Genomic DNA, 72,089 nt, shown 5'->3' with positions numbered 1-72,089 from the left:
CAAAACATACAACTCACTCCATGAATTGATTGCTACGGCATCTGTTATCAGCAGTCACAACTAGCAACACCAGTAGCAGCTGACTGCACGCAAAGAATAGGAATGTGCAGTGGGATTTACGTGAACTCGGCGCAAGGCAGATCTTTCCGACATAGGCTTGAGAATCTTACGGGAACACTTGTACTGTTTCTAAATTAAGTGTAGGCGTGGGAGGAGGGTGCTTCCTGCGCACTAATAACTGCACGCTTGTCAATTGTGGATGCTAATCATTCGCTTGTATCTTCCTAGACACATCTGCTGGTTGTGAATTATTCCTCTTGCATGGCAAGTTGCGCATGTAGGTGTGTTAAAAATTCTAGAGGCACTGGGTATTGATCCCAGTACCTCTCGCATACTAAGCGAGCGCTCTACCATCTTAGCTACGCCCGGCCCCCAGAAGACTAATGGTACTACATACAGCCATATATACGACACAGACCCTTGCACTCCCATTATTCAGCAGACAAACACTACTCTCTATGTATCCGTTAGGGTGTCTTTCAGGTTTCGTGCATTCTGTATCGAATCGTAGTTGGCCACAATGAAAGTGGCACGTATAACGTCGAAAATAGAATTCGGACACCGCTCTGAGTAGGACCAACGTGTTGTCCAACCTCTAGACTTCAATGAGGTTAAGCCGCGATACCTAAGACAGATCTGCACTCGATGACACCTCGATAACAGCCGGTCCCCACACTTACTTCTTGCTCTCCTTACGTCAGTATACATCATATCAGTCTGTGACGCTGGCTTTGCAACATCTTGCGTTCCTTTAGGTTCGCCGCGACCAACACTTACCATGCACTGACCACAAAAAATGGAGGCGCCGCAGCTTGAACCCTGGACCTTTCACATGCCAAGCGAACGCTCTACCAACTGAGCTACGCCCCATGCACGAGCAAACTGCGCTATTCCCCATTCTTTGCGACTCAGATGCGCACGGACACGATGGTTGGTTGGTTTGTAGCGGTGAAGGGAGCAGAGTACAAAGGCGCGGACCCGTTCATATACACAAAAGTTCCAAGTAGTTTCGATGCTCTGGTATTACAAATGCAAATTCCGTCTGTTTTTAACGTCTTAAATTGAAAGAGCCGTCATAAATTGCTCCGTTTTCACTCCTTGACGACAATTATACAGCACCTGAGGTAACAAACACATCTCGAGCCCCATTGTGCACTCCATTATTCATGCCAACTCAGTGCCTCGCTCTTTACTACTGTGTACCAATCTTGTCGTCCAACTGCAAAACACTGGGCCACAACAAGTTTCCGCGTCTCCATTGCAATGCGCATACTACGAAACGCTCCCCAAACTTGGCACTCACCCTCGCAGCCGACTTTTCCGACTTTACACGACGCTCACGCTAGTGACAGCATTATTTATAGTTCGACGTCGCGCCAAAGCGAATGAGCACATTTCGCCTACGGCTTAGGCCGCCCTCCTAGTGTGGCTGCTCGGTGTCTGCAGGCAGCGAGGGTCTGCAAGCTTCCTGTGTTCGCACCTATGTCACCTGTGCTTGCTTGTCAGAGACAGACTATCGCAAAACATACAACTCACTCCATGAATTGATTGCTACGGTATCTGTTATCAGCAGTCACAACTAGCAACACCAGTAGCAGCTGACTGCACGCAAAGAATAGGAATGTGCAGTGGGATTTACGTGAACTCGGCGCAAGGCAGATCTTTCCGACATAGGCTTGAGAATCTTACGGGAACACTTGTACTGTTTCTAAATTAAGTGTAGGCGTGGGAGGAGGGTGCTTCCTGCGCACTAATAACAGCACGCTTGTCAATTGTGGATGCTAATCATTCGCTTGTATCTTCCTAGACACATCTGCTGGTTGTGAATTATTCCTCTTGCATGGCAAGGTGCGCATGTAGGTGTGTTAAAAATTCTGGAGGCACTGGGTATTGATCCCAGTACCTCTCGCATACTAAGCGAGCCCTCTAGCATCTGAGCTACGCCCGCCCTCCCCGAAGACTAATGGTGCTACATACAGCCATATAGACGACACAGACCCTTGCACTCCCATTATTCAGCAGACAAACACTACTCTCTATGTATCCGTTAGGGTGTCTTTCAGGTTTCGTGCATTCTGTATCGAATCGTATTTGGCCACAATGAAAGTGGCACGTATAACGTCGAAAATAGAATTCGGACCCCGCTCTGAGTAAGACCAACGTGTTGTCCAACCTCTAGACTTCAATGAGGTTAAGCCGCGATACCTAAGACAGATCTGCACTCGATGACACCTAGATAACAGCCGGTCCCCACACTTACATCTTGCTCTCCTTACCTCAGTATACATCATATCAGTCTGTGACGCTGGCTTTGCAACATCTTGCGTTCCTTTAGGTTCGCCGCGACCTACACTTACCATGCACTGACCACAAAAAATGGAGGCGCCGCGGCTTGAACTCTGGACCTCTCACATGCCAAGCGAACGCTCTACCAACTGAGCTACGCCCCATGCACGAGCAAACTGCGCTATTCCCCATTCTTTGCGACTCAGATGCGCACGGACACGATGGTTGGTTGGTTTGTAGCGGTGAAGGGAGCAGAGTACAAAGGCGCGGACCCGTTCATATACACAAAAGTTCCAAGTAGTTTCGATGCTCTGGTATTACAAATGCAAATTCCGTCTGTTTTTAACGTCTTAAATTGAAAGAGCCGTCACAAATTGCTCCGATTTCACTCCTTGTCGACAATCATACAGCACCTGAGGTAACAAACACATCTCGAGCCCCATTGTGCACTCCATTATTCATGCCAACTCAGTGCCTCGCTCTTTACTACTGTGTACCAATCTTGTCGTCCAACTGCAAAACACTGGGCCACAACAAGTTTCCGCGTCTCCATTGCAATGCGCATACTACGAAACGTTCCCCAAACTTGGCACTCACCCTCGCAGCCGACTTTTCCGACTTTACACGACGCTCACGCTAGTGACAGCATTATTTATAGTTCGACGTCGCGCCAAAGCGAATGAGCACATTTCGCCTACGGCTTAGGCCGCCCTCCTAGTGTGGCTGCTCGGTGTCTGCAGGCAGCGAGGGTCTGCAAGCTTCCTGTGTTCGCACCTATGTCACCTGTGCTTGCTTGTCAGAGACAGACTATCGCAAAACATACAACTCACTCCATGAATTGATTGCTACGGTATCTGTTATCAGCAGTCACAACTAGCAACACCAGTAGCAGCTGACTGCACGCAAAGAATAGGAATGTGCAGTGGGATTTACGTGAACTCGGCGCAAGGCAGATCTTTCCGACATAGGCTTGAGAATCTTACGGGAACACTTGTACTGTTTCTAAATTAAGTGTAGGCGTGGGAGGAGGGTGCTTCCTGCGCACTAATAACAGCACGCTTGTCAATTGTGGATGCTAATCATTCGCTTGTATCTTCCTAGACACATCTGCTGGTTGTGAATTATTCCTCTTGCATTGCAAGGTGCGCATGTAGGTGTGTTAAAAATTCTGGAGGCACTGGGTATTGATCCCAGTACCTCTCGCATACTAAGCGAGCGCTCTACCATCTTAGCTACGCCCGCCCCCCAGAAGACTAATGGTGCTACATACAGCCATATAGACGACACAGACCCTTGCACTCCCATTATTCAGCAGACAAACACTACTCTCTATGTATCCGTTAGGGTGTCTTTCAGGTTTCGTCCATTCTGTATCGAATCGTAGTTGGCCACAATGAAAGTGGCACGTATAACGTCGAAAATAGAATTCGGACACCGCACTGAGTAAGACCAACGTGTTGTCCACCCTCTAGACTGCAATGAGGTTAAGCCGTGATACCTAAGACAGATCTGCACTCGATGACACCTCGATAACAGCCGGTCCCCACACTTACATCTTGCTCTCCTTACGTCAGTATACATCATATCAGTCTGTGACGCTGGCTTTGCAACATCTTGCGTGCCTTTAGGTTCGCCGCGACCAACACTTACCATGCACTGACCACAAAAAATGGAGGCGCCGCGGCTTGAACCCTGGACCTTTCACATGCCAAGCGAACGCTCTACCTACTGAGCTACGCCACATGCACAACCAAACTGCGCTATTCCCCATTCTTTGCGACTCAGATGCGCACGGACACGATGGTTGGTTGGTTTGTAGCGGTGAAGGGAGCAGAGTACAAAGGCGCGGACCTGTTCATATACACAAAAGTTCCAAGTAGTTTCGATGCTCTGGTATTACAAATGCAAATTCCGTCTGTTTTTAACGTCTTAAATTGAAAGGGCCGTCATAAATTGCTCCGTTTTCCCTCCTTGTCGACAATCATACAGCACCTGAGGTAACAAACACATCTCGAGTCCCATTGTGCACTCCATTATTCATGCCAACTCAGTGCCTCGCTCTTTACTACTGTGTACCAATCTTGTCGTCCAACTGCAAAACACTGGGCCACAACAAGTTTCCGCATCTCCATTGCAATGCGCATACTACGAAACGTTCCCCAAACTTGGCACTCACCCTCGCAGCCGACTTTTCCGACTTTCCACGACGCTCACGCTAGTGACAGCATTATTTATAGTTCGACGTCGCGCCAAAGCGAATGAGCACATTTCGCCTACGGCTTAGGCCGCCCTCCTAGTGTGGCTGCTCGGTGTCTGCAGGCAGCGAGGGTCTGCAAGCTTCCTGTGTTCGCACCTATGTCACCTGTGCTTGCTTGTCAGAGACAGACTATCGCAAAACACACAACTCACTCCATGAATTGATTGATACGGCATCTGCTATCAGCAGTCACAACTAGCAACACCAGTAGCAGCTGACTGCACGCAAAGAATAGGAATGTGCAGTGGGATTTACGTGAACTCGGCGCAAGGCAGATCTTTCCGACATAGGCTTGAGAATCTTACGGGAACACTTGTACTGTTTCTAAATTAAGTGTAGGCGTGGGAGGAGGGTGCTTCCTGCGCACTAATAACAGCACGCTTGTCAATTGTGGATGCTAATCATTCGCTTGTATCTTCCTAGACACATCTGCTGGTTGTGAATTATTCCTCTTGCATGGCAAGGTGCGCATGTAGGTGTGTTAAAAATTCTGGAGGCACTGGGTATTGATCCCAGTACCTCTCGCACACTAAGCGAGCGCTCTACCATCTGAGCTACCCCCGCCCCTCCGGGGACTAATGGTGCTACATACAGCCATATATACGACACAGACCCTTGCACTCCCATTATTCAGCAGACAAACACTACTCTCTATGTATCCGTTAGGGTGTCTTTCAGGTTTCGTGCATTCTGTATCGAATCGTAGTTGGCCACAATGAAAGTGGCACGTATAACGTCGAAAATAGAATTTGGACACCGCTCTGAGTAAGACCAACGTGTTGTCCACCCTCTAGACTTCAATGAGGTTAAGCCGCGATACCTAAGACAGATCTGCACTCGATGACACCTCGATAACAGCCGGTCCCCACACTTACATCTTGCTCTCCTTACGTCAGTATACATCATATCAGTCTGTGACGCTGGCTTTGCAACATCTTGCGTTCCTTTAGGTTCGCCGCGACCAACACTTACCATGCACTGACCACAAAAAATGGAGGCGCCGCAGCTTGAACCCTGGACCTTTCACATGCCAAGCGAACGCTCTACCAACTGAGCTACGCCCCATGCACGAGCAAACTGCGCTATTCCCCATTCTTTGCGACTCAGATGCGCACGGACACGATGGTTGGTTGGTTTGTAGCGGTGAAGGGAGCAGAGTACAAAGGCGCGGACCCGTTCATATACACAAAAGTTCCAAGTAGTTTCGATGCTCTGGTATTACAAATGCAAATTCCGTCTGTTTTTAACGTCTTAAATTGAAAGAGCCGTCATAAATTGCTCCATTTTCACTCCTTGACGACAATCATACAGCACCTGAGGTAACAAACACATCTCGAGCCCCATTGTGCACTCCATTATTCATGCCAACTCAGTGCCTCGCTCTTTACTACTGTGTACCAATCTTGTCGTCCAACTGCAAAACACTGGGCCACAACAAGTTTCCGCGTCTCCATTGCAATGCGCATACTACGAAACGCTCCCCAAACTTGGCACTCACCCTCGCAGCCGACTTTTCCGACTTTACACGACGCTCACGCTAGTGACAGCATTATTTATAGTTCGACGTCGCGCCAAAGCGAATGAGCACATTTCGCCTACGGCTTAGGCCGCCCTCCTAGTGTGGCTGCTCGGTGTCTGCAGGCAGCGAGGGTCTGCAAGCTTCCTGTGTTCGCACCTATGTCACCTGTGCTTGCTTGTCAGAGACAGACTATCGCAAAACATACAACTCACTCCATGAATTGATTGCTACGGTATCTGTTATCAGCAGTCACAACTAGCAACACCAGTAGCAGCTGACTGCACGCAAAGAATAGGAATGTGCAGTGGGATTTACGTGAACTCGGCGCAAGGCAGATCTTTCCGACATAGGCTTGAGAATCTTACGGGAACACTTGTACTGTTTCTAAATTAAGTGTAGGCGTGGGAGGAGGGTGCTTCCTGCGCACTAATAACAGCACGCTTGTCAATTGTGGATGCTAATCATTCGCTTGTATCTTCCTAGACACATCTGCTGGTTGTGAATTATTCCTCTTGCATGGCAAGGTGCGCATGTAGGTGTGTTAAAAATTCTGGAGGCACTGGGTATTGATCCCAGTACCTCTCGCACACTAAGCGAGCGCTCTACCATCTGAGCTACTCCCGCCCCCCCGGAGACTAATGGTGCTACATACAGCCATATATACGACACAGACCCTTGCATTCCCATTATTCAGCAGACAAACACTACTCTCTATGTATCCGTTAGGGTGTCTTTCAGGTTTCGTCCATTCTGTATCGAATCGTAGTTGGCCACAATGAAAGTGGCACGTATAACGTCGAAAATAGAATTCGGACACCGCTCTGAGTAAGACCAACGTGTTGTCCAACCTTTAGACTTCAATGAGGTTAAGCCGCGATACCTAAGACAGATCTGCACTCGATGACACCTCGATAACAGCCGGTCCCCACACTTACATCTTGCTCTCCTTACGTCAGTATACATCATATCAGTCTGTGACGCTGGCTTTGCAACATCTTGCGTGCCTTTAGGTTCGCCACGACCAACACTTACCATGCACTGACCACAAAAAATGGAGGCGCCGCGGCTTGAACCCTGGACCTTTCACATGCCAAGCGAACGCTCTACCAACTGAGCTACGCCCCATGCACGAGCAAACTGCGCTATTCCCCATTCTTTGCGACTCAGATGCGCACGGACACGATGGTTGGTTCGTTTGTAGCGGTGAAGGGAGCAGAGTACAAAGGCGCGGACCCGTTCATATACACAAAAGTTCCAAGTAGTTTCGATGCTCTGGTATTACAAATGCAAATTCGGTCTGTTTTTAACGTCTTAAATTGAAAGAGCCGTCATAAATTGCTCCATTTTCACTCCTTGACGACAATCATACAGCACCTGAGGTAACAAACACATCTCGAGCCCCATTGTGCACTCCATTATTCATGCCAACTCAGTGCCTCGCTCTTTACTACTGTGTACCAATCTTGTCGTCCAACTGCAAAACACTGGGCCTCAACAAGTTTCCGCATCTCCATTGCAATGCGCATACTACGAAACGTTCCCCAAACTTGGCACTCACCCTCGCAGCCGACTTTTCCGACTTTCCACGACGCTCACGCTAGTGACAGCATTATTTATAGTTCGACGTCGCGCCAAAGCGAATGAGCACATTTCGCCTACGGCTTAGGCCGCCCTCCTAGTGTGGCTGCTCGGTGTCTGCAGGCAGCGAGGGTCTGCAAGCTTCCTGTGTTCGCACCTATGTCACCTGTGCTTGCTTGTCAGAGACAGACTATCGCAAAACACACAACTCACTCCATGAATTGATTGATACGGCATCTGCTATCAGCAGTCACAACTAGCAACACCAGTAGCAGCTGACTGCACGCAAAGAATAGGAATGTGCAGTGGGATTTACGTGAACTCGGCGCAAGGCAGATCTTTCCGACATAGGCTTGAGAATCTTACGGGAACACTTGTACTGTTTCTAAATTAAGTGTAGGCGTGGGAGGAGGGTGCTTCCTGCGCACTAATAACAGCACGCTTGTCAATTGTGGATGCTAATCATTCGCTTGTATCTTCCTAGACACATCTGCTGGTTGTGAATTATTCCTCTTGCATGGCAAGGTGCGCATGTAGGTGTGTTAAAAATTCTGGAGGCACTGGGTATTGATCCCAGTACCTCTCGCACACTAAGCGAGCGCTCTACCATCTGAGCTACCCCCGCCCCTCCGGGGACTAATGGTGCTACATACAGCCATATATACGACACAGACCCTTGCACTCCCATTATTCAGCAGACAAACACTACTCTCTATGTATCCGTTAGGGTGTCTTTCAGGTTTCGTGCATTCTGTATCGAATCGTAGTTGGCCACAATGAAAGTGGCACGTATAACGTCGAAAATAGAATTTGGACACCGCTCTGAGTAAGACCAACGTGTTGTCCACCCTCTAGACTTCAATGAGGTTAAGCCGCGATACCTAAGACAGATCTGCACTCGATGACACCTCGATAACAGCCGGTCCCCACACTTACATCTTGCTCTCCTTACGTCAGTATACATCATATCAGTCTGTGACGCTGGCTTTGCAACATCTTGCGTTCCTTTAGGTTCGCCGCGACCAACACTTACCATGCACTGACCACAAAAAATGGAGGCGCCGCAGCTTGAACCCTGGACCTTTCACATGCCAAGCGAACGCTCTACCAACTGAGCTACGCCCCATGCACGAGCAAACTGCGCTATTCCCCATTCTTTGCGACTCAGATGCGCACGGACACGATGGTTGGTTGGTTTGTAGCGGTGAAGGGAGCAGAGTACAAAGGCGCGGACCCGTTCATATACACAAAAGTTCCAAGTAGTTTCGATGCTCTGGTATTACAAATGCAAATTCCGCCTGTTTTTAACGTCTTAAATTGAAAGAGCCGTCATAAATTGCTCCATTTTCACTCCTTGACGACAATCATACAGCACCTGAGGTAACAAACACATCTCGAGCCCCATTGTGCACTCCATTATTCATGCCAACTCAGTGCCTCGCTCTTTACTACTGTGTACCAATCTTGTCGTCCAACTGCAAAACACTGGGCCACAACAAGTTTCCGCGTCTCCATTGCAATGCGCATACTACGAAACGCTCCCCAAACTTGGCACTCACCCTCGCAGCCGACTTTTCCGACTTTACACGACGCTCACGCTAGTGACAGCATTATTTATAGTTCGACGTCGCGCCAAAGCGAATGAGCACATTTCGCCTACGGCTTAGGCCGCCCTCCTAGTATGGCTGCTCGGTGTCTGCAGGCAGCGAGGGTCTGCAAGCTTCCTGTGTTCGCACCTATGTCACCTGTGCTTGCTTGTCAGAGACAGACTATCGCAAAACATACAACTCACTCCATGAATTGATTGCTACGGTATCTGTTATCAGCAGTCACAACTAGCAACACCAGTAGCAGCTGACTGCACGCAAAGAATAGGAATGTGCAGTGGGATTTACGTGAACTCGGCGCAAGGCAGATCTTTCCGACATAGGCTTGAGAATCTTACGGGAACACTTGTACTGTTTCTAAATTAAGTGTAGGCGTGGGAGGAGGGTGCTTCCTGCGCACTAATAACAGCACGCTTGTCAATTGTGGATGCTAATCATTCGCTTGTATCTTCCTAGACACATCTGCTGGTTGTGAATTATTCCTCTTGCATGGCAAGGTGCGCATGTAGGTGTGTTAAAAATTCTGGAGGCACTGGGTATTGATCCCAGTACCTCTCGCACACTAAGCGAGCGCTCTACCATCTGAGCTACTCCCGCCCCCCCGGAGACTAATGGTGCTACATACAGCCATATATACGACACAGACCCTTGCATTCCCATTATTCAGCAGACAAACACTACTCTCTATGTATCCGTTAGGGTGTCTTTCAGGTTTCGTCCATTCTGTATCGAATCGTAGTTGGCCACAATGAAAGTGGCACGTATAACGTCGAAAATAGAATTCGGACACCGCTCTGAGTAAGACCAACGTGTTGTCCAACCTTTAGACTTCAATGAGGTTAAGCCGCGATACCTAAGACAGATCTGCACTCGATGACACCTCGATAACAGCCGGTCCCCACACTTACATCTTGCTCTCCTTACGTCAGTATACATCATATCAGTCTGTGACGCTGGCTTTGCAACATCTTGCGTGCCTTTAGGTTCGCCACGACCAACACTTACCATGCACTGACCACAAAAAATGGAGGCGCCGCGGCTTGAACCCTGGACCTTTCACATGCCAAGCGAACGCTCTACCAACTGAGCTACGCCCCATGCACGAGCAAACTGCGCTATTCCCCATTCTTTGCGACTCAGATGCGCACGGACACGATGGTTGGTTCGTTTGTAGCGGTGAAGGGAGCAGAGTACAAAGGCGCGGACCCGTTCATATACACAAAAGTTCCAAGTAGTTTCGATGCTCTGGTATTACAAATGCAAATTCCGTCTGTTTTTAACGTCTTAAATTGAAAGAGCCGTCATAAATTGCTCCATTTTCACTCCTTGACGACAATCATACAGCACCTGAGGTAACAAACACATCTCGAGCCCCATTGTGCACTCCATTATTCATGCCAACTCAGTGCCTCGCTCTTTACTACTGTGTACCAATCTTGTCGTCCAACTGCAAAACACTGGGCCTCAACAAGTTTCCGCATCTCCATTGCAATGCGCATACTACGAAACGTTCCCCAAACTTGGCACTCACCCTCGCAGCCGAATTTACCGACTTTCCACGACGCTCACGCAACGCTCACGCTAGTGACAGCATTATTTATAGTTCGACGTCGCGCCAAAGCGAATGAGCACATTTCGCCTACGGCTTAGGCCGCCCTCCTAGTGTGGCTGCTCGGTGTCTGCAGGCAGCGAGGGTCTGCAAGCTTCCTGTGTTCGCACCTATGTCACCTGTGCTTGCTTGTCAGAGACAGACTATCGCAAAACACACAACTCACTCCATGAATTGATTGCTACGGTATCTGTTATCAGCAGTCACAACTAGCAACACCAGTAGCAGCTGACTGCACGCAAAGAATAGGAATGTGCAGTGGGATTTACGTGAACTCGGCGCAAGGCAGATCTTTCCGACATAGGCTTGAGAATCTTACGGGAACACTTGTACTGTTTCTAAATTAAGTGTAGGCGTGGGAGGAGGGTGCTTCCTGCGCACTAATAACAGCACGCTTGTCAATTGTGGATGCTAATCATCCGCTTGTATCTTCCTAGACACATCTGCTGGTTGTGAATTATTCCTCTTGCATGGCAAGGTGCGCATGTAGGTGTGTTAAAAATTCTGGAGGCACTGGGTACTGATCCCAGTACCTCTCGCATACTAAGCGAGCGCTCTACCATCTCAGCTACGCCCGCCCACCCGAAGACTAATGGTGCTACATACAGCCAGATAGACGACACAGACCCTTGCACTCCCATTATTCAGCAGACAAACACTACTCTCTATGTATCCGTTAGGGTGTCTTTCTGGTTTCGTCCATTCTGTATCGAATCGTAGTTGGCCACAATGAAAGTGGCACGTATAACGTCGAAAATAGAATTCGGACACCGCTCTGAGTGAGACCAACGTGTTGTCCACCCTCTAGACTGCAATGAGGTTAAGCCGCGATACCTAAGACAGATCTGCACTCGATGACACCTCGATAACAGCCGGTCCCCACACTTACATCTTGCTCTCCTTACGTCAGTATACATCATATCAGTCTGTGACGCTGGCTTTGCAACATCTTGCGTGCCTTTAGGTTCGCCGCGACCAACACTTACCATGCACTGACCACAAAAAATGGAGGCGCCGCGCCTTGAACCCTGGACCTTTCACATGCCAAGCGAACGCTCTACCAACTGAGCTACGCCCCATGCACGACCAAACAGCGCTATTCCCCATTCTTTTCGACTCAGATGCGCACGGACACGATGGTTGGTTGGTTTGTAGCGGTGAAGGGAGCAGAGTACAAAGGCGCGGACCTGTTCATATACACAAAAGTTCCAAGTAGTTTCGATGCTCTGGTATTACAAATGCAAATTCCGTCGGTTTTTAACGACTTAAATTGAAAGGGCCGTCATAAATTGCTCCGTTTTCACTCCTTGTCGACAATCATACAGCACCTGAGGTAACAAACACATCTCGAGCCCCATTGTGCACTCCATTATTCATGCCAACTCAGTGCCTCGCTCTTTACTACTGTGTACCAATCTTGTCGTCCAACTGCAAAACACTGGGCCACAACAAGTTTCCGCATCTCCATTGCAATGCGCATACTACGAAACGTTCCCCAAACTTGGCACTCACCCTCGCAGCCGAATTTTCCGACTTTCCACGACGCTCACGCAACGCTCGCGCTAGTGACAGCATTATTTATAGTTCGACGTCGCGCCAAAGCGAATGAGCACATTTCGCCTACGGCTTAGGCCGCCCTCCTAGTGTGGCTGCTCGGTGTCTGCAGGCAGCGAGGGTCTGCAAGCTTCCTGTGTTCGCACCTATGTCACCTGTGCTTGCTTGTCAGAGACAGACTATCGCAAAACACACAACTCACTCCATGAATTGATTGCTACGGCATCTGTTATCAGCAGTCACAACTAGCAACACCAGTAGCAGCTGACAGCACGCAAAGAATAGGAATGTGCAGTGGGATTTACGTGAACTCGGCGCAAGGCAGATCTTTCCGACATAGGCTTGAGAATCTTACGGGAACACTTGTACTGTTTCTAAATTAAGTGTAGGCGTGGGAGGAGGGTGCTTCCTGTGCACTAATAACAGCACGCTTGTCAATTGTGGATGCTAATCATTCGCTTGTATCTTCCTAGACACATCTGCTGGTTGTGAATTATTCCTCTTGCATGGCAAGGTGCGCATGTAGGTGTGTTAAAAATTCTGGAGGCACTGGGTATTGATCCCAATACCTCTCGCACACTAAGCGAGCGCTCTACCATCTGAGCTACGCCCGCCCCCCCGAAGACTAATGGTGCTACATACAGCCATATAGACGACACAGACCCTTGCACTCCCATTATTCAGCAGACAAACACTACTCTCTATGTATCCGTTAGGGTGTCTTCCAGGTTTCGTCCATTCTGTATCGAATCGTAGTTGGCCACAATGAAAGTGGCACGTATAACGTCGAAAATAGAATTCGGACACCGCTCTGAGTAAGACCAACGTGTTGTCCACCCTCTAGACTGCAATGAGGTTAAGCCGCGATACCTAAGACAGATCTGCACTCGATGACACCTCGATAACAGCCGGTCCCCACACTTACATCTTGCTCTCCTTACGTCAGTATACATCATATCAGTCTGTGACGCTGGCTTTGCAACATCTTGCGTGCCTTTAGGTTCGCCGCGACCAACACTTACCATGCACTGACCACAAAAAATGGAGGCGCCGCGGCGTGAACCCTGGACCTTTCACATGCTAAGCGAACGCTCTACCTACTGAGCTACGCCCCATGCACGACCAAACTGCGCTATTCCCCATTCTTTGCGACTCAGATGCGCACGGACACGATGGTTGGTTGGTTTGTAGCGGTGAAGGGAGCAGAGTACAAAGGCGCGGACCTGTTCATATACACAAAAGTTCCAAGTACTTTCGATGCTCTGGTATTACAAATGCAAATTCCGTCTGTTTTTAACGTCTTAAATTGAAAGGGCCGACATAAATTGCTCCGTTTTCACTCCTTGTCGACAATCATACAGCACCTGAGGTAACAAACACATCTCGAGCCTCATTGTGCACTCCATTATTCATGCCAACTCAGTGCCTCGCTCTTTACTACTGTGTACCAATCTTGTCGTCCAACTGCAAAACACTGGGCCACAACAAGTTTCCGCGTCTCCATTGTAATGCGCATAATATGAAACGTTCCCCAAACTTGACACTCACCCTCGCAGCCGACTTTTCCGACTTTCCACGACGCTCACGCTAGTGACAGCATTATTTATAGTTCGACGTCGCGCCAAAGCGAATGAGCACATTTCGCCTACGGCTTAGGCTGCCCTCCTAGTGTGGCTGCTCGGTGTCTGCAGGCAGCGAGGGTCTGCAAGCTTCCTGTGTTCGCACCTATGTCACCTGTGCTTGCTTGTCAGAGACAGACTATCGCAAAACACACAACTCACTCCATGAATTGATTGCTACGGCATCTGTTATCAGCAGTCACAACTAGCAACACCAGTAGCAGCTGACTGCACGCAAAGAATAGGAATGTGCAGTGGGATTTACGTGAACTCGGCGCAAGGCAGATCTTTCCGACATAGGCTTGAGAATCTTACGGGAACACTTGTACTGTTTCTAAATTAAGTGTAGGCGTGGGAGGAGGGTGCTTCCTGTGCACTAATAACAGCACGCTTGTCAATTGTGGATGCTAATCATTCGCTTGTATCTTCCTAGACACATCTGCTGGTTGTGAATTATTCCTCTTGCATGGCAAGGTGCGCATGTAGGTGTGTTAAAAATGCTGGAGGCACTGGGTATTCATCCCAGTACCTCTCGCACACTAAGCGAGCGCTCTACCATCTGAGCTACGCCCGCCCCCCCGAAGACTAATGGTGCTACATACAGCCATATAGACGACACAGACCCTTGCACTCCCATTATTCAGCAGACAAACACTACTCTCTATGTATCCGTTAGGGTGTCTTTCAGGTTTCGTGCATTCTGTATCGAATCGTAGTTGGCCACAATGAAAGTGGCACGTATAACGTCGAAAATAGAATTCGGACACCGCTCTGAGTAAGACCAACGTGTTGTCCACCCTCTAGACTGCAATGAGGTTAAGCCGCGATACCTAAGACAGATCTGCACTCGATGACACCTCGATAACAGCCGGTCCCCACACTTACATCTTGCTCTCCTTACGTCAGTATACATCATATCAGTCTGTGACGCTGGCTTTGCAACATCTTGCGTGCCTTTAGGTTCGCCGCGACCAACACTTACCATGCACTGACCACAAAAAATGGAGGCGCCGCGGCGTGAACCCTGGACCTTTCACATGCCAAGCGAACGCTCTACCTACTGAGCTACGCCCCATGCACGACCAAACTGCGCTATTCCCCATTCTTTGCGACTCAGATGCGCACGGACACGATGGTTGGTTGGTTTGTAGCGGTGAAGGGAGCAGAGTACAAAGGCGCGGACCTGTTCATATACACAAAAGTTCCAAGTAGTTTCGATGCTCTGGTATTACAAATGCAAATTCCGTCTGTTTTTAACGTCTTAAATTGAAAGGGCCGACATAAATTGCTCCGTTTTCACTCCTTGTCGACAATCATACAGCACCTGAGGTAACAAACACATCTCGAGCCTCATTGTGCACTCCATTATTCATGCCAACTCAGTGCCTCGCTCTTTACTACTGTGTACCAATCTTGTCGTCCAACTGCAAAACACTGGGCCACAACAAGTTTCCGCGTCTCCATTGTAATGCGCATACTATGAAACGTTCCCCAAACTTGACACTCACCCTCGCAGCCGACTTTTCCGACTTTCCACGACGCTCACGCTAGTGACAGCATTATTTATAGTTCGACGTCGCGCCAAAGCGAATGAGCACATTTCGCCTACGGCTTAGGCCGCCCTCCTAGTGTGGCTGCTCGGTGTCTGCAGGCAGCGAGGGTCTGCAAGCTTCCTGTGTTCGCACCTATGTCACCTGTGCTTGCTTGTCAGAGACAGACTATCGCAAAACACACAACTCACTCCATGAATTGATTGCTACGGCATCTGTTATCAGCAGTCACAACTAGCAACACCAGTAGCAGCTGACTGCACGCAAAGAATAGGAATGTGCAGTGGGATTTACGTGAACTCGGCGCAAGGCAGATCTTTCCGACATAGGCTTGAGAATCTTACGGGAACACTTGTACTGTTTCTAAATTAAGTGTAGGCGTGGGAGGAGGGTGCTTCCTGCGCACTAATAACAGCACGCTTGTCAATTGTGGATGCTAATCATTCGCTTGTATCTTCCTAGACACATCTGCTGGTTGTGAATTATTCCTCTTGCATGGCAAGGTGCGCATGTAGGTGTGTTAAAAATTCTGGAGGCACTGGGTATTGATCCCAGTACCTCTCGCATACTAAGCGAGCGCTCTGCCATCTGAGCTACGCCCGCCCACCCGAAGACTAATGGTACTACATACAGCCATATAGACGACACAGACCCTTGCACTCCCATTATTCAGCAGACAAACACTACTCTCTATGTATCCGTTAGGGTGTCTTTCAGGCTTCGTCCATTCTGTATCGAATCGTAGTTGGCCACAATGAAAGTGGCACGTATAACGTCGAAAATAGAATTCGGACACCGCTCTGAGTAAGACCAACGTGTTGTCCACCCTCTAGACTGCAATGAGGTTAAGCCGCGATACCTAAGACAGATCTGCACTCGATGACACTTCGATAACAGCCGGTCCCCACACTTACATCTTGCTCTCCTTACGTCAGTATACATCATATCAGACTGTGACGCTGGCTTTGCAACATCTTGCGTGCCTTTAGGTTCGCCGCGACCAACACTTACCATGCACTGACCACAAAAAATAGAGGCGCCGCGGCTTGAACCCTGGACCTTTCACATGCCAAGCGAACGCTCTACCAACTGAGCTACGCCCCATGCACGACCAAACTGCGCTATTCCCCATTCTTTGCGACTCAGATGCGCACGGACACGATGGTTGGTTGGTTTGTAGCGGTGAAGGGAGCAGAGTACAAAGGCGCGGACCTGTTCATATACACAAAAGTTCCAAGTAGTTTCGATGCTCTGGTATTACAAATGCAAATTCCGTCTGTTTTTAACGTCTTAAATTGAAAGGGCCGACATAAATTGCTCCGTTTTCACTCCTTGTCGACAATCATACAGCACCTGAGGTAACAAACACATCTCGAGCCTCATTGTGCACTCCATTATTCATGCCAACTCAGTGCCTCGCTCTTTACTACTGTGTACCAATCTTGTCGTCCAACTGCAAAACACTGGGCCACAACAAGTTTCCGCGTCTCCATTGTAATGCGCATACTATGAAACGTTCCCCAAACTTGACACTCACCCTCGCAGCCGACTTTTCCGACTTTCCACGACGCTCACGCTAGTGACAGCATTATTTATAGTTCGACGTCGCGCCAAAGCGAATGAGCACATTTCGCCTACGGCTTAGGCCGCCCTCCTAGTGTGGCTGCTCGGTGTCTGCAGGCAGCGAGGGTCTGCAAGCTTCCTGTGTTCGCACCTATGTCACCTGTGCTTGCTTGTCAGAGACAGACTATCGCAAAACACACAACTCACTCCATGAATTGATTGCTACGGCATCTGTTATCAGCAGTCACAACTAGCAACACCAGTAGCAGCTGACTGCACGCAAAGAATAGGAATGTGCAGTGGGATTTACGTGAACTCGGCGCAAGGCAGATCTTTCCGACATAGGCTTGAGAATCTTACGGGAACACTTGTACTGTTTCTAAATTAAGTGTAGGCGTGGGAGGAGGGTGCTTCCTGTGCACTAATAACAGCACGCTTGTCAATTGTGGATGCTAATCATTCGCTTGTATCTTCCTAGACACATCTGCTGGTTGTGAATTATTCCTCTTGCATGGCAAGGTGCGCATGTAGGTGTGTTAAAAATTCTGGAGGCACTGGGTATTGATCCCAGTACCTCTCGCATACTACGCGAGCGCTCTACCATCTGAGCTACGCCCGCTCCCCCGAAGACTAATGGTGCTACATACAGCCATATAGACGACACAGACCCTTGCACTCCCATTATTCAGCAGACAAACACTACTCTCTATGTATCCGTTAGGGTGTCTTTCAGGTTTCGTCCATTCTGTATCGAATCGTAGTTGGCCACAATGAAAGTGGCACGTATAACGTCGAAAATAGAATTCGGACACCGCTCTGAGTAAGACCAACGTGTTGTCCACCCTCTAGACTGCAATGAGGTTAAGCCGCGATACCTAAGACAGATCTGCACTCGATGACACCTCGATAACAGCCGGTCCCCACACTTACATCTTGCTCTCCTTACGTCAGTATACATCATATCAGTCTGTGACGCTGGCTTTGCAACATCTTGCGTGCCTTTAGGTTCGCCGCGACCAACACTTACCATGCACTGACCACAAAAAATGGAGGCGCCGCGGCGTGAACCCTGGACCTTTCACATGCCAAGCGAACGCTCTACCTACTGAGCTACGCCCCATGCACGACCAAACTGCGCTATTCCCCATTCTTTGCGACTCAGATGCGCACGGACACGATGGTTGGTTGGTTTGTAGCGGTGAAGGGAGCAGAGTACAAAGGCGCGGACCTGTTCATATACACAAAAGTTCCAAGTAGTTTCGATGCTCTGGTATTACAAATGCAAATTCCGTCTGTTTTTAACGTCTTAAATTGAAAGGGCCGACATAAATTGCTCCGTTTTCACTCCTTGTCGACAATCATACAGCACCTGAGGTAACAAACACATCTCGAGCCTCATTGTGCACTCCATTATTCATGCCAACTCAGTGCCTCGCTCTTTACTACTGTGTACCAATCTTGTCGTCCAACTGCAAAACACTGGGCCACAACAAGTTTCCGCGTCTCCATTGTAATGCGCATACTATGAAACGTTCCCCAAACTTGACACTCACCCTCGCAGCCGACTTTTCCGACTTTCCACGACGCTCACGCTAGTGACAGCATTATTTATAGTTCGACGTCGCGCCAAAGCGAATGAGCACATTTCGCCTACGGCTTAGGCCGCCCTCCTAGTGTGGCTGCTCGGTGTCTGCAGGCAGCGAGGGTCTGCAAGCTTCCTGTGTTCGCACCTATGTCACCTGTGCTTGCTTGTCAGAGACAGACTATCGCAAAACACACAACTCACTCCATGAATTGATTGCTACGGCATCTGTTATCAGCAGTCACAACTAGCAACACCAGTAGCAGCTGACTGCACGCAAAGAATAGGAATGTGCAGTGGGATTTACGTGAACTCGGCGCAAGGCAGATCTTTCCGACATAGGCTTGAGAATCTTACGGGAACACTTGTACTGTTTCTAAATTAAGTGTAGGCGTGGGAGGAGGGTGCTTCCTGCGCACTAATAACAGCACGCTTGTCAATTGTGGATGCTAATCATTCGCTTGTATCTTCCTAGACACATCTGCTGGTTGTGAATTATTCCTCTTGCATGGCAAGGTGCGCATGTAGGTGTGTTAAAAATTCTGGAGGCACTGGGTATTGATCCCAGTACCTCTCGCATACTAAGCGAGCGCTCTACCATCTGAGCTACGCCCGCCCCCCCGAAGACTAATGGTGCTACATACAGCCATATAGACGACACAGACCCTTGCACTCCCATTATTCAGCAGACAAACACTACTCTCTATGTATCCGTTAGGGTGTCTTTCAGGTTTCGTAGTTGGCCACAATGAAAGTGGCACGTATAACGTCGAAAATAGAATTCGGACACCGCTCTGAGTAAGACCAACGTGTTTGTCACCCTCTAGACTTCAATGAGGTTATGCCGCGATACCTAAGACAGATCTGCACTCGATGACACCTCGATAACAGCCGGTCCCCACACTTACATCTTGCTCTCCTTACGTCAGTATACATCATATCAGTCTGTGACGCTGGCTTTGCAACATCTTGCGTGCCTTTTGGTTCGCCGCGACCAACACTTACCATGCACTGACCACAAAAAATGGAGGCGCCGCGGCTTGAACCCTGGACCTTTCAAATGCAAAGAGAACGCTCTACCAACTGAGCTACGCTCCACGCACGACCAAACTGCGCTATTCCCCATTCTTTGCGACTCAGATGCGCACGGACACGATGGTTGGTTGGTTTGTAGCGGTGAAGGGAGCAGAGTACAAAGGCGCGGACCTGTTCATATACACAAAAGTTCCAAGTAGTTTCGATGCTCTGGTATTACAAATGCAAATTCCGTCTGTTTTTAACGTCTTAAATTGAAAGGGCCGTCATAAATTGCTCCGTTTTCACTCCTTGTCGACAATCATACAGCACCTGAGGTAACAAACACATCTCGAGCCCCATTGTGCACTCCATTATTCATGCCAACTCAGTGCCTCGCTCTTTACTACTGTGTACCAATCTTGTCGTCCAACTGCAAAACACTGGGCCACAACAAGTTTCCGCGTCTCCATTGTAATGCGCATACTATGAAACGTTCCCCAAACTTGACACTCACCCTCGCAGCCGACTTTTCCGACTTTCCACGACGCTCACGCTAGTGACAGCATTATTTATAGTTCGACGTCGCGCCAAAGCGAATGAGCACATTTCGCCTACGGCTTGGGCCGCCCTCCTAGTGTGGCTGCTCGGTGTCTGCAGGCAGCGAGGGTCTGCAAGCTTCCTGTGTTCGCACCTATGTCACCTGTGCTTGCTTGTCAGAGACAGACTATCGCAAAACACACAACTCACTCCATGAATTGATTGCTACGGCATCTGTTATCAGCAGTCACAACTAGCAACACCAGTAGCAGCTGACTGCACGCAAAGAATAGGAATGTGCAGTGGGATTTACGTGAACTCGGCGCAAGGCAGATCTTTCCGACATAGGCTTGAGAATCTTACGGGAACACTTGTACTGTTTCTAAATTAAGTGTAGGCGTGGGAGGAGGGTGCTTCCTGCGCACTAATAACAGCACGCTTGTCAATTGTGGATGCTAATCATTCGCTTGTATCTTCCTAGACACATCTGCTGGTTGTGAATTATTCCTCTTGCATGTCAAGGTGCGCATGTAGGTGTGTTAAAAATTCTGGAGGCACTGGGTATTGATCCCAGTACCTCTCGCATACTAAGCGAGCGCTCTACCATCTGAGCTACGCCCGCCCACCGGAAGACTAATGGTGCTACATACAGCCATATAGACGACACAGACCCTTGCACTCCCATTATTCAGCAGACAAACACTACTCTCTATGTATCCGTTAGGGTGTCTTTCAGGTTTCGTAGTTGGCCACAATGAAAGTGGCACGTATAACGTCGAAAATAGAATTCGGACACCGCTCTGAGTAAGACCAACGTGTTTGTCACCCTCTAGACTTCAATGAGGTTATGCCGCGATACCTAAGACAGATCTGCACTCGATGACACCTCGATAACAGCCGGTCCCCACACTTACATCTTGCTCTCCTTACGTCAGTATACATCATATCAGTCTGTGACGCTGGCTTTGCAACATCTTGCGTGCCTTTTGGTTCGCCGCGACCAACACTTACCATGCACTGACCACAAAAAATGGAGGCGCCGCGGCTTGAACCCTGGACCTTTCAAATGCAAAGAGAACGCTCTACCAACTGAGCTACGCCCCACGCACGACCAAACTGCGCTATTCCCCATTCTTTGCGACTCAGATGCGCACGGACACGATGGTTGGTTGGTTTGTAGCGGTGAAGGGAGCAGAGTACAAAGGCGCGGACCTGTTCATATACACAAAAGTTCCAAGTAGTTTCGATGCTCTGGTATTACAAATGCAAATTCCGTCTGTTTTTAACGTCTTAAATTGAAAGGGCCGTCATAAATTGCTCCGTATTCACTCCTTGTCGACAATCATACAGCACCTGAGGTAACAAACACATCTCGAGCCCCATTGTGCACTCCATTATTCATGCCAACTCAGTGCCTCGCTCTTTACTACTGTGTACCAATCTTGTCGTCCAACTGCAAAACACTGGGCCACAACAAGTTTCCGCGTCTCCATTGTAATGCGCATACTATGAAACGTTCCCCAAACTTGACACTCACCCTCGCAGCCGACTTTTCCGACTTTCCACGACGCTCACGCTAGTGACAGCATTATTTATAGTTCGACGTCGCGCCAAAGCGAATGAGCACATTTCGCCTACGGCTTGGGCCGCCCTCCTAGTGTGGCTGCTCGGTGTCTGCAGGCAGCGAGGGTCTGCAAGCTTCCTGTGTTCGCACCTATGTCACCTGTGCTTGCTTGTCAGAGACAGACTATCGCAAAACACACAACTCACTCCATGAATTGATTGCTACGGCATCTGTTATCAGCAGTCACAACTAGCAACACCAGTAGCAGCTGACTGCACGCAAAGAATAGGAATGTGCAGTGGGATTTACGTGAACTCGGCGCAAGGCAGATCTTTCCGACATAGGCTTGAGAATCTTACGGGAACACTTGTACTGTTTCTAAATTAAGTGTAGGCGTGGGAGGAGGGTGCTTCCTGTGCACTAATAACAGCACGCTTGTCAATTGTGGATGCTAATCATTCGCTTGTATCTTCCTAGACACATCTGCTGGTTGTGAATTATTCCTCTTGCATGGCAAGGTGCGCATGTAGGTGTGTTAAAAATTCTGGAGGCACTGGGTATTGATCCCAGTACCTCTCGCACACTAAGCGAGCGCTCTACCATCTGAGCTACGCCCGCCCCCCCGAAGACTAATGGTGCTACATACAGCCATATAGACGACACAGACCCTTGCACTCCCATTATTCAGCAGACAAACACTACTCTCTATGTATCCGTTAGGGTGTCTTTCAGGTTTCGTGCATTCTGTATCGAATCGTAGTTGGCCACAATGAAAGTGGCACGTATAACGTCGAAAATAGAATTCGGACACCGCTCTGAGTAAGACCAACGTGTTGTCCACCCTCTAGACTGCAATGAGGTTAAGCCGCGATACCTAAGACAGATCTGCACTCGATGACACCTCGATAACAGCCGGTCCCCACACTTACATCTTGCTCTCCTTACGTCAGTATACATCATATCAGTCTGTGACGCTGGCTTTGCAACATCTTGCGTGCCTTTAGGTTCGCCGCGACCAACACTTACCATGCACTGACCACAAAAAATGGAGGCGCCGCGGCGTGAACCCTGGACCTTTCACATGCCAAGCGAACGCTCTACCTACTGAGCTACGCCCCATGCACGACCAAACTGCGCTATTCCCCATTCTTTGCGACTCAGATGCGCACGGACACGATGGTTGGTTGGTTTGTAGCGGTGAAGGGAGCAGAGTACAAAGGCGCGGACCTGTTCATATACACAAAAGTTCCAAGTAGTTTCGATGCTCTGGTATTACAAATGCAAATTCCGTCTGTTTTTAACGTCTTAAATTGAAAGGGCCGACATAAATTGCTCCGTTTTCACTCCTTGTCGACAATCATACAGCACCTGAGGTAACAAACACATCTCGAGCCTCATTGTGCACTCCATTATTCATGCCAACTCAGTGCCTCGCTCTTTACTACTGTGTACCAATCTTGTCGTCCAACTGCAAAACACTGGGCCACAACAAGTTTCCGCGTCTCCATTGTAATGCGCATACTATGAAACGTTCCCCAAACTTGACACTCACCCTCGCAGCCGACTTTTCCGACTTTCCACGACGCTCACGCTAGTGACAGCATTATTTATAGTTCGACGTCGCGCCAAAGCGAATGAGCACATTTCGCCTACGGCTTAGGCCGCCCTCCTAGTGTGGCTGCTCGGTGTCTGCAGGCAGCGAGGGTCTGCAAGCTTCCTGTGTTCGCACCTATGTCACCTGTGCTTGCTTGTCAGAGACAGACTATCGCAAAACACACAACTCACTCCATGAATTGATTGCTACGGCATCTGTTATCAGCAGTCACAACTAGCAACACCAGTAGCAGCTGACTGCACGCAAAGAATAGGAATGTGCAGTGGGATTTACGTGAACTCGGCGCAAGGCAGATCTTTCCGACATAGGCTTGAGAATCTTACGGGAACACTTGTACTGTTTCTAAATTAAGTGTAGGCGTGGGAGGAGGGTGCTTCCTGCGCACTAATAACAGCACGCTTGTCAATTGTGGATGCTAATCATTCGCTTGTATCTTCCTAGACACATCTGCTGGTTGTGAATTATTCCTCTTGCATGGCAAGGTGCGCATGTAGGTGTGTTAAAAATTCTGGAGGCACTGGGTATTGATCCCAGTACCTCTCGCATACTAAGCGAGCGCTCTACCATCTGAGCTACGCCCGCCCACCGGAAGACTAATGGTGCTACATACAGCCATATAGACGACACAGACCCTTGCACTCCCATTATTCAGCAGACAAACACTACTCTCTATGTATCCGTTAGGGTGTCTTTCAGGTTTCGTAGTTGGCCACAATGAAAGTGGCACGTATAACGTCGAAAATAGAATTCGGACACCGCTCTGAGTAAGACCAACGTGTTTGTCACCCTCTAGACTTCAATGAGGTTATGCCGCGATACCTAAGACAGATCTGCACTCGATGACACCTCGATAACAGCCGGTCCCCACACTTACATCTTGCTCTCCTTACGTCAGTATACATCATATCAGTCTGTGACGCTGGCTTTGCAACATCTTGCGTGCCTTTTGGTTCGCCGCGACCAACACTTACCATGCACTGACCACAAAAAATGGAGGCGCCGCGGCTTGAACCCTGGACCTTTCAAATGCAAAGAGAACGCTCTACCAACTGAGCTACGCCCCACGCACGACCAAACTGCGCTATTCCCCATTCTTTGCGACTCAGATGCGCACGGACACGATGGTTGGTTGGTTTGTAGCGGTGAAGGGAGCAGAGTACAAAGGCGCGGACCTGTTCATATACACAAAAGTTCCAAGTAGTTTCGATGCTCTGGTATTACAAATGCAAATTCCGTCTGTTTTTAACGTCTTAAATTGAAAGGGCCGTCATAAATTGCTCCGTTTTCACTCCTTGTCGACAATCATACAGCACCTGAGGTAACAAACACATCTCGAGCCCCATTGTGCACTCCATTATTCATGCCAACTCAGTGCCTCGCTCTTTACTACTGTGTACCAATCTTGTCGTCCAACTGCAAAACACTGGGCCACAACAAGTTTCCGCGTCTCCATTGTAATGCGCATACTATGAAACGTTCCCCAAACTTGACACTCACCCTCGCAGCCGACTTTTCCGACTTTCCACGACGCTCACGCTAGTGACAGCATTATTTATAGTTCGACGTCGCGCCAAAGCGAATGAGCACATTTCGCCTACGGCTTGGGCCGCCCTCCTAGTGTGGCTGCTCGGTGTCTGCAGGCAGCGAGGGTCTGCAAGCTTCCTGTGTTCGCACCTATGTCACCTGTGCTTGCTTGTCAGAGACAGACTATCGCAAAACACACAACTCACTCCATGAATTGATTGCTACGGCATCTGTTATCAGCAGTCACAACTAGCAACACCAGTAGCAGCTGACTGCACGCAAAGAATAGGAATGTGCAGTGGGATTTACGTGAACTCGGCGCAAGGCAGATCTTTCCGACATAGGCTTGAGAATCTTACGGGAACACTTGTACTGTTTCTAAATTAAGTGTAGGCGTGGGAGGAGGGTGCTTCCTGCGCACTAATAACAGCACGCTTGTCAATTGTGGATGCTAATCATTCGCTTGTATCTTCCTAGACACATCTGCTGGTTGTGAATTATTCCTCTTGCATGTCAAGGTGCGCATGTAGGTGTGTTAAAAATTCTGGAGGCACTGGGTATTGATCCCAGTACCTCTCGCATACTAAGCGAGCGCTCTACCATCTGAGCTACGCCCGCCCACCGGAAGACTAATGGTGCTACATACAGCCATATAGACGACACAGACCCTTGCACTCCCATTATTCAGCAGACAAACACTACTCTCTATGTATCCGGTAGGGTGTCTTTCAGGTTTCGTCCCTTCTGTATCGAATCGTAGTTGGCCACAATGAAAGTGGCACGTATAACGTCGAAAATAGAATTCGGACACCGCTCTGAGTAAGACCAACGTGTTGCCCACCCTCTAGACTGCAATGAGGTTAAGCCGCGATACCTAAGACAGATCTGCACTCGATGACACTTCGATAACAGCCGGTCCCCACACTTACATCTTGCTCTCCTTACGTCAGTATACATCATATCAGACTGTGACGCTGGCTTTGCAACATCTTGCGTGCCTTTAGGTTCGCCGCGACCAACACTTACCATGCACTGACCACAAAAAATAGAGGCGCCGCGGCTTGAACCCTGGACCTTTCACATGCCAAGCGAACGCTCTACCAACTGAGCTACGCCCCATGCACGACCAAACTGCGCTATTCCCCATTCTTTGCGACTCAGATGCGCACGGACACGATGGTTGGTTGGTTTGTAGCGGTGAAGGGAGCAGAGTACAAAGGCGCGGACCCGTTCATATACACAAAAGTTCCAAGTAGTTTCGATGCTCTGGTATTACAAATGCAAATTCCGTCTGTTTTTAACGTCTTAAATTGAAAGAGCCGTCACAAATTGCTCCGTTTTCACTCCTTGTCGACAATCATACAGCACCTGAGGTAACAAACACATCTCGAGCCCCATTGTGCACTCCATTATTCATGCCAACTCAGTGCCTCGCTCTTTACTACTGTGTACCAATCTTGTCGTCCAACTGCAAAACACTGGGCCACAACAAGTTTCCGCGTCTCCATTGCAATGCGCATACTACGAAACGTTCCCCAAACTTGGCACTCACCCTCGCAGCCGACTTTTTCGACTTTCCACGACGCTCATGCAACGCTCACGCTAGTGACAGCATTATTTATAGTTCGACGTCGCGCCAAAGCGAATGAGCACATTTCGCCTACGGCTTAGGCCGCCCTCCTAGTGTGGCTGCTCGGTGTCTGCAGGCAGCGAGGGTCTGCAAGCTTCCTGTGTTCGCACCTATGTCACCTGTGCTTGCTTGTCAGAGACAGACTATCGCAAAACATACAACACACTCCATGAATTGATTGCTAAGGCATCTGTTATCAGCAGTCACAACTAGCAACACCAGTAGCAGCTGACTGCACGCAAAGAATAGGAATGTGCAGTGGGATTTACGTGAACTCGGCGCAAGGCAGATCTTTCCGACATAGGCTTGAGAATCTTACGGGAACACTTGTACTGTTTCTAAATTAAGTGTAGGCGTGGGAGGAGGGTGCTTCCTGCGCACTAATAACAGCACGCTTGTCAATTGTGGATGCTAATCATTCGCTTGTATCTTCCTAGACACATCCGCTGGTTGTGAATTATTCCTCTTGCATGGCAAGGTGCGCATGTAGGTGTGTTAATAATTCTGGAGGCACTGGGTATTGATCCCAGTACCTCTCGCACACTAAGCGAGCGCTCTACCATCTGAGCTACGCCCGCCCCCCCGAAGACTAATGGTGCTACATACAGCCATATAGACGACACAGACCCTTGCACTCCCATTATTCAGCAGACAAACACTACTCTCTATGTATCCGTTAGGGTGTCTTTCAGGTTTCGTGCATTCTGTATCGAATCGTAGTTGGCCACAATGAAAGTGGCACGTATAACGTCGAAAATAGAATTCGGACACCGCTCTGAGTAAGACCAACGTGTTTGTCACCCTCTAGACTTCAATGAGGTTAAGCCGCGATACCTAAGACAGATCTGCACTCGATGACACCTCGATAACAGCCGGTCCCCACACTTACATCTTGCTCTCCTTACGTCAGTATACATCATATCAGTCTGTGACGCTGGCTTTGCAACATCTTGCGTGCCTTTTGGTTCGCCGCGACCAACACTTACCATGCACTGACCACAAATAATGGATGCGCCGCGGCTTGAACCCTGGACCTTTCACATGCAAAGCGAACGCTCTACCAACTGAGCTACGCCCCACGCACGACCAAACTGCGCTATTCCCCATTCTTTGCGACTCAGATGCGCACGGCACGATGGTTGGAAGGTTTGTAGCGGTGAAGGGAGCAGAGTACAAAGGCGCGGACCCGTTCATATACACAAAAGTTCCAAGTAGTTTCGATGCTCTGGTATTACAAATGCAAATTCCGTCTGTTTTTAACGTCTTAAATTGAAAGAGCCGTCACAAATTGCTCCGTTTTCACTCCTTGTCGACAATCATACAGCACCTGAGGTAACAAACACATCTCGAGCCCCATTGTGCACTCCATTATTCATGCCAACTCAGTGCCTCGCTCTTTACTACTGTGTACCAATCTTGTCGTCAAACTGCAAAACACAGGGCCACAACAAGTTTCCGCGTCTCCATTGCAATGCGCATACTACGAAACGTTCCCCAAACTTAGCACTCACCCTCGCAGCCGACTTTTCCGACTTTCCACGACGCTCACGCAACGCTCACGCTAGTGACAGCATTATTTATAGTTCGACGTCGCGCCAAAGCGAATGAGCACATTTCGCCTACGGCTTAGGCCGCCCTCCTAGTGTGGCTGCTCGGTGTCTGCAGGCAGCGAGGGTCTGCAAGCTTCCTGTGTTCGCACCTATGTCACCTGTGCTTGCTTGTCAGAGACAGACTATCGCAAAACACACAACTCACTCCATGAATTGATTGCTACGGCATCTGTTATCAGCAGTCACAACTAGCAACACCAGTAGCAGCTGACTGCACGCAAAGAATAGGAATGTGCAGTGGGATTTACGTGAACTCGGCGCAAGGCAGATCTTTCCGACATAGGCTTGAGAATCTTACGGGAACACTTGTACTGTTTCTAAATTAAGTGTAGGCGTGGGAGGAGGGTGCTTCCTGCGCACTAATAACAGCACGCTTGTCAATTGTGGATGCTAATCATTCGCTTGTATCTTCCTAGACACATCTGCTGGTTGTGAATTATTCCTCTTGCATGGCAAGGTGCGCATGTAGGTGTGTTAAAAATTCTGGAGACACTGGTTATTGATCCCAGTACCTCTCGCATACTAAGCGAGCGCTCTACCATCTGAGCTACGCCCGCCACCCCGAAGACTAATGGTGCTACATACAGCCATATGGACGCAACAGACCCTTGCATTCCCATTATTCAGCAGACAAACACTACTCTCTTTGTATCCGTTAGGGTGTCTTTCAGGTTTCGTGCATTCTGTATCGAATCGTAGTTGGCCACAATGAAAGTGGCACGTATAACGTCGAAAATAGAATTCGGACACCGCTCTGAGTAAGACCAACGTGTTGTCCACCCTCTAGACTTCAATGAGGTTAAGCCGCGATACCTAAGACAGATCTGCACTCGATGACACCTCGATAACAGCCGGTCCCCACACTTACATCTTGCTCTCCTTACGTCAGTATACATCATATCAGTCTGTGACGCTGGCTTTGCAACATCTTGCGTGCCTTTAGGTTCGCCGCGACCAACACTTACCATGCACTGACCACAAAAAATGGAGGCGCCGCGGCTTGAACCGTGGACCTTTCACATGCCAAGCGAACGCTCTACCAACTGAGCTATGCCCCACGCACGACCAAACTGCGCTATTCCCCATTCTTTGCGACTCAGATGCGCACGGCACGATGGTTGGAATGTTTGTAGCGGTGAAGGGAGCAGAGTACAAAGGCGCGGACCCGTTCATATACACAAAAGTTCCAAGTAGTTTCGATGCTCTGGTATTACAAATGCAAATTCCGTCTGTTTTTAACGTCTTAAATTGAAAGAGCCGTCACAAATTGCTCCGTTTTCACTCCTTGTCGACAATCATACAGCACCTGAGGTAACAAACACATCTCGAGGCCCATTGTGCACTCCATTATTCATGCCAACTCAGTGCCTCGCTCTTTACTACTGTGTACCAATCTTGTCGTCCAACTGCAAAACACTGGGCCACAACAAGTTTCCGCGTCTCCATTGCAATGCGCATACTACGAAACGTTCCCCAAACTTGGCACTCACCCTCGCAGCCGACTTTTCCGACTTTCCACGACGCTCATGCAACGCTCACGCTAGTGACAGCATTATTTATAGTTCGACGTCGCGCCAAAGCGAATGAGCACATTTCGCCTACGGCTTAGGCCGCCCTCCTAGTGTGGCTCCTCGGTGTCTGCAGGCAGCGAGGGTCTGCAAGCTTCCTGTGTTCGCACCTATGTCACCTGTGCTTGCTTGTCAGAGACAGACTATCGCAAAACATACAACTCACTCCATGAATTGATTGCTACGGCATCTGTTATCAGCAGTCACAACTAGCAACACCAGTAGCAGCTGACTGCACGCAAAGAATAGGAATGTGCAGTGGGATTTACGTGAACTCGGCGCAAGGCAGATCTTTCCGACATAGGCTTGAGAATCTTACGGGAACACTTGTACTGTTTCTAAATTAAGTGTAGGCGTGGGAGGAGGGTGCTTCCTGCGCACTAATAACAGCACGCTTGTCAATTGTGGATGCTAATCATTCGCTTGTATCTTCCTAGACACATCTGCTGGTTGTGAATTATTCCTCTTGCATGGCAAGGTGCGCATGTAGGTGTGTTAAAAATTCTGGAGGCACTGGGTATTGATCCCAGTACCTCTCGCACACTAAGCGAGCGCTCTACCATCTTTTTTTTTCTTTCTTTCTTTCTTTTTTTTTTTTGGGCCTCCCATCACCCCTTTTAGCCCATCCTTGCGCTCTCCATAATTCGCCTTCATCGGCGTCGGCTTCTCACGCCATGTACATTACCATAAACTGATGAGACGAAGTTAATCCCTTTATCGTGGAGAAAGTAATGTACCCCTTCTTTGGGCTTATTGATAATGTGAAAAAAGAATGAAGTCTTCAGTAGGTAGAAACAGAAGTTATGTTCAGTTTGTTTCCTTCTTCATCGCTGTTTTTTGTTGTCACACTTAAAGCAAATAGTCATCCTTGACAAAGAAACGTCAGAGGGCATTTCGAAACTGCCTCTTCTCTCTGAAAATGCTTAAAAAACAAACCATATTCGGTGAGAAGCAACTATTTATAATGGCTTCTTGAAAAATAAATTAATAAACGTTGAACTCAAAGAACGGCAATTCCGGTAAAAACTAAAATAATTTTTTTTTTTTTTTCACGATTGTTAAGTAAGTTAGTAGTGGTGAACACTCTCTTACGTTTGTCTTCTGTGTCCGCAGATATTTCTTGTTAATTCTTTTACATCAAGGTCTTGATTAAAAAATTTGCGTATGTTTCTTTATATTTACTAGTCTTCAGTAACATGTGATGCTCAGTTAGCAGAGAGATCCAAAAATCCTCTTGGCTTTTCTCTTCCTTCGTGAAGAGGTAATGGACCGTTGCCGCTTTCAGCCAATTGACTGCGTTGCGTTTCGTGTTAGGAAAGGGTACATCATCCGGTGTCAAAAAGTCCGCAGGCGTTATAGCGTTAGGTGACGTTCGAAGGATGAGTGCCAGCTTTCGTCGGACATTCAGCCAGATATCTTTAACCTTGTCGCACACGAAACGATGTTCTTCGTTATCAATTAAACTACACGTTGCACACAAAGGCGAATCCGCTAAGTGGATCGAATGAAGTTTCGAGTTTGTTGCAACTTTCCTATTTACAACAAAGTACCATGTTGCTTTCAGATGAGTAGCTAAGCTACGGTTATGAATATTTGCCCATATCACTTTCCAGTTAGAACATGGATAGTTTTGTTCTATTTTGTTGTTCTTCTTTTCTCCCATCAATTTGCCATATATTTCTTTTACGTTTGTCATGTCTTTTTCCGGAATTCTTGAACGTAGGTAGCTATATTCTATTAAAAACCATCGTAAATGGTAAAGTCCGCTCGGTATGTGCTGCACATTAATGGGTGGAGAGAGGTCATCTGGAGCTATTTCAGATAGCAAGTGCGCGGCGATACAGCTGCCGGATTGTCTCCATTGTTGAAATGTATTGGAGATGTACAGAGCCTGCGACTTTTTAGTAACATTCGTTAAGTTTAAGCCGCCATTATTAGTGGCGAGCGTCAGAGTGTCATACTGGATTTTAAATATGTGGCCACGGCTCACAAAATAGCCTATTGCTGACATAATTTGTTTGGCGATGCCGGCGGGTATTGGCAGTATCTGGGCGACATAATTGACTTTGGAAGTAATAGAGACGTTCGCTAAAGACACTCTCAGAATTTCATTTAATTGTCGAATACTATGTGTCCGTACACTAGCTCGTATGGTAGTTAGTACTTGTCTATAGTTGGCCGCAATAGTTTGACGTATATTTTTTCGGAAATCAATGCCGAGACACTTCAAGGCTGTTAGCTCACGTAACTGACCGTGTGTGCGCATGCCAATGCCACATCCGATATTGAATATGCCGGACTTGGTTTTGTTTAACCTCGCGGCTGACGCTCGTTCGTATTTTTCTATTATGTGCATTGCCGTCTCGACTTCCGCTACATTCATAACGAGAAACCCAACATCGTCCGCATAAGCTTTACATATTATTTTGTTTCCTCGTATTTGCAATCCTTGTAACCGCTGAGTCAAGGTAGCGAGCAAAGGTTCGATGGCCATGGCAAAAAGTGCCATGGACAACGGACAACCTTGCCTGACGGAACATGCGATCTCGACTGGCCGGCTAGGCTGTCCATTTATGATGATTCTGGAGGAGTTATTCGTTACCAAACGTCGTATGAGGTCGACGAATCTCGGCGGAAAACCCATTGCGCCCATCGTTTTCAGGAGGTAGGAGTGGCTGATCCTGTCGAAGGCTTTATCGAAATCTAACGACACGATGGCACATTTTAGTCGACATACTTCTGCTATTGAAATTATGTCGCGGTAGTCGGACAGCGTCTGCTGAATTTTCCTATCTTTGCCCACGCTAGACTGATATGGGCCGGTGACGCTGGCCATTACATTTTTAAGTCTGTGGGCTAAGAGCCGCGAAAAAATTTTATAGTCACTGTTCAGCAGAGTGATTGGCTTCAAATTTCCAATTTTCTTGCCAGCCGATTTTTTTGCGATTAACACTATCATACCTTCACGAAAATCTTTCGGTATCTCCTTATTGAGGTTCAGAAGTTCATTACAGATGCATGTAATTCTATGTTTTATATGTTCCCAGAAGACTTGATAAAATTCTGCTGGTATGCCGTCAGCTCCAGGGGATTTATTTTTTGCACTTTGATAGACAGCATAGTGTACATCGTCTTCGGTCGCCTCCGCTATTAGAGCTTCCGCGTACGCGTTACCAACGCGTCCTTGCAGGTGGGTCAGTAAATCGTCCTGTGCTTTTTCGTCTACCTCTGTATGTGAAAACAAGTTGTCGAAATGGGTTAGTATTTCTGCTTTTATGTCGTTGTGCATTGTCAAGGTGGTTCCATTATCAGTTTTAAGCTCCGTCAGTATTTTGCGGAATCCTCGTTTAGTTTCACGAATCACATGATATATCGAAGTGGCTTCTTTTTGCGCCATAGTCTCTGCTCTTGACCTTATTTGGTATCCTTCAAGCTGTTGTCGCCTTAATGTCAGTATTTTTGCCTGGAATTTTTTAATTCTCCCTTGGTTCCCAATAGCTGTAGCACCTTGCAGGTAGAGTTCTCGGAGACAATGAAAGTAAAATTCTATCGTTCTTTTCCGCCAAAAGCTCTTCTCCCGGGAGTAGTTGATGAAACATCTCCGGATCTGAGGTTTGGCGCATTTGAGCCACCAATCCAAGGTCGAGTGGTAAGAGCTGAGTTTGGTCTCGCAGGCTCTCCAAGTGGTGAGAAAGGCTTCTCGACAGGCAGGATCTTTTAAGTGTGAAACATTAAGTTTCCATGGCCCTTTATATCGACAGGTTCCTTGTCGTTCCAAATTTAATGTGCATATATATGCAGCGTGGTCCGAAAAAACGGTTGGCCAAACTTCAGACTGCAGGATGCGGTGTTTCAGATTGGGCGAGACATATATTCGATCCAACCGGCTCGCTGAATGATTAGTGAGGTGGGTAAAGCCGGGTGCCGCGCCGTGCTTTTGCTCCCACGAATCAGTTAAACGGAGGTCGGTGACGATACATTCCAGGTCCGGCGATTTGTTGTAGTTCGGAGTTTGGTCTTTGGCATGTATGACACTGTTAAAGTCGCCTCCAAGGATGGTATGGGTGCAGTGTACACCAAACAAAGGAACAATTCCCTCCTTAAAAAACTGTGCTCGTTGGCACCGATTGGTAGAACCAGATGGGGCATAGACATTAATAATCCTGGTGTTATAAAGCGTGCCGGCAATGCCTCTGCCGTTAGGCAGTTTTGTTACGTCTGTAATGACGACGCCCTCTTTGAAAAGAAATGCGGTACCCAAATCACATCCAATTCCAGGATTGACTATAGCATTATACCCCTGTATGAAGTCAAGTTCGATGTTTGTTACTTCTTGTAAAAACAAAATGTCCACATCAGCTGCATACAGGAAATCTTTTAAATTTTGTAAATTAAATGGGCTACAAATTTTATTGATGTTCAGCGTAGCGATCTTATAGGCCTGCAACGGAACTACGTTAGCCAAGACGGGAGTGTAATTAGGAAAAACTCTGGCAACATATCATTTCGAAAAAACATTAAGAAATCTGACCCGAGAGACATGTGGACACAAGTCAGTAAAACCGTTCAGACTAGAAATATTCATGACTTGGGAAGGGATCAGTCGGCTTCTCCGTGTCTGGGACAGTATCCGTCGCGGCGATGACATTCAAGACGACGTCATCGCGTGGTGTGGCCATCGTGGTGACTGTAACGGTTCCTGTGGTGTCCATAATTTCGTCCTCCTTTGTAGTGTCGTCGACATCGTCTGCCCACGGATTCGACAGCCCTGTCATCGGTTCGTCATTAAGTGGTGCACTATATTCAGGTGTTTGCTGGTGATTTTTATCTTCGGTTCAGGTAATTGCTACGTCATCGGAGGGCAAACTGGCAGAACCGGAGGTACTATCCAAGGACACAGGGTCTTCGTTAGATGACTGCTGATTGCACTGCAAGTTCTCAGATGCAGATTGACGTATTTTGCCCCCTATTTGCTTCGCCTGTTCACGCAGTTGTGGTGCAGTCTGCTCTGCACCTTGACGCGCGATCCTCCGTTTTTTAGATTTCTTGGGAGATGCGTCTCGTGGTGGACTTTGGACGGTACCTGAAGAAGCCTCAGGTTGCAAAGTAGCACTACTCGAAGTGACTGACGCCAGGTCTGATTTCATTGCACTTGACGGGCTGTGGTCAGTGCCTAAGGCAGCTGCAGGATTCGGAAGAGCACCACTAGAAACGGCTGGTTGCGAGTCCGTTTTCTGTGCACCTGATACGCTTTTGATACCTCCTAAAGAAGCTCCAGGATGCAGAGGAGCACTACCCGAAGCGACTGAGGTCGCGTCCGTATCCATTGCCTCATTGGGCGATTCCACGGCGACAAGGGCAGGAGCAGATATGTCTTCGCAGGAGGGTTGAGTGTCTACAGATGCTACACCTGAGTCGGTCGGTTGGTCGGTCGCTTGTGGGTCGGTATTCGTAGTAACTTCGGGGGGCGCAGTGGCACTTGCAAAACCGCGCGCTACGGCGACATATGTCACGGGCAGCGTTGACATAGCAGGGGGCCTGACGGCATCGCCGGCAGGCAGTTGCGCCACTCGCCTTTGAACACAGTCTGCACGAACGTGGCCTGGTAAATTGCAGACAGCACACGTTTTCGGTTGGTCATCATACATCACAACAGCTCTATATCCGCAGACGTTTATAAACGACGGAATGTGCTTCTGCAATTCGACTTTTAATTGGCGCACACCATTCAAAACAGGGAATTTGTGTGCAGCAGACCACCGTTCGGCAATATTACTCAAAACTTTCCCGTATGGAGCAATAACAGCATTTATCTGGTCACTTGTAATTTCAAAGGGAAGTTCAAAGACTCGCACGGTCCGAATACCTAGACCAGCATGGGCAACGGTAACCTCCCCAACATTTCCGTCAGCATGTTTAAATTTCAGAATGCCACCACAAGATCGAACTATCCTTTCACACAATTCTGGACTGGCAAGTTTCACGAAAACCACACTGTTCATAATCGAGAAATGTATGCCGATAATATCATCAAGTCCTATTTTAACATCATCCTCTAACCACTGTTCAACATCAAATGACCTCGGTCGGACAAAGTTGCGATCAAACGTGAATTTCAAAGTATCTTTTCGTTGCGGTTGCGACATCTCTTAATTCTTTGTCATGTCTACACAAATACTATAGACAGCGACGCGTTGCAGCAAGAGCAGAGACTTACCACGCGGAGCTAACGCAGCACAGCACACAGCACGGCACGTCCGACCTCCAGCGCAGCCGCTGGCTGACTTACCATCTGAGCTACGCCCGCCCCCCCGGAAGACTAATGGTGCTACATACAGCCATATAGACGACACAGACCCTTGCACTCCCATTATTCAGCAGACAAACACTACTCTCTATGTATCCGTTAGGGTGTCTTTCAGGTTTCGTAGTTGGCCACAATGAAAGTGGCACGTATAACGTCGAAAATAGAATTCGGACACCGCTCTGAGTAAGACCAACGTGTTTGTCACCCTCTAGACTTCAATGAGGTTATGCCGCGATACCTAAGACAGATCTGTACTCGATGACACGTCGATAACAGCCGGTCCCCACACTTACATCTTGCTCTCCTTACGTCAGTATACATCATATCAGTCTGTGACGCTGGCTTTGCAACATCTTGCGTGCCTTTAGGTTCGCCGCGACCAACACTTACCATGCACTGACCACAAAAAATGGAGGCCCCGCGGCTTGAACCCTGGACCTTTCACATGCCAAGCGAACGCTCTACCAACTGAGCTACGCCCCATGCACGAGCAAACTGCGCTATTCCCCATTCTTTGCGACTCATATGCGCACGGCACGATGGTTGGAAGGTTTGTAGCGGTGAACGGAGCAGAGTACAAAGGCGCGGACCCGTTCATATACACAAAAGTTCCAAGTAGTTTCGATGCTCTGGTATTACAAATGCAAATTCCGTCTGTTTTTAACGTCTTAAATTGAAAGAGCCGTCACAAATTGCTCCGTTTTCACTCCTTGTCGACAATCATACAGCACCTGAGGTAACAAACACATCTCGAGCCCCATTGTGCACTCCATTATTCATGCCAACTCAGTGCCTCGCTCTTTACTACTGTGTACCAATCTTGTCGTCAAACTGCAAAACACAGGGCCACAACAAGTTTCCGCGTCTCCATTGCAATGCGCATACTACGAAACGTTCCCCAAACTTGGCACTCACCCTCGCAGCCGACTTTTCCGACTTTCCACGACGCTCACGCAACGCTCACGCTAGTGACAGCATTATTTATAGTTCGACGTCGCGCCAAAGCGAATGAGCACATTTCGCCTACGGCTTAGGCCGCCCTCCTAGTGTGGCTGCTCGGTGTCTGCAGGCAGCGAGGGTCTGCAAGCTTCCTGTGTTCGCACCTATGTCACCTGTGCTTGCTTGTCAGAGACAGACTATCGCAAAACACACAACTCACTCCATGAATTGATTGCTACGGCATCTGTTATCAGCAGTCACAACTAGCAACACCAGTAGCAGCTGACTGCACGCAAAGAATAGGAATGTGCAGTGGGATTTACGTGAACTCGGCGCAAGGCAGATCTTTCCGACATAGGCTTGAGAATCTTACGGGAACACTTGTACTGCTTCTAAATTAAGTGTAGGCGTGGGAGGAGGGTGCTTCCTGCGCACTAATAACAGCACGCTTGTCAATTGTGGATGCTAATCATTCGCTTGTATCTTCCTAGACACATCTGCTGGTTGTGAATTATTCCTCTTGCATGGCAAGGTGCGCATGTAGGTGTGTTAAAAATTCTGGAGGCACTGGGTATTGATCCCAGTACCTCTCGCATACTAAGCGAGCGCTCTACCATCTGAGCTACGCCCGCCACCCCGAAGACTAATGGTGCTACATACAGCCATATAGACGACACAGACCCTTGCATTCCCATTATTCAGCAGACAAACACTACTCTCTTTGTATCCGTTAGGGTGTCTTTCAGGTTTCGTGCATTCTGTATCGAATCGTAGTTGGCCACAATGAAAGTGGCACGTATAACGTCGAAAATAGAATTCGGACACCGCTCTGAGTAAGACCAACGTGTTGTCCACCCTCTAGACTTCAATGAGGTTAAGCCGCGGTACCTAAGACAGATCTGCACTCGATGACACCTCGATAACAGCCGGTCCCCACACTTACATCTTGCTCTCCTTACGTCAGTATACATCATATCAGTCTGTGACGCTGGCTTTGCAACATCTTGCGTGCCTTTAGGTTCGCCGCGACCAACACGTACAATGCACTGACCACAAAAAATTGAGGCGCCGCGGCTTGAACCCTGGACCTTTCACATGCAAAGCGAACGCTCTACCAACTGAGCTACGCCCCATGCACTACCAAACTGCGCTATTCCCCATTCTTTGCGACTCAGATGCGCACGGACACGATGGTTGGTTCGTTTGTAGCGGTGAAGGGAGCAGAGTACAAAGGCGCGGACCCGTTCATATACACAAAAGTTCCAAGTAGTTTCGATGCTCTGGTATTACAAATGCAAATTCCGTCTGTTTTTAACGTCTTAAATTGAAAGAGCCGTCACAAATTGCTCCGTTTTCACTCCTTGTCGACAATCATACAGCACCTGAGGTAACAAACACATCTCGAGCCCCATTGTGCACTCCATTATTCATGCCAACTCAGTGCCTCGCTCTTTACTACTGTGTACCAATCTTGTCGTCAAACTGCAAAACACAGGGCCACAACAAGTTTCCGCGTCTCCATTGCAATGCGCATACTACGAAACATTCCCCAAACTTGGCACTCACCCTCGCAGCCGACTTTTCCGACTTTCCACGACGCTCACGCTAGTGACAGCATTATTTATAGTTCGACGTCGCGCCAAAGCGAATGAGCACATTTCGCCTACGGCTTAGGCCGCCCTCCTAGTGTGGCTGCTCGGTGTCTGCAGGCAGCGAGGGTCTGCAAGCTTCCTGTGTTCGCACCTATGTCACCTGTGCTTGCTTGTCAGAGACAGACTATCGCAAAACACACAACTCACTCCATGAATTGATTGCTACGGCATCTGTTATCAGCAGTCACAACTAGCAACACCAGTAGCAGCTGACTGCACGCAAAGAATAGGAATGTGCAGTGGGATTTACGTGAACTCGGCGCAAGGCAGATCTTTCCGACATAGGCTTGAGAATCTTACGGGAACACTTGTACTGCTTCTAAATTAAGTGTAGGCGTGGGAGGAGGGTGCTTCCTGCGCACTAATAACAGCACGCTTGTCAATTGTGGATGCTAATCATTCGCTTGTATCTTCCTAGACACATCTGCTGGTTGTGAATTATTCCTCTTGCATGGCAAGGTGCGCATGTAGGTGTGTTAAATATTCTGGAGGCACTGGGTATTGATCCCAGTACCTCTCGCATACTAAGCGAGCGCTCTACCATCTGAGCTACGCCCGCCACCCCGAAGACTAATGGTGCTACATACAGCCATATAGACGACACAGACCCTTGCATTCCCATTATTCAGCAGACAAACACTACTCTCTTTGTATCCGTTAGGGTGTCTTTCAGGTTTCGTGCATTCTGTATCGAATCGTAGTTGGCCACAATGAAAGTGGCACGTATAACGTCGAAAATAGAATTCGGACACCGCTCTGAGTAAGACCAACGTGTTGTCCACCCTCTAGACTTCAATGAGGTTAAGCCGCGGTACCTAAGACAGATCTGCACTCGATGACACCTCGATAACAGCCGGTCCCCACACTTACATCTTGCTCTCCTTACGTCAGTATACATCATATCAGTCTGTGACGCTGGCTTTGCAACATCTTGCGTGCCTTTAGGTTCGCCGCGACCAACACGTACAATGCACTGACCACAAAAAATTGAGGCGCCGCGGCTTGAACCCTGGACCTTTCACATGCAAAGCGAACGCTCTACCAACTGAGCTACGCCCCATGCACTACCAAACTGCGCTATTCCCCATTCTTTGCGACTCAGATGCGCACGGACACGATGGTTGGTTCGTTTGTAGCGGTGAAGGGAGCAGAGTACAAAGGCGCGGACCCGTTCATATACACAAAAGTTCCAAGTAGTTTCGATGCTCTGGTATTACAAATGCAAATTCCGTCTGTTTTTAACGTCTTAAATTGAAAGAGCCGTCACAAATTGCTCCGTTTTCACTCCTTGTCGACAATCATACAGCACCTGAGGTAACAAACACATCTCGAGCCCCATTGTGCACTCCATTATTCATGCCAACTCAGTGCCTCGCTCTTTACTACTGTGTACCAATCTTGTCGTCAAACTGCAAAACACAGGGCCACAACAAGTTTCCGCGTCTCCATTGCAATGCGCATACTACGAAACATTCCCCAAACTTGGCACTCACCCTCGCAGCCGACTTTTCCGACTTTCCACGACGCTCACGCTAGTGACAGCATTATTTATAGTTCGACGTCGCGCCAAAGCGAATGAGCACATTTCGCCTACGGCTTAGGCCGCCCTCCTAGTGTGGCTGCTCGGTGTCTGCAGGCAGCGAGGGTCTGCAAGCTTCCTGTGTTCGCACCTATGTCACCTGTGCTTGCTTGTCAGAGACAGACTATCGCAAAACACACAACTCACTCCATGGATTGATTGCTACGGCATCTGTTATCAGCAGTCACAACTAGCAACACCAGTAGCAGCTGACTGCACGCAAAGAATAGGAATGTGCAGTGGGATTTACGTGAACTCGGCGCAAGGCAGATCTTTCCGACATAGGCTTGAGAATCTTACGGGAACACTTGTACTGTTTCTAAATTAAGTGTAGGCGTGGGAGGAAGGTGCTTCCTGCGCACTAATAACAGCACGCTTGTCAATTGTGGATGCTAATCATTCGCTTGTATCTTCCTAGACACATCTGCTGGTTGTGAATTATTCCTCTTGCATGGCAAGGTGCGCATGTAGGTGTATTAAAAATTCTGGAAGCACTGGGTATTGATCCCAGTACCTCTCGCATACTAAGCGAGCGCTCTACCATCTGAGCTACGCCCGCCACTCCGAAGACTAATGGTGTTACATACAGCTATATAGACGACACAGACCCTTGCATTCCCATTATTCAGCAGACAAACACTACTCTCTTTGTATCCGTTAGGGTGTCTTTCAGGTTTCGTGCATTCTGTATCGAATCGTAGTTGGCCACAATGAAAGTGGCACGTATAACGTCGAAAATAGAATTCGGACACCGCTCTGAGTAAGACCAACGTGTTGTCCACCCTCTAGACTTCAATGAGGTTAAGCCGCGATACCTAAGACAGATCTGCACTCGATGACACCTCGATAACAGCCGGTCCCCACACTTACATCTTGCTCTCCTTACGTCAGTATACATCATATCAGTCTGTGACGCTGGCTTTGCAACATCTTGCGTGCCTTTAGGTTCGCCGCGACCAACACGTACAATGCACTGACCACAAAAAATTGAGGCGCCGCGGCTTGAACCCTGGACCTTTCACATGCAAAGCGAACGCTCTACCAACTGAGCTACGCCCCATGCACTACCAAACTGCGCTATTCCCCATTCTTTGCGACTCAGATGCGCACGGACACGATGGTTGGTTCGTTTGTAGCGGTGAAGGGAGCAGAGTACAAAGGCGCGGACCCGTTCATATACACAAAAGTTCCAAGTAGTTTCGATGCTCTGGTATTACAAATGCAAATTCCGTCTGTTTTTAACGTCTTAAATTGAAAGAGCCGTCACAAATTGCTCCGTTTTCACTCCTTGTCGACAATCATACAGCACCTGAGGTAACAAACACATCTCGAGCCCCATTGTGCACTCCATTATTCATGCCAACTCAGTGCCTCGCTCTTTACTACTGTGTACCAATCTTGTCGTCAAACTGCAAAACACAGGGCCACAACAAGTTTCCGCGTCTCCATTGCAATGCGCATACTACGAAACATTCCCCAAACTTGGCACTCACCCTCGCAGCCGACTTTTCCGACTTTCCACGACGCTCACGCTAGTGACAGCATTATTTATAGTTCGACGTCGCGCCAAAGCGAATGAGCACATTTCGCCTACGGCTTAGGCCGCCCTCCTAGTGTGGCTGCTCGGTGTCTGCAGGCAGCGAGGGTCTGCAAGCTTCCTGTGTTCGCACCTATGTCACCTGTGCTTGCTTGTCAGAGACAGACTATCGCAAAACACACAACTCACTCCATGAATTGATTGCTACGGCATCTGTTATCAGCAGTCACAACTAGCAACACCAGTAGCAGCTGACTGCACGCAAAGAATAGGAATGTGCAGTGGGATTTACGTGAACTCGGCGCAAGGCAGATCTTTCCGACATAGGCTTGAGAATCTTACGGGAACACTTGTACTGCTTCTAAATTAAGTGTAGGCGTGGGAGGAGGGTGCTTCCTGCGCACTAATAACAGCACGCTTGTCAATTGTGGATGCTAATCATTCGCTTGTATCTTCCTAGACACATCTGCTGGTTGTGAATTATTCCTCTTGCATGGCAAGGTGCGCATGTAGGTGTGTTAAAAATTCTGGAGGCACTGGGTATTGATCCCAGTACCTCTCGCATACTAAGCGAGCGCTCTACCATCTGAGCTACGCCCGCCACCCCGAAGACTAATGGTGCTACATACAGCCATATAGACGACACAGACCCTTGCATTCCCATTATTCAGCAGACAAACACTACTCTCTTTGTATCCGTTAGGGTGTCTTTCAGGTTTCGTGCATTCTGTATCGAATCGTAGTTGGCCACAATGAAAGTGGCACGTATAACGTCGAAAATAGAATTCGGACACCGCTCTGAGTAAGACCAACGTGTTGTCCACCCTCTAGACTTCAATGAGGTTAAGCCGCGATACCTAAGACAGATCTGCACTCGATGACACCTCGATAACAGCCGGTCCCCACACTTACATCTTGCTCTCCTTACGTCAGTATACATCATATCAGTCTGTGACGCTGGCTTTGCAACATCTTGCGTGCCTTTAGGTTCGCCGCGACCAACACTTACCATGCACTGACCACAAAAAATTGAGGCGCCGCGGCTTGAACCCTGGACCTTTCACATGCAAAGCGAACGCTCTACCAACTGAGCTACGCCCCATGCACTACCAAACTGCGCTATTCCCCATTCTTTGCGACTCAGATGCGCACGGACACGATGGTTGGTTGGTTTGTAGCGGTGAAGGGAGCAGAGTACAAAGGCGCGGACCCGTTCATATACACAAAAGTTCCAAGTAGTTTCGATGCTCGGGTATTACAAATGCAAATTCCGTCTGTTTTTAACGTCTTAAATTGAAAGAGCCGTCACAAATTGCTCCGTTTTCACTCCTTGTCGACAATCATACAGCACCTGAGGTAACAAACACATCTCGAGCCCCATTGTGCACTCCATTATTCATGCCAACTCAGTGCCTCGCTCTTTACTACTGTGTACCAATCTTGTCGTCAAACTGCAAAACACAGGGCCACAACAAGTTTCCGCGTCTCCATTGCAATGCGCATACTACGAAACATTCCCCAAACTTGGCACTCACCCTCGCAGCCGACTTTTCCGACTTTCCACGACGCTCACGCTAGTGACAGCATTATTTATAGTTCGACGTCGCGCCAAAGCGAATGAGCACATTTCGCCTACGGCTTAGGCCGCCCTCCTAGTGTGGCTGCTCGGTGTCTGCAGGCAGCGAGGGTCTGCAAGCTTCCTGTGTTCGCACCTATGTCACCTGTGCTTGCTTGTCAGAGACAGACTATCGCAAAACACACAACTCACTCCATGGATTGATTGCTACGGCATCTGTTATCAGCAGTCACAACTAGCAACACCAGTAGCAGCTGACTGCACGCAAAGAATAGGAATGTGCAGTGGGATTTACGTGAACTCGGCGCAAGGCAGATCTTTCCGACATAGGCTTGAGAATCTTACGGGAACACTTGTACTGTTTCTAAATTAAGTGTAGGCGTGGGAGGAAGGTGCTTCCTGCGCACTAATAACAGCACGCTTGTCAATTGTGGATGCTAATCATTCGCTTGTATCTTCCTAGACACATCTGCTGGTTGTGAATTATTCCTCTTGCATGGCAAGGTGCGCATGTAGGTGTATTAAAAATTCTGGAGGCACTGGGTATTGATCCCAGTACCTCTCGCATACTAAGCGAGCGCTCTACCATCTGAGCTACGCCCGCCACTCCGAAGACTAATGGTGTTACATACAGCCATATAGACGACACAGACCCTTGCATTCCCATTATTCAGCAGACAAACACTACTCTCTTTGTATCCGTTAGGGTGTCTTTCAGGTTTCGTGCATTCTGTATCGAATCGTAGTTGGCCACAATGAAAGTGGCACGTATAACGTCGAAAATAGAATTCGGACACCGCTCTGAGTAAGACCAACGTGTTGTCCACCCTCTAGACTTCAATGAGGTTAAGCCGCGATACCTAAGACAGATCTGCACTCGATGACACCTCGATAACAGCCGGTCCCCACACTTACATCTTGCTCTCCTTACGTCAGTATACATCATATCAGTCTGTGACGCTGGTTTTGCAACATCTTGCGTGCCTTTAGGTTCGCCGCGACCAACACGTACAATGCACTGACCACAAAAAATTGAGGCGCCGCGGATTGAACCCTGGACCTTTCACATGCAAAGCGAACGCTCTACCAACTGAGCTACGCCCCATGCACTACCAAACTGCGCTATTCCCCATTCTTTGCGACTCAGATGCGCACGGACACGATGGTTGGTTCGTTTGTAGCGGTGAAGGGAGCAGAGTACAAAGGCGCGGACCCGTTCATATACACAAAAGTTCCAAGTAGTTTCGATGCTCTGGTATTACAAATGCAAATTCCGTCTGTTTTTAACGTCTTAAATTGAAAGAGCCGTCACAAATTGCTCCGTTTTCACTCCTTGTCGACAATCATACAGCACCTGAGGTAACAAACACATCTCGAGCCCCATTGTGCACTCCATTATTCATGCCAACTCAGTGCCTCGCTCTTTACTACTGTGTACCAATCTTGTCGTCAAACTGCAAAACACAGGGCCACAACAAGTTTCCGCGTCTCCATTGCAATGCGCATACTACGAAACATTCCCCAAACTTGGCACTCACCCTCGCAGCCGACTTTTCCGACTTTCCACGACGCTCACGCTAGTGACAGCATTATTTATAGTTCGACGTCGCGCCAAAGCGAATGAGCACATTTCGCCTACGGCTTAGGCCGCCCTCCTAGTGTGGCTGCTCGGTGTCTGCAGGCAGCGAGGGTCTGCAAGCTTCCTGTGTTCGCACCTATGTCACCTGTGCTTGCTTGTCAGAGACAGACTATCGCAAAACACACAACTCACTCCATGAATTGATTGCTACGGCATCTGTTATCAGCAGTCACAACTAGCAACACCAGTAGCAGCTGACTGCACGCAAAGAATAGGAATGTGCAGTGGGATTTACGTGAACTCGGCGCAAGGCAGATCTTTCCGACATAGGCTTGAGAATCTTACGGGAACACTTGTACTGCTTCTAAATTAAGTGTAGGCGTGGGAGGAGGGTGCTTCCTGCGCACTAATAACAGCACGCTTGTCAATTGTGGATGCTAATCATTCGCTTGTATCTTCCTAGACACATCTGCTGGTTGTGAATTATTCCTCTTGCATGGCAAGGTGCGCATGTAGGTGTGTTAAAAATTCTGGAGGCACTGGGTATTGATCCCAGTACCTCTCGCATACTAAGCGAGCGCTCTACCATCTGAGCTACGCCCGCCACCCCGAAGACTAATGGTGCTACATACAGCCATATAGACGACACAGACCCTTGCATTCCCATTATTCAGCAGACAAACACTACTCTCTTTGTATCCGTTAGGGTGTCTTTCAGGTTTCGTGCATTCTGTATCGAATCGTAGTTGGCCACAATGAAAGTGGCACGTATAACGTCGAAAATAGAATTCGGACACCGCTCTGAGTAAGACCAACGTGTTGTCCACCCTCTAGACTTCAATGAGGTTAAGCCGCGATACCTAAGACAGATCTGCACTCGATGACACCTCGATAACAGCCGGTCCCCACACTTACATCTTGCTCTCCTTACGTCAGTATACATCATATCAGTCTGTGACGCTGGCTTTGCAACATCTTGCGTGCCTTTAGGTTCGCCGCGACCAACACTTACCATGCACTGACCACAAAAAATTGAGGCGCCGCGGCTTGAACCCTGGACCTTTCACATGCAAAGCGAACGCTCTACCAACTGAGCTACGCCCCATGCACTACCAAACTGCGCTATTCCCCATTCTTTGCGACTCAGATGCGCACGGACACGATGGTTGGTTCGTTTGTAGCGGTGAAGGGAGCAGAGTACAAAGGCGCGGACCCGTTCATATACACAAAAGTTCCAAGTAGTTTCGATGCTCTGGTATTACAAATGCAAATTCCGTCTGTTTTTAACGTCTTAAATTGAAAGAGCCGTCACAAATTGCTCCGTTTTCACTCCTTGTCGACAATCATACAGCACCTGAGGTAACAAACACATCTCGAGCCCCATTGTGCACTCCATTATTCATGCCAACTCAGTGCCTCGCTCTTTACTACTGTGTACCAATCTTGTCGTCAAACTGCAAAACACAGGGCCACAACAAGTTTCCGCGTCTCCATTGCAATGCGCATACTACGAAACATTCCCCAAACTTGGCACTCACCCTCGCAGCCGACTTTTCCGACTTTCCACGACGCTCACGCTAGTGACAGCATTATTTATAGTTCGACGTCGCGCCAAAGCGAATGAGCACATTTCGCCTACGGCTTAGGCCGCCCTCCTAGTGTGGCTGCTCGGTGTCTGCAGGCAGCGAGGGTCTGCAAGCTTCCTGTGTTCGCACCTATGTCACCTGTGCTTGCTTGTCAGAGACAGACTATCGCAAAACACACAACTCACTCCATGGATTGATTGCTACGGCATCTGTTATCAGCAGTCACAACTAGCAACACCAGTAGCAGCTGACTGCACGCAAAGAATAGGAATGTGCAGTGGGATTTACGTGAACTCGGCGCAAGGCAGATCTTTCCGACATAGGCTTGAGAATCTTACGGGAACACTTGTACTGTTTCTAAATTAAGTGTAGGCGTGGGAGGAAGGTGCTTCCTGCGCACTAATAACAGCACGCTTGTCAATTGTGGATGCTAATCATTCGCTTGTATCTTCCTAGACACATCTGCTGGTTGTGAATTATTCCTCTTGCATGGCAAGGTGCGCATGTAGGTGTATTAAAAATTCTGGAGGCACTGGGTATTGATCCCAGTACCTCTCGCATACTAAGCGAGCGCTCTACCATCTGAGCTACGCCCGCCACCCCGAAGACTAATGGTGCTACATACAGCCATATAGACGACACAGACCTTTGCATTCCCATTATTCAGCAGACAAACACTACTCTCTTTGTATCCGTTAGGGTGTCTTTCAGGTTTCGTGCATTCTGTATCGAATCGTAGTTGGCCACAATGAAAGTGGCACGTATAACGTCGAAATAGAATTCGGACACCGCTCTGAGTAAGACCAACGTGTTGTCCACCCTCTAGACTTCAATGAGGTTAAGCCGCGATACCTAAGACAGATCTGCACTCGATGACACCTCGATAACAGCCGGTCCCCACACTTACATCTTGCTCTCCTTACGTCAGTATACATCATATCAGTCTGTGACGCTGGCTTTGCAACATCTTGCGTGCCTTTAGGTTCGCCGCGACCAACACTTACCATGCACTGACCACAAAAAATGGATGAGCCGCGGCTTGAACGCTGGACCTTTCACATGCAAAGCGTACGCTCTACCAACTGAGCTACGCCCCATGCACGACCAAGCTGCGCTATTCCCCATTCTTTGCGACTCAGATGCGCACGGACACGATGGTTGGTTCGTTTGTAGCGGTGAAGGGAGCAGAGTACAAAGGCGCGGACCCGTTCATATACACAAAAGTTCCAAGTAGTTTCGATGCTCTGGTATTACAAATGCAAATTCCGTCTGTTTTTAACGTCTTAAATTGAAAGAGCCGTCACAAATTGCTCCGTTTTCACTCCTTGTCGACAATCATACAGCACCTGAGGTAACAAACACATCTCGAGCCCCATTGTGCACTCCATTATTCATGCCAACTCAGTGCCTCGCTCTTTACTACTGTGTACCAATCTTGTCGTCAAACTGCAAAACACAGGGCCACAACAAGTTTCCGCGTCTCCATTGCAGTGCGCATACTACGAAACATTCCCCAAACTTGGCACTCACCCTCGCAGCCGACTTTTCCGACTTTCCACGACGCTCACGCTAGTGACAGCATTATTTATAGTTCGACGTCGCGCCAAAGCGAATGAGCACATTTCGCCTACGGCTTAGGCCGCCCTCCTAATGTGGCTGCTCGGTGTCTGCAGGCAGCGAGGGTCTGCAAGCTTCCTGTGTTCGCACCTATGTCACCTGTGCTTGCTTGTCAGAGACAGACTATCGCAAAACACACAACTCACTCCATGAATTGATTGCTACGGCATCTGTTATCAGCAGTCACAACTAGCAACACCAGTAGCAGCTGACTGCACGCAAAGAATAGGAATGTGCAGTGGGATTTACGTGAACTCGGCGCAAGGCAGATCTTTCCGACATAGGCTTGAGAATCTTACGGGAACACTTGTACTGTTTCTAAATTAAGTGTAGGCGTGGGAGGAGGGTGCTTCCTGCGCACTAATAACAGCACGCTTGTCAATTGTGGATGCTAATCATTCGCTTGTATCTTCCTAGACACATCTGCTGGTTGTGAATTATTCCTCTTGCATGGCAAGGTGCGCATGTAGGTGTGTTAAAAATTCTGGAGGCACTGGGTATTGATCCCAGTACCTCTCGCATACTAAGCGAGCGCTCTACCATCTGAGCTACGCCCGCCACCCCGAAGACTAATGGTGCTACATACAGCCATATAGACGACACAGACCCTTGCATTCCCATTATTCAGCAGACAAACACTACTCTCTTTGTATCCGTTAGGGTGTCTTTCAGGTTTCGTGCATTCTGTATCGAATCGTAGTTGGCCACAATGAAAGTGGCACGTATAACGTCGAAATAGAATTCGGACACCGCTCTGAGTAAGACCAACGTGTTGTCCACCCTCTAGACTTCAATGAGGTTAAGCCGCGATACCTAAGACAGATCTGCACTCGATGACACCTCGATAACAGCCGGTCCCCACACTTACATCTTGCTCTCCTTACGTCAGTATACATCATATCAGTCTGTGACGCTGGCTTTGCAACATCTTGCGTGCCTTTAGGTTCGCCGCGACCAACACTTACCATGCACTGACCACAAAAAATGGATGAGCCGCGGCTTGAACGCTGGACCTTTCACATGCAAAGCGTACGCTCTACCAACTGAGCTACGCCCCATGCACGACCAAGCTGCGCTATTCCCCATTCTTTGCGACTCAGATGCGCACGGACACGATGGTTGGTTGGTTTGTAGCGGTGAAGGGAGCAGAGTACAAAGGCGCGGACCCGTTCATATACACAAAAGTTCCAAGTAGTTTCGATGCTCTGGTATTACAAATGCAAATTCCGTCTGTTTTTAACGTCTTAAATTGAAAGAGCCGTCACAAATTGCTCCGTTTTCACTCCTTGTCGACAATCATACAGCACCTGAGGTAACAAACACATCTCGAGCCCCATTGTGCACTCCATTATTCATGCCAACTCAGTGCCTCGCTCTTTACTACTGTGTACCAATCTTGTCGTCAAACTGCAAAACACAGGGCCACAACAAGTTTCCGCGTCTCCATTGCAATGCGCATACTACGAAACATTCCCCAAACTTGGCACTCACCCTCGCAGCCGACTTTTCCGACTTTCCACGACGCTCACGCTAGTGACAGCATTATTTATAGTTCGACGTCGCGCCAAAGCGAATGAGCACATTTCGCCTACGGCTTAGGCCGCCCTCCTAGTGTGGCTGCTCGGTGTCTGCAGGCAGCGAGGGTCTGCAAGCTTCCTGTGTTCGCACCTATGTCACCTGTGCTTGCTTGTCAGAGACAGACTATCGCAAAACACACAACTCACTCCATGAATTGATTGCTACGGCATCTGTTATCAGCAGTCACAACTAGCAACACCAGTAGCAGCTGACTGCACGCAAAGAATAGGAATGTGCAGTGGGATTTACGTGAACTCGGCGCAAGGCAGATCTTTCCGACATAGGCTTGAGAATCTTACGGGAACACTTGTACTGCTTCTAAATTAAGTGTAGGCGTGGGAGGAGGGTGCTTCCTGCGCACTAATAACAGCACGCTTGTCAATTGTGGATGCTAATCATTCGCTTGTATCTTCCTAGACACATCTGCTGGTTGTGAATTATTCCTCTTGCATGGCAAGGTGCGCATGTAGGTGTGTTAAAAATTCTGGAGGCACTGGGTATTGATCCCAGTACCTCTCGCATACTAAGCGAGCGCTCTACCATCTGAGCTACGCCCGCCACCCCGAAGACTAATGGTGCTACATACAGCCATATAGACGACACAGACCCTTGCATTCCCATTATTCAGCAGACAAACACTACTCTCTTTGTATCCGTTAGGGTGTCTTTCAGGTTTCGTGCATTCTGTATCGAATCGTAGTTGGCCACAATGAAAGTGGCACGTATAACGTCGAAAATAGAATTCGGACACCGCTCTGAGTAAGACCAACGTGTTGTCCACCCTCTAGACTTCAATGAGGTTAAGCCGCGATACCTAAGACAGATCTGCACTCGATGACACCTCGATAACAGCCGGTCCCCACACTTACATCTTGCTCTCCTTACGTCAGTATACATCATATCAGTCTGTGACGCTGGCTTTGCAACATCTTGCGTGCCTTTAGGTTCGCCGCGACCAACACGTACAATGCACTGACCACAAAAAATTGAGGCGCCGCGGCTTGAACCCTGGACCTTTCACATGCAAAGCGAACGCTCTACCAACTGAGCTACGCCCCATGCACTAACAAACTGCGCTATTCCCCATTCTTTGCGACTCAGATGCGCACGGACACGATGGTTGGTTGGTTTGTAGCGGTGAAGGGAGCAGAGTACAAAGGCGCGGACCCGTTCATATACACAAAAGTTCCAAGTAGTTTCGATGCTCTGGTATTACAAATGCAAATTCCGTCTGTTTTTAACGTCTTAAATTGAAAGAGCCGTCACAAATTGCTCCGTTTTCACTCCTTGTCGACAATCATACAGCACCTGAGGTAACAAACACATCTCGAGCCCCATTGTGCACTCCATTATTCATGCCAACTCAGTGCCTCGCTCTTTACTACTGTGTACCAATCTTGTCGTCAAACTGCAAAACACAGGGCCACAACAAGTTTCCGCGTCTCCATTGCAATGCGCATACTACGAAACATTCCCCAAACTTGGCACTCACCCTCGCAGCCGACTTTTCCGACTTTCCACGACGCTCACGCAACGCTCACGCTAGTGACAGCATTATTTATAGTTCGACGTCGCGCCAAAGCGAATGAGCACATTTCGGCTACGGCTTAGGCCGCCCTCCTAGTGTGGCTGCTCGGTGTCTGCAGGCAGCGAGGGTCTGCAAGCTTCCTGTGTTCGCACCTATGTCACCTGTGCTTGCTTGTCAGAGACAGACTATCGCAAAACACACAACTCACTCCATGGATTGATTGCTACGGCATCTGTTATCAGCAGTCACAACTAGCAACACCAGTAGCAGCTGACTGCACGCAAAGAATAGGAATGTGCAGTGGGATTTACGTGAACTCGGCGCAAGGCAGATCTTTCCGACATAGGCTTGAGAATCTTACGGGAACACTTGTACTGTTTCTAAATTAAGTGTAGGCGTGGGAGGAAGGTGCTTCCTGCGCACTAATAACAGCACGCTTGTCAATTGTGGATGCTAATCATTCGCTTGTATCTTCCTAGACACATCTGCTGGTTGTGAATTATTCCTCTTGCATGGCAAGGTGCGCATGTAGGTGTATTAAAAATTCTGGAGGCACTGGGTATTGATCCCAGTACCTCTCGCATACTAAGCGAGCGCTCTACCATCTGAGCTACGCCCGCCACCCCGAAGACTAATGGTGCTACATACAGCCATATAGACGACACAGACCCTTGCATTCCCATTATTCAGCATACAAACACTACTCTCTTTGTATCCGTTAGGGTGTCTTTCAGGTTTCGTGCATTCTGTATCGAATCGTAGTTGGCCACAATGAAAGTGGCACGTATAACGTCGAAATAGAATTCGGACACCGCTCTGAGTAAGACCAACGTGTTGTCCACCCTCTAGACTTCAATGAGGTTAAGCCGCGATACCTAAGACAGATCTGCACTCGATGACACCTCGATAACAGCCGGTCCCCACACTTACATCTTGCTCTCCTTACGTCAGTATACATCATATCAGTCTGTGACGCTGGCTTTGCAACATCTTGCGTGCCTTTAGGTTCGCCGCGACCAACACTTACCATGCACTGACCACAAAAAATGGATGAGCCGCGGCTTGAACGCTGGACCTTTCACATGCAAAGCGTACGCTCTACCAACTGAGCTACGCCCCATGCACGACCAAGCTGCGCTATTCCCCATTCTTTGCGACTCAGATGCGCACGGACACGATGGTTGGTTGGTTTGTAGCGGTGAAGGGAGCAGAGTACAAAGGCGCGGACCCGTTCATATACACAAAAGTTCCAAGTACTTTCGATGCTCTGGTATTACAAATGCAAATTCCGTCTGTTTTTAACGTCTTAAATTGAAAGAGCCGTCACAAATTGCTCCGTTTTCACTCCTTGTCGACAATCATACAGCACCTGAGGTAACAAACACATCTCGAGCCCCATTGTGCACTCCATTATTCATGCCAACTCAGTGCCTCGCTCTTTACTACTGTGTACCAATCTTGTCGTCAAACTGCAAAACACAGGGCCACAACAAGTTTCCGCGTCTCCATTGCAATGCGCATACTACGAAACATTCCCCAAACTTGGCACTCACCCTCGCAGCCGACTTTTCCGACTTTCCACGACGCTCACGCTAGTGACAGCATTATTTATAGTTCGACGTCGCGCCAAAGCGAATGAGCACATTTCGCCTACGGCTTAGGCCGCCCTCCTAGTGTGGCTGCTCGGTGTCTGCAGGCAGCGAGGGTCTGCAAGCTTCCTGTGTTCGCACCTATGTCACCTGTGCTTGCTTGTCAGAGACAGACTATCGCAAAACACACAACTCACTCCATGAATTGATTGCTACGGCATCTGTTATCAGCAGTCACAACTAGCAACACCAGTAGCAGCTGACTGCACGCAAAGAATAGGAATGTGCAGTGGGATTTACGTGAACTCGGCGCAAGGCAGATCTTTCCGACATAGGCTTGAGAATCTTACGGGAACACTTGTACTGCTTCTAAATTAAGTGTAGGCGTGGGAGGAGGGTGCTTCCTGCGCACTAATAACAGCACGCTTGTCAATTGTGGATGCTAATCATTCGCTTGTATCTTCCTAGACACATCTGCTGGTTGTGAATTATTCCTCTTGCATGGCAAGGTGCGCATGTAGGTGTGTTAAAAATTCTGGAGGCACTGGGTATTGATCCCAGTACCTCTCGCATACTAAGCGAGCGCTCTACCATCTGAGCTACGCCCGCCACCCCGAAGACTAATGGTGCTACATACAGCCATATAGACGACACAGACCCTTGCATTCCCATTATTCAGCAGACAAACACTACTCTCTTTGTATCCGTTAGGGTGTCTTTCAGGTTTCGTGCATTCTGTATCGAATCGTAGTTGGCCACAATGAAAGTGGCACGTATAACGTCGAAAATAGAATTCGGACACCGCTCTGAGTAAGACCAACGTGTTGTCCACCCTCTAGACTTCAATGAGGTTAAGCCGCGATACCTAAGACAGATCTGCACTCGATGACACCTCGATAACAGCCGGTCCCCACACTTACATCTTGCTCTCCTTACGTCAGTATACATCATATCAGTCTGTGACGCTGGCTTTGCAACATCTTGCGTGCCTTTAGGTTCGCCGCGACCAACACGTACAATGCACTGACCACAAAAAATTGAGGCGCCGCGGCTTGAACCCTGGACCTTTCACATGCAAAGCGAACGCTCTACCAACTGAGCTACGCCCCATGCACTAACAAACTGCGCTATTCCCCATTCTTTGCGACTCAGATGCGCACGGACACGATGGTTGGTTGGTTTGTAGCGGTGAAGGGAGCAGAGTACAAAGGCGCGGACCCGTTCATATACACAAAAGTTCCAAGTAGTTTCGATGCTCTGGTATTACAAATGCAAATTCCGTCTGTTTTTAACGTCTTAAATTGAAAGAGCCGTCACAAATTGCTCCGTTTTCACTCCTTGTCGACAATCATACAGCACCTGAGGTAACAAACACATCTCGAGCCCCATTGTGCACTCCATTATTCATGCCAACTCAGTGCCTCGCTCTTTACTACTGTGTACCAATCTTGTCGTCAAACTGCAAAACACAGGGCCACAACAAGTTTCCGCGTCTCCATTGCAATGCGCATACTACGAAACATTCCCCAAACTTGGCACTCACCCTCGCAGCCGACTTTTCCGACTTTCCACGACGCTCACGCAACGCTCACGCTAGTGACAGCATTATTTATAGTTCGACGTCGCGCCAAAGCGAATGAGCACATTTCGGCTACGGCTTAGGCCGCCCTCCTAGTGTGGCTGCTCGGTGTCTGCAGGCAGCGAGGGTCTGCAAGCTTCCTGTGTTCGCACCTATGTCACCTGTGCTTGCTTGTCAGAGACAGACTATCGCAAAACACACAACTCACTCCATGGATTGATTGCTACGGCATCTGTTATCAGCAGTCACAACTAGCAACACCAGTAGCAGCTGACTGCACGCAAAGAATAGGAATGTGCAGTGGGATTTACGTGAACTCGGCGCAAGGCAGATCTTTCCGACATAGGCTTGAGAATCTTACGGGAACACTTGTACTGTTTCTAAATTAAGTGTAGGCGTGGGAGGAAGGTGCTTCCTGCGCACTAATAACAGCACGCTTGTCAATTGTGGATGCTAATCATTCGCTTGTATCTTCCTAGACACATCTGCTGGTTGTGAATTATTCCTCTTGCATGGCAAGGTGCGCATGTAGGTGTATTAAAAATTCTGGAGGCACTGGGTATTGATCCCAGTACCTCTCGCATACTAAGCGAGCGCTCTACCATCTGAGCTACGCCCGCCACCCCGAAGACTAATGGTGCTACATACAGCCATATAGACGACACAGACCCTTGCATTCCCATTATTCAGCAGACAAACACTACTCTCTTTGTATCCGTTAGGGTGTCTTTCAGGTTTCGTGCATTCTGTATCGAATCGTAGTTGGCCACAATGAAAGTGGCACGTATAACGTCGAAATAGAATTCGGACACCGCTCTGAGTAAGACCAACGTGTTGTCCACCCTCTAGACTTCAATGAGGTTAAGCCGCGATACCTAAGACAGATCTGCACTCGATGACACCTCGATAACAGCCGGTCCCCACACTTACATCTTGCTCTCCTTACGTCAGTATACATCATATCAGTCTGTGACGCTGGCTTTGCAACATCTTGCGTGCCTTTAGGTTCGCCGCGACCAACACTTACCATGCACTGACCACAAAAAATGGATGCGCCGCGGCTTGAACGCTGGACCTTTCACATGCAAAGCGTACGCTCTACCAACTGAGCTACGCCCCATGCACGACCAAGCTGCGCTATTCCCCATTCTTTGCGACTCAGATGCGCACGGACACGATGGTTGGTTGGTTTGTAGCGGTGAAGGGAGCAGAGTACAAAGGCGCGGACCCGTTCATATACACAAAAGTTCCAAGTACTTTCGATGCTCTGGTATTACAAATGCAAATTCCGTCTGTTTTTAACGTCTTAAATTGAAAGAGCCGTCACAAATTGCTCCGTTTTCACTCCTTGTCGACAATCATACAGCACCTGAGGTAACAAACACATCTCGAGCCCCATTGTGCACTCCATTATTCATGCCAACTCAGTGCCTCGCTCTTTACTACTGTGTACCAATCTTGTCGTCCAACTGACAAACACTGGGCGACAACAAGTTTCCGCGTCTCCATTGCAATGCGCATACTACGAAACGTTCCCCAAACTTGGCACTCACCCTCGCAGCCGACTTTTCCGACTTTCCACGACGCTCACGCTAGTGACAGCATTATTTATAGTTCGACGTCGCGCCAAAGCGAATGAGCACATTTCGGCTACGGCTTAGGCCGCCCTCCTAGTGTGGCTGCTCGGTGTCTGCAGGCAGCGAGGGTCTGCAAGCTTCCTGTGTTCGCACCTATGTCACCTGTGCTTGCTTGTCAGAGACAGACTATCGCAAAACACACAACTCACTCCATGGATTGATTGCTACGGCATCTGTTATCAGCAGTCACAACTAGCAACACCAGTAGCAGCTGACTGCACGCAAAGAATAGGAATGTGCAGTGGGATTTACGTGAACTCGGCGCAAGGCAGATCTTTCCGACATAGGCTTGAGAATCTTACGGGAACACTTGTACTGTTTCTAAATTAAGTGTAGGCGTGGGAGGAAGGTGCTTCCTGCGCACTAATAACAGCACGCTTGTCAATTGTGGATGCTAATCATTCGCTTGTATCTTCCTAGACACATCTGCTGGTTGTGAATTATTCCTCTTGCATGGCAAGGTGCGCATGTAGGTGTATTAAAAATTCTGGAGGCACTGGGTATTGATCCCAGTACCTCTCGCATACTAAGCGAGCGCTCTACCATCTGAGCTACGCCCGCCACCCCGAAGACTAATGGTGCTACATACAGCCATATAGACGACACAGACCCTTGCATTCCCATTATTCAGCAGACAAACACTACTCTCTTTGTATCCGTTAGGGTGTCTTTCAGGTTTCGTGCATTCTGTATCGAATCGTAGTTGGCCACAATGAAAGTGGCACGTATAACGTCGAAATAGAATTCGGACACCGCTCTGAGTAAGACCAACGTGTTGTCCACCCTCTAGACTTCAATGAGGTTAAGCCGCGATACCTAAGACAGATCTGCACTCGATGACACCTCGATAACAGCCGGTCCCCACACTTACATCTTGCTCTCCTTACGTCAGTATACATCATATCAGTCTGTGACGCTGGCTTTGCAACATCTTGCGTGCCTTTAGGTTCGCCGCGACCAACACTTACCATGCACTGACCACAAAAAATGGATGCGCCGCGGCTTGAACGCTGGACCTTTCACATGCAAAGCGTACGCTCTACCAACTGAGCTACGCCCCATGCACGACCAAGCTGCGCTATTCCCCATTCTTTGCGACTCAGATGCGCACGGACACGATGGTTGGTTGGTTTGTAGCGGTGAAGGGAGCAGAGTACAAAGGCGCGGACCCGTTCATATACACAAAAGTTCCAAGTACTTTCGATGCTCTGGTATTACAAATGCAAATTCCGTCTGTTTTTAACGTCTTAAATTGAAAGAGCCGTCACAAATTGCTCCGTTTTCACTCCTTGTCGACAATCATACAGCACCTGAGGTAACAAACACATCTCGAGCCCCATTGTGCACTCCATTATTCATGCCAACTCAGTGCCTCGCTCTTTACTACTGTGTACCAATCTTGTCGTCAAACTGCAAAACACAGGGCCACAACAAGTTTCCGCGTCTCCATTGCAATGCGCATACTACGAAACATTCCCCAAACTTGGCACTCACCCTCGCAGCCGACTTTTCCGACTTTCCACGACGCTCACGCAACGCTCACGCTAGTGACAGCATTATTTATAGTTCGACGTCGCGCCAAAGCGAATGAGCACATTTCGCCTACGGCTTAGGCCGCCCTCCTAGTGTGGCTGCTCGGTGTCTGCAGGCAGCGAGGGTCTGCAAGCTTCCTGTGTTCGCACCTATGTCACCTGTGCTTGCTTGTCAGAGACAGACTATCGCAAAACACACAACTCACTCCATGGATTGATTGCTACGGCATCTGTTATCAGCAGTCACAACTAGCAACACCAGTAGCAGCTGACTGCACGCAAAGAATAGGAATGTGCAGTGGGATTTACGTGAACTCGGCGCAAGGCAGATCTTTCCGACATAGGCTTGAGAATCTTACGGGAACACTTGTACTGTTTCTAAATTAAGTGTAGGCGTGGGAGGAAGGTGCTTCCTGCGCACTAATAACAGCACGCTTGTCAATTGTGGATGCTAATCATTCGCTTGTATCTTCCTAGACACATCTGCTGGTTGCGAATTATTCCTCTTGCATGGCAAGGTGCGCATGTAGGTGTATTAAAAATTCTGGAGGCACTGGGTATTGATCCCAGTACCTCTCGCATACTAAGCGAGCGCTCGACCATCTGAGCTACGCCCGCCACTCCGAAGACTAATGGTGTTACATACAGCCATATAGACGACACAGACCCTTGCATTCCCATTATTCAGCAGACAAACACTACTCTCTTTGTATCCGTTAGGGTGTCTTTCAGGTTTCGTGCATTCTGTATCGAATCGTAGTTGGCCACAATGAAAGTGGCACGTATAACGTCGAAAATAGAATTCGGACACCGCTCTGAGTAAGACCAACGTGTTGTCCACCCTCTAGACTTCAATGAGGTTAAGCCGCGATACCTAAGACAGATCTGCACTCGATGACACCTCGATAACAGCCGGTCCCCACACTTACATCTTGCTCTCCTTACGTCAGTATACATCATATCAGTCTGTGACGCTGGCTTTGCAACATCTTGCGTGCCTTTAGGTTCGCCGCGACCAACACTTACCATGCACTGACCACAAAAAATGGATGAGCCGCGGCTTGAACGCTGGACCTTTCACATGCAAAGCGTACGCTCTACCAACTGAGCTACGCCCCATGCACGACCAAGCTGCGCTATTCCCCATTCTTTGCGACTCAGATGCGCACGGACACGATGGTTGGTTGGTTTGTAGCGGTGAAGGGAGCAGAGTACAAAGGCGCGGACCCGTTCATATACACAAAAGTTCCAAGTAGTTTCGATGCTCTGGTATTACAAATGCAAATTCCGTCTGTTTTTAACGTCTTAAATTGAAAGAGCCGTCACAAATTGCTCCGTTTTCACTCCTTGTCGACAATCATACAGCACCTGAGGTAACAAACACATCTCGAGCCCCATTGTGCACTCCATTATTCATGCCAACTCAGTGCCTCGCTCTTTACTACTGTGTACCAATCTTGTCGTCAAACTGCAAAACACAGGGCCACAACAAGTTTCCGCGTCTCCATTGCAATGCGCATACTACGAAACATTCCCCAAACTTGGCACTCACCCTCGCAGCCGACTTTTCCGACTTTCCACGACGCTCACGCTAGTGACAGCATTATTTATAGTTCGACGTCGCGCCAAAGCGAATGAGCACATTTCGGCTACGGCTTAGGCCGCCCTCCTAGTGTGGCTGCTCGGTGTCTGCAGGCAGCGAGGGTCTGCAAGCTTCCTGTGTTCGCACCTATGTCACCTGTGCTTGCTTGTCAGAGACAGACTATCGCAAAACACACAACTCACTCCATGGATTGATTGCTACGGCATCTGTTATCAGCAGTCACAACTAGCAACACCAGTAGCAGCTGACTGCACGCAAAGAATAGGAATGTGCAGTGGGATTTACGTGAACTCGGCGCAAGGCAGATCTTTCCGACATAGGCTTGAGAATCTTACGGGAACACTTGTACTGTTTCTAAATTAAGTGTAGGCGTGGGAGGAAGGTGCTTCCTGCGCACTAATAACAGCACGCTTGTCAATTGTGGATGCTAATCATTCGCTTGTATCTTCCTAGACACATCTGCTGGTTGTGAATTATTCCTCTTGCATGGCAAGGTGCGCATGTAGGTGTATTAAAAATTCTGGAGGCACTGGGTATTGATCCCAGTACCTCTCGCATACTAAGCGAGCGCTCTACCATCTGAGCTACGCCCGCCACCCCGAAGACTAATGGTGCTACATACAGCCATATAGACGACACAGACCCTTGCATTCCCATTATTCAGCAGACAAACACTACTCTCTTTGTATCCGTTAGGGTGTCTTTCAGGTTTCGTGCATTCTGTATCGAATCGTAGTTGGCCACAATGAAAGTGGCACGTATAACGTCGAAATAGAATTCGGACACCGCTCTGAGTAAGACCAACGTGTTGTCCACCCTCTAGACTTCAATGAGGTTAAGCCGCGATACCTAAGACAGATCTGCACTCGATGACACCTCGATAACAGCCGGTCCCCACACTTACATCTTGCTCTCCTTACGTCAGTATACATCATATCAGTCTGTGACGCTGGCTTTGCAACATCTTGCGTGCCTTTAGGTTCGCCGCGACCAACACTTACCATGCACTGACCACAAAAAATGGATGCGCCGCGGCTTGAACGCTGGACCTTTCACATGCAAAGCGTACGCTCTACCAACTGAGCTACGCCCCATGCACGACCAAGCTGCGCTATTCCCCATTCTTTGCGACTCAGATGCGCACGGACACGATGGTTGGTTGGTTTGTAGCGGTGAAGGGAGCAGAGTACAAAGGCGCGGACCCGTTCATATACACAAAAGTTCCAAGTACTTTCGATGCTCTGGTATTACAAATGCAAATTCCGTCTGTTTTTAACGTCTTAAATTGAAAGAGCCGTCACAAATTGCTCCGTTTTCACTCCTTGTCGACAATCATACAGCACCTGAGGTAACAAACACATCTCGAGCCCCATTGTGCACTCCATTATTCATGCCAACTCAGTGCCTCGCTCTTTACTACTGTGTACCAATCTTGTCGTCCAACTGACAAACACTGGGCGACAACAAGTTTCCGCGTCTCCATTGCAATGCGCATACTACGAAACGTTCCCCAAACTTGGCACTCACCCTCGCAGCCGACTTTTCCGACTTTCCACGACGCTCACGCTAGTGACAGCATTATTTATAGTTCGACGTCGCGCCAAAGCGAATGAGCACATTTCGGCTACGGCTTAGGCCGCCCTCCTAGTGTGGCTGCTCGGTGTCTGCAGGCAGCGAGGGTCTGCAAGCTTCCTGTGTTCGCACCTATGTCACCTGTGCTTGCTTGTCAGAGACAGACTATCGCAAAACACACAACTCACTCCATGGATTGATTGCTACGGCATCTGTTATCAGCAGTCACAACTAGCAACACCAGTAGCAGCTGACTGCACGCAAAGAATAGGAATGTGCAGTGGGATTTACGTGAACTCGGCGCAAGGCAGATCTTTCCGACATAGGCTTGAGAATCTTACGGGAACACTTGTACTGTTTCTAAATTAAGTGTAGGCGTGGGAGGAAGGTGCTTCCTGCGCACTAATAACAGCACGCTTGTCAATTGTGGATGCTAATCATTCGCTTGTATCTTCCTAGACACATCTGCTGGTTGTGAATTATTCCTCTTGCATGGCAAGGTGCGCATGTAGGTGTATTAAAAATTCTGGAGGCACTGGGTATTGATCCCAGTACCTCTCGCATACTAAGCGAGCGCTCTACCATCTGAGCTACGCCCGCCACCCCGAAGACTAATGGTGCTACATACAGCCATATAGACGACACAGACCCTTGCATTCCCATTATTCAGCAGACAAACACTACTCTCTTTGTATCCGTTAGGGTGTCTTTCAGGTTTCGTGCATTCTGTATCGAATCGTAGTTGGCCACAATGAAAGTGGCACGTATAACGTCGAAATAGAATTCGGACACCGCTCTGAGTAAGACCAACGTGTTGTCCACCCTCTAGACTTCAATGAGGTTAAGCCGCGATACCTAAGACAGATCTGCACTCGATGACACCTCGATAACAGCCGGTCCCCACACTTACATCTTGCTCTCCTTACGTCAGTATACATCATATCAGTCTGTGACGCTGGCTTTGCAACATCTTGCGTGCCTTTAGGTTCGCCGCGACCAACACTTACCATGCACTGACCACAAAAAATGGATGCGCCGCGGCTTGAACGCTGGACCTTTCACATGCAAAGCGTACGCTCTACCAACTGAGCTACGCCCCATGCACGACCAAGCTGCGCTATTCCCCATTCTTTGCGACTCAGATGCGCACGGACACGATGGTTGGTTGGTTTGTAGCGGTGAAGGGAGCAGAGTACAAAGGCGCGGACCCGTTCATATACACAAAAGTTCCAAGTAGTTTCGATGCTCTGGTATTACAAATGCAAATTCCGTCTGTTTTTAACGTCTTAAATTGAAAGAGCCGTCACAAATTGCTCCGTTTTCACTCCTTGTCGACAATCATACAGCACCTGAGGTAACAAACACATCTCGAGCCCCATTGTGCACTCCATTATTCATGCCAACTCAGTGCCTCGCTCTTTACTACTGTGTACCAATCTTGTCGTCAAACTGCAAAACACAGGGCCACAACAAGTTTCCGCGTCTCCATTGCAATGCGCATACTACGAAACATTCCCCAAACTTGGCACTCACCCTCGCAGCCGACTTTTCCGACTTTCCACGACGCTCACGCAACGCTCACGCTAGTGACAGCATTATTTATAGTTCGACGTCGCGCCAAAGCGAATGAGCACATTTCGCCTACGGCTTAGGCCGCCCTCCTAGTGTGGCTGCTCGGTGTCTGCAGGCAGCGAGGGTCTGCAAGCTTCCTGTGTTCGCACCTATGTCACCTGTGCTTGCTTGTCAGAGACAGACTATCGCAAAACACACAACTCACTCCATGGATTGATTGCTACGGCATCTGTTATCAGCAGTCACAACTAGCAACACCAGTAGCAGCTGACTGCACGCAAAGAATAGGAATGTGCAGTGGGATTTACGTGAACTCGGCGCAAGGCAGATCTTTCCGACATAGGCTTGAGAATCTTACGGGAACACTTGTACTGTTTCTAAATTAAGTGTAGGCGTGGGAGGAAGGTGCTTCCTGCGCACTAATAACAGCACGCTTGTCAATTGTGGATGCTAATCATTCGCTTGTATCTTCCTAGACACATCTGCTGGTTGCGAATTATTCCTCTTGCATGGCAAGGTGCGCATGTAGGTGTATTAAAAATTCTGGAGGCACTGGGTATTGATCCCAGTACCTCTCGCATACTAAGCGAGCGCTCGACCATCTGAGCTACGCCCGCCACTCCGAAGACTAATGGTGTTACATACAGCCATATAGACGACACAGACCCTTGCATTCCCATTATTCAGCAGACAAACACTACTCTCTTTGTATCCGTTAGGGTGTCTTTCAGGTTTCGTGCATTCTGTATCGAATCGTAGTTGGCCACAATGAAAGTGGCACGTATAACGTCGAAAATAGAATTCGGACACCGCTCTGAGTAAGACCAACGTGTTGTCCACCCTCTAGACTTCAATGAGGTTAAGCCGCGATACCTAAGACAGATCTGCACTCGATGACACCTCGATAACAGCCGGTCCCCACACTTACATCTTGCTCTCCTTACGTCAGTATACATCATATCAGTCTGTGACGCTGGCTTTGCAACATCTTGCGTGCCTTTAGGTTCGCCGCGACCAACACTTACCATGCACTGACCACAAAAAATGGATGAGCCGCGGCTTGAACGCTGGACCTTTCACATGCAAAGCGTACGCTCTACCAACTGAGCTACGCCCCATGCACGACCAAGCTGCGCTATTCCCCATTCTTTGCGACTCAGATGCGCACGGACACGATGGTTGGTTGGTTTGTAGCGGTGAAGGGAGCAGAGTACAAAGGCGCGGACCCGTTCATATACACAAAAGTTCCAAGTAGTTTCGATGCTCTGGTATTACAAATGCAAATTCCGTCTGTTTTTAACGTCTTAAATTGAAAGAGCCGTCACAAATTGCTCCGTTTTCACTCCTTGTCGACAATCATACAGCACCTGAGGTAACAAACACATCTCGAGCCCCATTGTGCACTCCATTATTCATGCCAACTCAGTGCCTCGCTCTTTACTACTGTGTACCAATCTTGTCGTCAAACTGCAAAACACAGGGCCACAACAAGTTTCCGCGTCTCCATTGCAATGCGCATACTACGAAACATTCCCCAAACTTGGCACTCACCCTCGCAGCCGACTTTTCCGACTTTCCACGACGCTCACGCTAGTGACAGCATTATTTATAGTTCGACGTCGCGCCAAAGCGAATGAGCACATTTCGCCTACGGCTTAGGCCGCCCTCCTAGTGTGGCTGCTCGGTGTCTGCAGGCAGCGAGGGTCTGCAAGCTTCCTGTGTTCGCACCTATGTCACCTGTGCTTGCTTGTCAGAGACAGACTATCGCAAAACACACAACTCACTCCATGGATTGATTGCTACGGCATCTGTTATCAGCAGTCACAACTAGCAACACCAGTAGCAGCTGACTGCACGCAAAGAATAGGAATGTGCAGTGGGATTTACGTGAACTCGGCGCAAGGCAGATCTTTCCGACATAGGCTTGAGAATCTTACGGGAACACTTGTACTGTTTCTAAATTAAGTGTAGGCGTGGGAGGAAGGTGCTTCCTGCGCACTAATAACAGCACGCTTGTCAATTGTGGATGCTAATCATTCGCTTGTATCTTCCTAGACACATCTGCTGGTTGTGAATTATTCCTCTTGCATGGCAAGGTGCGCATGTAGGTGTATTAAAAATTCTGGAGGCACTGGGTATTGATCCCAGTACCTCTCGCATACTAAGCGAGCGCTCTACCATCTGAGCTACGCCCGCCACCCCGAAGACTAATGGTGCTACATACAGCCATATAGACGACACAGACCCTTGCATTCCCATTATTCAGCAGACAAACACTACTCTCTTTGTATCCGTTAGGGTGTCTTTCAGGTTTCGTGCATTCTGTATCGAATCGTAGTTGGCCACAATGAAAGTGGCACGTATAACGTCGAAATAGAATTCGGACACCGCTCTGAGTAAGACCAACGTGTTGTCCACCCTCTAGACTTCAATGAGGTTAAGCCGCGATACCTAAGACAGATCTGCACTCGATGACACCTCGATAACAGCCGGTCCCCACACTTACATCTTGCTCTCCTTACGTCAGTATACATCATATCAGTCTGTGACGCTGGCTTTGCAACATCTTGCGTGCCTTTAGGTTCGCCGCGACCAACACTTACCATGCACTGACCACAAAAAATGGATGCGCCGCGGCTTGAACGCTGGACCTTTCACATGCAAAGCGTACGCTCTACCAACTGAGCTACGCCCCATGCACGACCAAGCTGCGCTATTCCCCATTTTTTGCGACTCAGATGCGCACGGACACGATGGTTGGTTGGTTTGTAGCGGTGAAGGGAGCAGAGTACAAAGGCGCGGACCCGTTCATATACACAAAAGTTCCAAGTAGTTTCGATGCTCTGGTATTACAAATGCAAATTCCGTCTGTTTTTAACGTCTTAAATTGAAAGAGCCGTCACAAATTGCTCCGTTTTCACTCCTTGTCGACAATCATACAGCACCTGAGGTAACAAACACATCTCGAGCCCCATTGTGCACTCCATTATTCATGCCAACTCAGTGCCTCGCTCTTTACTACTGTGTACCAATCTTGTCGTCCAACTGACAAACACTGGGCGACAACAAGTTTCCGCGTCTCCATTGCAATGCGCATACTACGAAACGTTCCCCAAACTTGGCACTCACCCTCGCAGCCGACTTTTCCGACTTTCCACGACGCTCACGCTAGTGACAGCATTATTTATAGTTCGACGTCGCGCCAAAGCGAATGAGCACATTTCGGCTACGGCTTAGGCCGCCCTCCTAGTGTGGCTGCTCGGTGTCTGCAGGCAGCGAGGGTCTGCAAGCTTCCTGTGTTCGCACCTATGTCACCTGTGCTTGCTTGTCAGAGACAGACTATCGCAAAACACACAACTCACTCCATGGATTGATTGCTACGGCATCTGTTATCAGCAGTCACAACTAGCAACACCAGTAGCAGCTGACTGAGCGCAAAGAATAGGAATGTGCAGTGGGATTTACGTGAACTCGGCGCAAGGCAGATCTTTCCGACATAGGCTTGAGAATCTTACGGGAACACTTGTACTGTTTCTAAATTAAGTGTAGGCGTGGGAGGAGGGTGCTTCCTGCGCACTAATAACAGCACGCTTGTCAATTGTGGATGCTAATCATTCGCTTGTATCTTCCTAGACACATCTGCTGGTTGTGAATTATTCCTCTTGCATGGCAAGGTGCGCATGTAGGTGTGTTAAAAATTCTGGAGGTACTGGGTATTGATCCCAGTACCTCTCGCATACTAAGCGAGCGCTCTACCATCTGAGCTACGCCCGCCACCCCGAAGACTGATGGTGCTACATACAGCCATATAGACGACACAGACCCTTGCATTCCCATTATTCAGCAGACAAACACTACTCTCTTTGTATCCGTTAGGGTGTCTTTCAGGTTTCGTGCATTCTGTATCGAATCGTAGTTGGCCACAATGAAAGTGGCACGTATAACGTCGAAAATAGAATTCGGACACCGCTCTGAGTAAGACCAACGTGTTGTCCACCCTCTGGACTTCAATGAGGTTAAGCCGCGATACCTAAGACAGATCTGCACTCGATGACACCTCGATAACAGCCGGTCCCCACACTTACATCTTGCTCTCCTTACGTCAGTATACATCATATCAGTCTGTGACGCTGGCTTTGCAACATCTTGCGTGCCTTTAGGTTCGCCGCGACCAACACTTACCATGCACTGACCACAAAAAATGGATGCGCCGCGGCTTGAACGCTGGACCTTTCACATGCACAGCGAACGCTCTACCAACTGAGCTACGCCCCATGCACGACCAAGCTGCGGTATTCCCCATTCTTTGCGACTCAGATGCGCACGGACACGATGGTTGGTTGGTTTGTAGCGGTGAAGGGAGCAGAGTACAAAGGCGAGGACCCGTTCATATACACAAAAGTTCCAAGTAGTTTCGATGCTCTGGTATTACAAATGCAAATTCCGTCTGTTTTTAACGTCTTAAATTGAAAGAGCCGTCACAAATTGCTCCGTTTTCACTCCTTGTCGACAATCATACAGCACCTGAGGTAACAAACACATCTCGAGCCCCATTGTGCACTCCATTATTCATGCCAACTCAGTGCCTCGCTCTTTACTACTGTGTACCAATCTTGTCGTCCAACTGCAAAACACTGGGCGACAACAAGTTTCCGCGTCTCCATTGCAATGCGCATACTACGAAACGTTCCCCAAACTTGGCACTCACCCTCGCAGCCGACTTTTCCGACTTTCCACGATGCTCACGCAACGCTCACGCTAGTGACAGCATTATTTATAGTTCGACGTCGCGCCAAAGCGAATGAGCACATTTCGGCTACGGCTTAGGCCGCCCTCCTAGTGTGGCTGCTCGGTGTCTGCAGGCAGCGAGGGTCTGCAAGCTTCCTGTGTTCGCACCTATGTCACCTGTGCTTGCTTGTCAGAGACAGACTATCGCAAAACACACAACTCACTCCATGGATTGATTGCTACGGCATCTGTTATCAGCAGTCACAACTAGCAACACCAGTAGCAGCTGACTGCACGCAAAGAATAGGAATGTGCAGTGGGATTTACGTGAACTCGGCGCAAGGCAGATCTTTCCGACATAGGCTTGAGAATCTTACGGGAACACTTGTACTGTTTCTAAATTAAGTGTAGGCGTGGGAGGAAGGTGCTTCCTGCGCACTAATAACAGCACGCTTGTCAATTGTGGATGCTAATCATTCGCTTGTATCTTCCTAGACACATCTGCTGGTTGTGAATTATTCCTCTTGCATGGCAAGGTGCGCATGTAGTTGTATTAAAAATTCTGGAGGCACTGGGTATTGATCCCAGTACCTCTCGCATACTAAGCGAGCGCTCTACCATCTGAGCTACGCCCGCCACCCCGAAGACTAATGGTGCTACATACAGCCATATAGACGACACAGACCCTTGCATTCCCATTATTCAGCAGACAAACACTACTCTCTTTGTATCCGTTAGGGTGTCTTTCAGGTTTCGTGCATTCTGTATCGAATCGTAGTTGGCCACAATGAAAGTGGCATGTATAACGTCGAAATAGAATTCGGACACCGCTCTGAGTAAGACCAACGTGTTGTCCACCCTCTAGACTTCAATGAGGTTAAGCCGCGATACCTAAGACAGATCTGCACTCGATGACACCTCGATAACAGCCGGTCCCCACACTTACATCTTGCTCTCCTTACGTCAGTATACATCATATCAGTCTGTGACGCTGGCTTTGCAACATCTTGCGTGCCTTTAGGTTCGCCGCGACCAACACTTACCATGCACTGACCACAAAAAATGGATGCGCCGCGGCTTGAACGCTGGACCTTTCACATGCACAGCGAACGCTCTACCAACTGAGCTACGCCCCATGCACGACCAAGCTGCGGTATTCCCCATTCTCTGCCACTCAGATGCGCACGGACACGATGGTTGGTTGGTTTGTAGCGGTGAAGGGAGCAGAGTACAAAGGCGAGGACCCGTTCATATACACAAAAGTTCCAAGTAGTTTCGATGCTCTGGTATTACAAATGCAAATTCCGTCTGTTTTTAACGTCTTAAATTGAAAGAGCCGTCACAAATTGCTCCGTTTTCACTCCTTGTCGACAATCATACAGCACCTGAGGTAACAAACACATCTCGAGCCCCATTGTGCACTCCATTATTCATGCCAACTCAGTGCCTCGCTCTTTACTACTGTGTACCAATCTTGTCGTCCAACTGACAAACACTGGGCGACAACAAGTTTCCGCGTCTCCATTGCAATGCGCATACTACGAAACGTTCCCCAAACTTGGCACTCACCCTCGCAGCCGACTTTTCCGACTTTCCACGACGCTCACGCTAGTGACAGCATTATTTATAGTTCGACGTCGCGCCAAAGCGAATGAGCACATTTCGGCTACGGCTTAGGCCGCCCTCCTAGTGTGGCTGCTCGGTGTCTGCAGGCAGCGAGGGTCTGCAAGCTTCCTGTGTTCGCACCTATGTCACCTGTGCTTGCTTGTCAGAGACAGACTATCGCAAAACACACAACTCACTCCATGGATTGATTGCTACGGCATCTGTTATCAGCAGTCACAACTAGCAACACCAGTAGCAGCTGACTGCACGCAAAGATTAGGAATGTGCAGTGGGATTTACGTGAACTCGGCGCAAGGCAGATCTTTCCGACATAGGCTTGAGAATCTTACGGGAACACTTGTACTGTTTCTAAATTAAGTGTAGGCGTGGGAGGAGGGTGCTTCCTGCGCACTAATAACAGCACGCTTGTCAATTGTGGATGCTAATCATTCGCTTGTATCTTCCTAGACACATCTGCTGGTTGTGAATTATTCCTCTTGCATGGCAAGGTGCGCATGTAGGTGTGTTAAAAATTCTGGAAGCACTGGGTATTGATCCCAGTACCTCTCGCATACTAAGCGAGCGCTCTACCATCTGAGCTACGCCCGCCACCCCGAAGACTAATGGTGCTACATACAGCCATATAGACGACACAGACCCTTGCATTCCCATTATTCAGCAGACAAACACTACTCTCTTTGTATCCGTTAGGGTGTCTTTCAGGTTTCGTGCATTCTGTATCGAATCGTAGTTGGCCACAATGAAAGTGGCACGTATAACGTCGAAAATAGAATTCGGACACCGCTCTGAGTAAGACCAACGTGTTGTCCACCCTCTGGACTTCTATGAGGTTAAGCCGCGATACCTAAGACAGATCTGCACTCGATGACACCTCGATAACAGCCGGTCCCCACACTTACATCTTGCTCTCCTTACGTCAGTATACATCATATCAGTCTGTGACGCTGGCTTTGCAACATCTTGCGTGCCTTTAGGTTCGCCGCGACCAACACTTACCATGCACTGACCACAAAAAATGGATGCGCCGCGGCTTGAACGCTGGACCTTTCACATGCAAAGCGAACGCTCTACCAACTGAGCTACGCCCCATGCACGACCAAGCTGCGGTATTCCCCATTCTTTGCCACTCAGATGCGCACGGACACGATGGTTGGTTGGTTTGTAGCGGTGAAGGGAGCAGAGTACAAAGGCGCGGACCCGTTCATATACACAAAAGTTCCAAGTAGTTTCGATGCTCTGGTATTACAAATGCAAATTCCGTCTGTTTTTAACGTCTTAAATTGAAAGAGCCGTCACAAATTGCTCCGTTTTCACTCCTTGTCGACAATCATACAGCACCTGAGGTAACAAACACATCTCGAGCCCCATTGTGCACTCCATTATTCATGCCAACTCAGTGCCTCGCTCTTTACTACTGTGTACCAATCTTGTCGTCCAACTGCAAAACACTGGGCGACAACAAGTTTCCGCGTCTCCATTGCAATGCGCATACTACGAAACGTTCCCCAAACTTGGCACTCACTCTCGCAGCCGACTTTTCCGACTTTCCACGATGCTCACGCAACGCTCACGCTAGTGACAGCATTATTTATAGTTCGACGTCGCGCCAAAGCGAATGAGCACATTTCGGCTACGGCTTAGGCCGCCCTCCTAGTGTGGCTGCTCGGTGTCTGCAGGCAGCGAGGGTCTGCAAGCTTCCTGTGTTCGCACCTATGTCACCTGTGCTTGCTTGTCAGAGACAGACTATCGCAAAACACACAACTCACTCCATGGATTGATTGCTACGGCATCTGTTATCAGCAGTCACAACTAGCAACACCAGTAGCAGCTGACTGCACGCAAAGAATAGGAATGTGCAGTGGGATTTACGTGAACTCGGCGCAAGGCAGATCTTTCCGACATAGGCTTGAGAATCTTACGGGAACACTTGTACTGTTTCTAAATTAAGTGTAGGCGTGGGAGGAGGGTGCTTCCTGCGCACTAATAACAGCACGCTTGTCAATTGTGGATGCTAATCATTCGCTTGTATCTTCCTAGACACATCTGCTGGTTGTGAATTATTCCTCTTGCATGGCAAGGTGCGCATGTAGGTGTGTTAAAAATTCTGGAAGCACTGGGTATTGATCCCAGTACCTCTCGCATACTAAGCGAGCGCTCTACCATCTGAGCTACGCCCGCCACCCCGAAGACTAATGGTGCTACATACAGCCATATAGACGACACAGACCCTTGCATTCCCATTATTCAGCAGACAAACACTACTCTCTTTGTATCCGTTAGGGTGTCTTTCAGGTTTCGTGCATTCTGTATCGAATCGTAGTTGGCCACAATGAAAGTGGCACGTATAACGTCGAAAATAGAATTCGGACACCGCTCTGAGTAAGACCAACGTGTTGTCCACCCTCTGGACTTCTATGAGGTTAAGCCGCGATACCTAAGACAGATCTGCACTCGATGACACCTCGATAACAGCCGGTCCCCACACTTACATCTTGCTCTCCTTACGTCAGTATACATCATATCAGTCTGTGACGCTGGCTTTGCAACATCTTGCGTGCCTTTAGGTTCGCCGCGACCAACACTTACCATGCACTGACCACAAAAAATGGATGCGCCGCGGCTTGAACGCTGGACCTTTCACATGCAAAGCGAACGCTCTACCAACTGAGCTACGCCCCATGCACGACCAAGCTGCGGTATTCCCCATTCTTTGCCACTCAGATGCGCACGGACACGATGGTTGGTTGGTTTGTAGCGGTGAAGGGAGCAGAGTACAAAGGCGCGGACCCGTTCATATACACAAAAGTTCCAAGTAGTTTCGATGCTCTGGTATTACAAATGCAAATTCCGTCTGTTTTTAACGTCTTAAATTGAAAGAGCCGTCACAAATTGCTCCGTTTTCACTCCTTGTCGACAATCATACAGCACCTGAGGTAACAAACACATCTCGAGCCCCATTGTGCACTCCATTATTCATGCCAACTCAGTGCCTCGCTCTTTACTACTGTGTACCAATCTTGTCGTCCAACTGCAAAACACTGGGCGACAACAAGTTTCCGCGTCTCCATTGCAATGCGCATACTACGAAACGTTCCCCAAACTTGGCACTCACCCTCGCAGCCGACTTTTCCGACTTTCCACGATGCTCACGCAACGCTCACGCTAGTGACAGCATTATTTATAGTTCGACGTCGCGCCAAAGCGAATGAGCACATTTCGGCTACGGCTTAGGCCGCCCTCCTAGTGTGGCTGCTCGGTGTCTGCAGGCAGCGAGGGTCTGCAAGCTTCCTGTGTTCGCACCTATGTCACCTGTGCTTGCTTGTC

At 48.7% G+C, this 72,089-nt stretch overlaps 10 non-coding genes across 10 annotated transcripts; all 10 read right to left on the bottom strand.

The window, feature by feature from the left end:
* Positions 1 to 38,155: 38,155 nt before the first annotated feature.
* On the bottom strand, positions 38,156 to 38,228 carry Trnaa-ugc (transfer RNA alanine (anticodon UGC)). The gene has a single exon. It is a non-coding gene; the product is annotated as a tRNA-Ala (tRNA).
* A 1,506-nt stretch (positions 38,229 to 39,734) lies between these two features.
* On the bottom strand, positions 39,735 to 39,807 carry Trnaa-ugc (transfer RNA alanine (anticodon UGC)). Its single transcript has one exon. It is a non-coding gene; the product is annotated as a tRNA-Ala (tRNA).
* A 1,506-nt stretch (positions 39,808 to 41,313) lies between these two features.
* Trnaa-ugc (transfer RNA alanine (anticodon UGC)) lies at positions 41,314 to 41,386 on the bottom strand. Its single transcript has one exon. It is a non-coding gene; the product is annotated as a tRNA-Ala (tRNA).
* Positions 41,387 to 42,892: 1,506 nt separating this feature from the next.
* Trnaa-ugc (transfer RNA alanine (anticodon UGC)) lies at positions 42,893 to 42,965 on the bottom strand. The gene has a single exon. It is a non-coding gene; the product is annotated as a tRNA-Ala (tRNA).
* A 1,506-nt stretch (positions 42,966 to 44,471) lies between these two features.
* On the bottom strand, positions 44,472 to 44,544 carry Trnaa-ugc (transfer RNA alanine (anticodon UGC)). The gene has a single exon. It is a non-coding gene; the product is annotated as a tRNA-Ala (tRNA).
* Positions 44,545 to 46,050: 1,506 nt separating this feature from the next.
* Trnaa-ugc (transfer RNA alanine (anticodon UGC)) lies at positions 46,051 to 46,123 on the bottom strand. Its single transcript has one exon. It is a non-coding gene; the product is annotated as a tRNA-Ala (tRNA).
* Positions 46,124 to 50,785: 4,662 nt separating this feature from the next.
* On the bottom strand, positions 50,786 to 50,858 carry Trnaa-ugc (transfer RNA alanine (anticodon UGC)). The gene has a single exon. It is a non-coding gene; the product is annotated as a tRNA-Ala (tRNA).
* Positions 50,859 to 53,953: 3,095 nt separating this feature from the next.
* Positions 53,954 to 54,026, bottom strand: Trnaa-ugc (transfer RNA alanine (anticodon UGC)). The gene has a single exon. It is a non-coding gene; the product is annotated as a tRNA-Ala (tRNA).
* Positions 54,027 to 69,781: 15,755 nt separating this feature from the next.
* Trnaa-ugc (transfer RNA alanine (anticodon UGC)) lies at positions 69,782 to 69,853 on the bottom strand. The gene has a single exon. It is a non-coding gene; the product is annotated as a tRNA-Ala (tRNA).
* A 1,518-nt stretch (positions 69,854 to 71,371) lies between these two features.
* On the bottom strand, positions 71,372 to 71,443 carry Trnaa-ugc (transfer RNA alanine (anticodon UGC)). The gene has a single exon. It is a non-coding gene; the product is annotated as a tRNA-Ala (tRNA).
* Between the last annotated feature and the right edge of the window lie 646 nt (positions 71,444 to 72,089).

Source organism: Schistocerca gregaria, chromosome 10 (assembly GCF_023897955.1).
Source record: "Schistocerca gregaria isolate iqSchGreg1 chromosome 10, iqSchGreg1.2, whole genome shotgun sequence".
Taxonomy (NCBI): Eukaryota; Metazoa; Arthropoda; class Insecta; order Orthoptera; family Acrididae; genus Schistocerca; species Schistocerca gregaria.
This window is presented reverse-complemented; position numbering and strand designations above follow the sequence as displayed.